Genomic DNA, 72,089 nt, shown 5'->3' on the forward strand with positions numbered 1-72,089 from the left:
CTAAAAGCATAGAAAGATGCATAATCTTGAAGTTACAGCTTGATTTCAGTGAGTTTTCATCAAAATACAGGAGTTATGCATGAAGTGTTCATTTTGGCCTTCTCTCGCTGAGAAAACACTATTTGTGACCTGTGATACAAAAATGCCATAACTTTTTTTAAAAGTGAGTTTTCAGTCAAGTTTCAACCTGAAAGCATAGAAAGATGCATAAACTTGAAGTTACAGCTTGATTTCAGTGAGTTTTCATCAAAATACAGGAGTTATGCATGAAGTGTTCATTTTGGCCTTCTCTCGCTGAGAAAACACTATTTGTGACCTGTGATACAAAAATGCCATAACTTTTTTAAAAGTGAGTTTTCAGTCAAGTTTCAACCTGAAAGCATAGAAAGATGCATAAACTTGAAGTTACAGCTTGATTTCAGTGAGTTTTCATCAAAATACAGGAGTTATGCATGAAGTGTTCATTTTGGCCTTCTCTCGCTGAGAAAACACTATTTGTGACCTGTGATACAAAAATGCCATAACTTTTTTTAAAAGTGAGTTTTCAGTCAAGTTTCAACCTGAACGCATAGAAAGATGCATAAACTTGAAGTTACAGGTGGATTTCAGTGAGTTTTCCTCAAAATACAGGAGTTATGCATGAAGTGTTCATTTTGGCCTTCTCTCGCTGAGAAAACGCTATTTGTGACCTGCGACACAAAACAGCCATAACTTTTGTTCAAAGTGTGTTTTCAGTCAAGTTTCAACCTGAAAGCATAGAAAGATGCATAATCTTGAAGTTACAGCTTGATTTCAGTGAGTTTTCATCAAAATACAGGAGTTATGCATGAAGTGTTCATTTTGGCCTTCTCTCGCTGAGAAAACACTATTTGTGACCTGTGATACAAAAATGCCATAACTTTTTTTAAAAGTGAGTTTTCAGTCAAGTTTCAACCTGAAAGCATAGAAAGATGCATAAACTTGAAGTTACAGCTTGATTTCAGTGAGTTTTCCTCAAAATACAGGAGTTCTGCATGAAGTGTTCATTTTGGCCTTCTCTCGCTGAGAAAACACTATTTGTGACCTGTGATACAAAAATGCCATAACTTTTTTTAAAAGTGAGTTTTCAGTCAAGTTTCAACCTGAAAGCATAGAAAGATGCATAAACTTGAAGTTACAGGTGGATTTCAGTGTGTTTTCCTCAAAATACAGGAGTTCTGCATGAAGTGTTCATTTTGGCCTTCTCTCGCTGAGAAAACGCTATTTGTGACCTGCGACACAAAACAGCCATAACTTTTGTTCAAAGTGAGTTTTCAGTCAAGTTTCAACGTGAAAGCATAGAAAGATGCATAAACTTGAAGTTACAGCTTGATTTCAGTGAGTTTTCATCAAAATACAGGAGTTATGCATGAAGTGTTCATTTTGGCCTTCTCTCGCTGAGAAAACACTATTTGTGACCTGTGATACAAAAATGCCATAACTATTTTTAAAAGTGAGTTTTCAGTCAAGTTTCAACCTGAAAGCATAGAAAGATGCATAAACTTGAAGTTACAGGTGGATTTCAGTGTGCTTTCCTCAAAATACAGGAGTTATGCATGAAGTGTTCATTTTGGCCTTCTCTCGCTGAGAAAACGCTATTTGTGACCTGTGACACAAAACAGCCATAACTTTTGTTCAAAGTGAGTTTTCAGTCAAGTTTCAACCTGAAAGCATAGAAAGATGCATAAACTTGAAGTTACAGCTTGATTTCAGTGAGTTTTCATCAAAATACAGGAGTTATGCATGAAGTGTTCATTTTGGCCTTCTCTCGCTGAGAAAACACTATTTGTGACCTGTGATACAAAAATGCCATAACTTTTTTTAAAAGTGAGTTTTCAGTCAAGTTTCAACCTGAAAGCATAGAAAGATGCATAAACTTGAAGTTACAGGTGGATTTCAGTGAGTTTTCCTCAAAATACAGGAGTTATGCATGAAGTGTTCATTTTGGCCTTCTCTCGCTGAGAAAACGCTATTTGTGACCTGCGACACAAAACAGCCATAACTTTTGTTCAAAGTGAGTTTTCAGTCAAGTTTCAACCTGAAAGCATAGAAAGATGTATAATCTTGAAGTTACAGCTTTCTTTCAGTGAGTTTTCCTCAAAATACAGGAGTTATGCATGAAGTGTTCATTTTGGCCTTCTCTCGCTGAGAAAACACTATTTGTGACCTGTGATACAAAAATGCCACAACTTTTTTTAAAAGTGAGTTTTCAGTCAAGTTTCAACCTGAAAGCATAGAAAGATGCAAAAACTTGAAGTTACAGATGGATTTCATTGAGTTTTCCTCAAAATACAGGAGTTATGCATGAAGTGTTCATTTTGGCCTTCTCTCGCTGAGAAAACACTATTTGAAACCTGTGATACAAAAATGCCATAACTTTTTTTAAAAGTGAGTTTTCAGTCAAGTTTCAACCTGAAAGCATAGAAAGATGCATAAACTTGAAGTTACAGGTGGATTTCATTGAGTTTTCCTCAAAATACAGGAGTTATGCATGAAGTGTTCATTTTGGCCTTCTCTCGCTGAGAAAACACTATTTGTGACCTGTGATACAAAACAGCCATAACTTTTTTTAAAAGTGAGTTTTCAGTCAAGTTTCAACCTGAAAGCATAGAAAGATGCATAAACTTGAAGTTACAGCTTGATTTCAGTGAGTTTTCATCAAAATACAGGAGTTATGCATGAAGTGTTCATTTTGGCCTTCTCTCGCTGAGAAAACACTATTTGTGACCTGTGATACAAAAATGCCATAACTTTTGTTCAAAGTGAGTTTTCAGTCAAGTTTCAACCTGAAAGCATAGAAAGATGTATAATCTTGAAGTTACAGCTTTATTTCAGTGAGTTTTCCTCAAAATACAGGAGTTATGCATGAAGTGTTCATTTTGGCCTTCTCTCGCTGAGAAAACACTATTTGTGACCTGTGATACAAAAATGCCATAACTTTTTTTAAAAGTGAGTTTTCAGTCAAGTTTCAACCTGAAAGCATAGAAAGATGCAAAAACTTGAAGTTACAGATGGATTTCATTGAGTTTTCCTCAAAATACAGGAGTTATGCATGAAGTGTTCATTTTGGCCTTCTCTCGCTGAGAAAACACTATTTGAAACCTGTGATACAAAAATGCCATAACTTTTTTTAAAAGTGAGTTTTCACTCAAGTTTCAACCTGAAAGCATAGAAAGATGCATAAACTTGAAGTTACAGGTGGATTTCATTGAGTTTTCCTCAAAATACAGGAGTTATGCATGAAGTGTTCATTTTGGCCTTCTCTCGCTGAGAAAACACTATTTGTGACCTGTGATACAAAACAGCCATAACTTTTTTTAAAAGTGAGTTTTCAGTCAACTTTCAACCTGAAAGCATAGAAAGATGCATAAACTTGAAGTTACAGCTTGATTTCAGTGAGTTTTCATCAACATACAGGAGTTATGCATGAAGTGTTCATTTTGGCCTTCTCTCGCTGAGAAAACGCTATTTGTGAACTGCGACACAAAACAGCCATAACTTTTGTTCAAAGTGAGTTTTCAGTCAATTTTCAACCTGAAAGCATAGAAAGATGCATAAACTTGAAGTTACAGCTTGATTTCAGTGAGTTTTCATCAAAATACAGGAGTTATGCATGAAGTGTTCATTTTGGCCTTCTCTCGCTGAGAAAACACTATTTGTGACCTGTGATACAAAAATGCCATAACTTTTTTTTAAAGTGAGTTTTCAGTCAAGTTTCAACCTGAACGCATAGAAAGATGCATAAACTTGAAGTTACAGGTGGATTTCAGTGAGTTTTCCTCAAAATACAGGAGTTATGCATGAAGTGTTCATTTTGGCCTTCTCTCGCTGAGAAAACGCTATTTGTGACCTGCGACACAAAACAGCCATAACTTTTGTTCAAAGTGTGTTTTCAGTCAAGTTTCAACCTGAAAGCATAGAAAGATGCATAATCTTGAAGTTACAGCTTGATTTCAGTGAGTTTTCATCAAAATACAGGAGTTATGCATGAAGTGTTCATTTTGGCCTTCTCTCGCTGAGAAAACACTATTTGTGACCTGTGACACAAAAAAGCCATAACTTTTGTTCAAAGTGAGTTTTCAGTCAAGTTTCAACCTGAAAGCATAGAAAGATGCATAAACTTGAAGTTACAGCTTGATTTCAGTGAGTTTTCATCAAAATACAGGAGTTATGCATGAAGTGTTCATTTTGGCCTTCTCTCGCTGAGAAAACACTATTTGTGACCTGTGATACAAAAATGCCATAACTTTTTTTCAAAGTGAGTTTTCAGTCAAGTTTCAACCTGAAAGCATAGAAAGATGCATAAACTTGAAGTTACAGCTTGATTTCAGTGAGTTTTCATCAAAATACAGGAGTTATGCATGAAGTGTTCATTTTGGCCTTCTCTGGCTGAGAAAACACTATTTGTGACCTGTGATACAAAAATGCCATAACTTTTTTTAAAAGTGAGTTTTCAGTCAAGTTTCAACCTGAAAGCATAGAAAGATGCATAAACTTGAAGTTACAGCTTGATTTCAGTGAGTTTTCATCAAAATACAGGAGTTATGCATGAAGTGTTCATTTTGGCCTTCTCTCGCTGAGAAAACACTATTTGTGACCTGTGATACAAAAATGCCATAACTTTTTTTAAAAGTGAGTTTTCAGTCAAGTTTCAACCTGAAAGCATAGAAAGATGCATAAACTTGAAGTTACAGGTGGATTTCAGTGAGTTTTCCTCAAAATACAGGAGTTATGCATGAAGTGTTCATTTTGGCCTTCTCTCGCTGAGAAAACGCTATTTGTGACCTGCGACACAAAACAGCCATAACTTTTGTTCAAAGTGTGTTTTCAGTCAAATTTCAACCTGAAAGCATAGAAAGATGCATAATCTTGAAGTTACAGCTTGATTTCAGTGAGTTTTCATCAAAAAACAGGAGTTATGCATGAAGTGTTCATTTTGGCCTTCTCTCGCTGAGAAAACACTATTTGTGACCTGTGATACAAAAATGCCATAACTTTTTTTAAAAGTGAGTTTTCAGTCAAGTTTCAACCTGAAAGCATAGAAAGATGCATAAACTTGAAGTTACAGCTTGATTTCAGTGAGTTTTCCTCAAAATACAGGAGTTATGCATGAAGGCTTCATTTTGGCCTTCCCTCGCTGAGAAAACACTATTTGTGACCTGTGATACAAAAATGCCATAACTTTTTTTAAAAGTGAGTTTTCAGTCAAGTTTCAACCTGAAAGCATAGAAAGATGCATAAACTTGAAGTTACAGCTTGATTTCAGTGAGTTTTCATCAAAATACAGGAGTTATGCATGAAGTGTTCATTTTGGCCTTCTCTCGCTGAGAAAACACTATTTGTGACCTGTGATACAAAAATGCCATAACTTTTTTTAAAAGTGAGTTTTCAGTCAAGTTTCAACCTGAACGCATAGAAAGATGCATAAACTTGAAGTTACAGCTTGATTTCAGTGAGTTTTCCTCAAAATACAGGAGTTATGCATGAAGTGTTCATTTTGGCCTTCTCTCGCTGAGAAAACACTATTTGTGACCTGTGATACAAAACAGCCATAACTTTTTTTAAAAGTGAGTTTTCAGTCAAGTTTCAACCTGAAAGCATAGAAAGATGCATAAACTTGAATTTACAGCTTGATTTCAGTGAGTTTTCATCAACATACAGGAGTTATGCATGAAGTGTTCATTTTGGCCTTCTCTCGCTGAGAAAATGCTATTTGTGAACTGCGACACAAAACAGCCATAACTTTTGTTCAAAGTGAGTTTTCAGTCAATTTTCAACCTGAAAGCATAGAAAGATGCATAAACTTGAAGTTACAGCTTGATTTCAGTGAGTTTTCATCAAAATACAGGAGTTATGCATGAAGTGTTCATTTTGGCCTTCTCTCGCTGAGAAAACACTATTTGTGACCTGTGATACAAAAATGCCATAACTTTTTTTTAAAGTGAGTTTTCAGTCAAGTTTCAACCTGAACGCATAGAAAGATGCATAAACTTGAAGTTACAGGTGGATTTCAGTGAGTTTTCCTCAAAATACAGGAGTTATGCATGAAGTGTTCATTTTGGCTTTCTCTCGCTGAAAAAACACTATTTGTGACCTGTGATACAAAACAGCCATAACTTTTTTTAAAAGTGAGTTTTTAGTCAAGTTTCAACCTGAAAGCATGGAAAGATGCATAAACTTGAAGTTACAGCTTGATTTCAGTGAGTTTTCATCAACATACAGGAGTTATGCATGAAGTGTTCATTTTGGCCTTCTCTCGCTGAGAAAACGCTATTTGTGAACTGCGACACAAAACAGCCATAACTTTTGTTCAAAGTGAGTTTTCAGTCAATTTTCAACCCGAAAGCATAGAAAGATGCATAAACTTGAAGTTACAGCTTGATTTCAGTGAGTTTTCATCAAAATACAGGAGTTATGCATGAAGTGTTCATTTTGGCCTTCTCTCGCTGAGAAAACACTATTTGTGACCTGTGATACAAAAATGCCATAACTTTTTTTAAAAGTGAGTTTTCAGTCAAGTTTCAACCTGAACGCATAGAAAGATGCATAAACTTGAAGTTACAGGTGGATTTCAGTGAGTTTTCCTCAAAATACAGGAGTTATGCATGAAGTGTTCATTTTGGCCTTCTCTCGCTGAGAAAACGCTATTTGTGACCTGCGACACAAAACAGCCATAACTTTTGTTCAAAGTGTGTTTTCAGTCAAGTTTCAACCTGAAAGCATAGAAAGATGCATAATCTTGAAGTTACAGCTTGATTTCAGTGAGTTTTCATCAAAATACAGGAGTTATGCATGAAGTGTTCATTTTTGCCTTCTCTCGCTGAGAAAACACTATTTGTGACCTGTGATACAAAAATGCCATAACTTTTTTTAAAAGTGAGTTTTCAGTCAAGTTTCAACCTGAAAGCATAGAAAGATGCATAAACTTGAAGTTACAGGAGGATTTCAGTGAGTTTTCCTCAAAATACAGGAGTTATGCATGAAGTGTTCATTTTGGCCTTCTCTCGCTGAGAAAACACTATTTGTGACCTGCGACACAAAACAGCCATAACTTTTGTTCAAAGTGAGTTTTCAGTCAAGTTTCAACCTGAAAGCATAGAAAGATGTATAATCTTGAAGTTACAGATTGATTTCAGTGAGTTTTCCTCAAAATACAGGAGTTATGCATGAAGTGTTCTTTTTGGCCTTCTCTCGCTGAGAAAACACTATTTGTGACCTGTGATACAAAAATGCCTCAACTTTTTTTAAAAGTGAGTTTTCAGTCAAGTTTCAACCTGAAAGCATAGAAAGATGCATAAACTTGAAGTTACAGGTGGATTTCATTGAGTTTTCCTCAAAATACAGGAGTTATGCATGAAGTGTTCATTTTGGCCTTTTCTCGCTGAGAAAACACTATTTGTGACCTGTGATACAAAAATGCCGTAACTTTTTTTAAAAGTGAGTTTTCAGTCAAGTTTCAACCTGAAAGCATAGAAAGATGCATAAACTTGAAGTTACAGGTGGATTTCATTGAGTTTTCCTCAAAATACAGGAGTTATGCATGAAGTGTTCATTTTGGCCTTCTCTCGCTGAGAAAACACTATTTGTGACCTGTGATACAAAACAGCCATAACTTTTTTTAAAAGTGAGTTTTCAGTCAAGTTTCAACCTGAAAGCATAGAAAGATGCATAAACTTGAAGTTACAGCTTGATTTCAGTGAGTTTTCATCAACATACAGGAGTTATGCATGAAGTGTTCATTTTGGCCTTCTCTCGCTGAGAAAACGCTATTTGTGACCTGCGACACAAAACAGCCATAACTTTTGTTCAAAGTGTGTTTTCAGTCAAGTTTCAACCTGAAAGCATAGAAAGATGCATAATCTTGAAGTTACAACTTGATTTCAGTGAGTTTTCATCAAAATACAGGAGTTATGCATGAAGTGTTCATTTTGGCCTTCTCTCGCTGAGAAAACACTATTTGTGACCTGTGATACAAAAATGCCATAACTTTTTTTAAAAATGAGTTTTCAGTCAAGTTTCAACCTGAACGCATAGAAAGATGCATAAACTTGAAGTTACAGGTGGATTTCAGTGAGTTTTCCTCAAAATACAGGAGTTATGCATGAAGTGTTCATTTTGGCCTTCTCTCGCTGAGAAAACGCTTTTTGTGACCTGCGACACAAAACAGCCATAACTTTTGTTCAAAGTGTGTTTTCAGTCAAGTTTCAACCTGAAAGCATGGAAAGATGCATAAACTTGAAGTTACAGCTTGATTTCAGTGAGTTTTCATCAACATACAGGAGTTATGCATGAAGTGTTCATTTTGGCCTTCTCTCGCTGAGAAAACGCTATTTGTGAACTGCGACACAAAACAGCCATAACTTTTTTTAAAAGTGAGTTTTCAGTCAAGTTTCAACCTGAAAGCATAGAAAGATGCATAAACTTGAAGTTACAGCTTGATTTCAGTGAGTTTTCATCAACATACAGGAGTTATGCATGAAGTGTTCATTTTGGCCTTCTCTCGCTGAGAAAACGCTATTTGTGACCTGCGACACAAAACAGCCATAACTTTTGTTCAAAGTGTGTTTTCAGTCAAGTTTCAACCTGAAAGCATAGAAAGATGCATAATCTTGAAGTTACAGCTTGATTTCAGTGAGTTTTCAACAAAATACAGGAGTTATGCATGAAGTGTTCATTTTGGCCTTCTCTCGCTGAGAAAACACTATTTGTGACCTGTGATACAAAAATGCCATAACTTTTTTTAAAAATGAGTTTTCAGTCAAGTTTCAACCTGAACGCATAGAAAGATGCATGAACTTGAAGTTACAGCTTGATTTCAGTGAGTTTTCCTCAAAATACAGGAGTTCTGCATGAAGTGTTCATTTTGGCCTTCTCTCGCTGAGAAAACACTATTTGTGACCTGTGATACAAAACTGCCATAACTTTTTTTAAAAGTGAGTTTTCAGTCAAGTTTCAACCTGAAAGCATAGAAAGATGCATAAACTTGAAGTTACAGCTTGATTTCAGTGAGTTTTCATCAAAATACAGGAGTTATGCATGAAGTGTTCATTTTGGCCTTCTCTCGCTGATAAAACGCTATTTGTGACCTGCGACACAAAACAGCCATAACTTTTGTTCAAAGTGAGTTTTCAGTCAAGTTTCAACCTGAAAGCATAGAAAGATGCATAATCTTGAAGTTACAGCTTGATTTCAGTGAGTTTTCATCAAAATACAGGAGTTATGCATGAAGTGTTCATTTTGGCCTTCTCTCGCTGAGAAAACACTATTTGTGACCTGTGATACAAAAATGCCATAACTTTTTTTAAAAATGAGTTTTCAGTCAAGTTTCAACCTGAACGCATAGAAAGATGCATAAACTTGAAGTTACAGGTGGATTTCAGTGAGTTTTCCTCAAAATACAGGAGTTATGCATGAAGTGTTCATTTTGGCCTTCTCTCGCTGAGAAAACGCTATTTGTGACCTGCGACACAAAACAGCCATAACTTTTGTTCAAAGTGTGTTTTCAGTCAAGTTTCAACCTGAAAGCATAGAAAGATGCATAATCTTGAAGTTACAGCTTGATTTCAGTGAGTTTTCATCAAAATACAGGAGTTATGCATGAAGTGTTCATTTTGGCCTTCTCTCGCTGAGAAAACACTATTTGTGACCTGTGATACAAAAATGCCATAACTTTTTTTAAAAGTGAGTTTTCAGTCAAGTTTCAACCTGAAAGCATAGAAAGATGCATGAACTTGAAGTTACAGCTTGATTTCAGTGAGTTTTCCTCAAAATACAGGAGTTCTGCATGAAGTGTTCATTTTGGCCTTCTCTCGCTGAGAAAACACTATTTGTGACCTGTGATACAAAACTGCCATAACTTTTTTTAAAAGTGAGTTTTCAGTCAACTTTCAACCTGAAAGCATAGAAAGATGCATAAACTTGAAGTTACAGCTTGATTTCAGTGAGTTTTCATCAAAATACAGGAGTTATGCATGAAGTGTTCATTTTGGCCTTCTCTCGCTGATAAAACGCTATTTGTGACCTGCGACACAAAACAGCCATAACTTTTGTTCAAAGTGAGTTTTCAGTCAAGTTTCAACCTGAAAGCATAGAAAGATGCATAATCTTGAAGTTACAGCTTGATTTCAGTGAGTTTTCCTCAAAATACAGGAGTTATGCATGAAGTGTTCATTTTGGCCTTCTCTCGCTGAGAAAACACTATTTGTGACCTGTGATACAAAAATGCCATAACTTTTGTTCAAAGTGAGTTTTCAGTCAAGTTTCAACCTGAAAGCATAGAAAGATGCATAATCTTGAAGTTACAGCTTGATTTCAGTGAGTTTTCATCAAAATACAGGAGTTATGCATGAAGTGTTCATTTTGGCCTTCTCTCGCTGAGAAAACACTATTTGTGACCTGTGATACAAAAATGCCATAACTTTTTTTAAAAGTGAGTTTTCAGTCAAGTTTCAACCTGAAAGCATAGAAAGATGCATGAACTTGAAGTTACAGCTTGATTTCAGTGAGTTTTCCTCAAAATACAGGAGTTCTGCATGAAGTGTTCATTTTGGCCTTCTCTCGCTGAGAAAACACTATTTGTGACCTGTGATACAAAACTGCCATAACTTTTTTTAAAAGTGAGTTTTCAGTCAACTTTCAACCTGAAAGCATAGAAAGATGCATAAACTTGAAGTTACAGCTTGATTTCAGTGAGTTTTCATCAAAATACAGGAGTTATGCATGAAGTGTTCATTTTGGCCTTCTCTCGCTGATAAAACGCTATTTGTGACCTGCGACACAAAACAGCCATAACTTTTGTTCAAAGTGAGTTTTCAGTCAAGTTTCAACCTGAAAGCATAGACAGATGCATAATCTTGAAGTTACAGCTTGATTTCAGTGAGTTTTCATCAAAATACAGGAGTTATGCATGAAGTGTTCATTTTGGCCTTCTCTCGCTGAGAAAACACTATTTGTGACCTGTGATACAAAAATGCCATAACTTTTGTTCAAAGTGAGTTTTCAGTCAAGTTTCAACCTGAAAGCATAGAAAGATGCATAAACTTGAAGTTACAGGTGGATTTCAGTGTGTTTTCCTCAAAATACAGGAGTTATGCATGAAGTGTTCATTTTGGCCTTCTCTCGCTGAGAAAACGCTATTTGTGACCTGCGACACAAAACAGCCATAACTTTTGTTCAAAGTGAGTTTTCAGTCAAGTTTCAACCTGAAAGCAAAGAAAGATGCATAATCTTGAAGTTACAGCTTGATTTCAGTGAGTTTTCATCAAAATACAGGAGTTATGCATGAAGTGTTCATTTTGGCCTTCTCTCGCTGAGAAAACACTATTTGTGACCTGTGATAAAAAAAATGCCATAACTTTTTTTAAAAGTGAGTTTTCAGTCAAGTTTCAACCTGAAAGCATAGAAAGATGCATAATCTTGAAGTTACAGCTTGATTTCAGTGAGTTTTCATCAAAATACAGGAGTTATGCATGAAGTGTTCATTTTGGCCTTCTCTCGCTGAGAAAACACTATTTGTGACCTGTGATAAAAAAATGCCATAACTTTTTTTAAAAATGAGTTTTCAGTCAAGTTTCAACCTGAACGCATAGAAAGATGCATAAACTTGAAGTTACAGGTGGATTTCAGTGAGTTTTCCTCAAAATACAGGAGTTATGCATGAAGTGTTCATTTTGGCCTTCTCTCGCTGAGAAAACGCTATTTGTGACCTGCGACACAAAACAGCCATAACTTTTGTTCAAAGTGTGTTTTCAGTCAAGTTTCAACCTGAAAGCATAGAAAGATGCATAATCTTGAAGTTACAGCTTGATTTCAGTGAGTTTTCATCAAAATACAGGAGTTATGCATGAAGTGTTCATTTTGGCCTTCTCTCGCTGAGAAAACACTATTTGTGACCTGTGATACAAAAATGCCATAACTTTTTTTAAAAGTGAGTTTTCAGTCAAGTTTCAACCTGAAAGCATAGAAAGATGCATGAACTTGAAGTTACAGCTTGATTTCAGTGAGTTTTCCTCAAAATACAGGAGTTCTGCATGAAGTGTTCATTTTGGCCTTCTCTCGCTGAGAAAACACTATTTGTGACCTGTGATACAAAACTGCCATAACTTTTTTTAAAAGTGAGTTTTCAGTCAACTTTCAACCTGAAAGCATAGAAAGATGCATAAACTTGAAGTTACAGCTTGATTTCAGTGAGTTTTCATCAAAATACACGAGTTATGCATGAAGTGTTCATTTTGGCCTTCTCTCGCTGATAAAACGCTATTTGTGACCTGCGACACAAAACAGCCATAACTTTTGTTCAAAGTGAGTTTTCAGTCAAGTTTCAACCTGAAAGCATAGAAAGATGCATAATCTTGAAGTTACAGCTTGATTTCAGTGAGTTTTCATCAAAATACAGGAGTTATGCATGAAGTGTTCATTTTGGCCTTCTCTCGCTGAGAAAACACTATTTGTGACCTGTGATACAAAAATGCCATAACTTTTGTTCAAAGTGAGTTTTCAGTCAAGTTTCAACCTGAAAGCATAGAAAGATGCATAAACTTGAAGTTACAGGTGGATTTCAGTGTGTTTTCCTCAAAATACAGGAGTTATGCATGAAGTGTTCATTTTGGCCTTCTCTCGCTGAGAAAACGCTATTTGTGACCTGCGACACAAAACAGCCATAACTTTTGTTCAAAGTGAGTTTTCAGTCAAGTTTCAACCTGAAAGCAAAGAAAGATGCATAATCTTGAAGTTACAGCTTGATTTCAGTGAGTTTTCATCAAAATACAGGAGTTATGCATGAAGTGTTCATTTTGGCCGTCTCTCGCTGAGAAAACACTATTTGTGACCTGTGATAAAAAAAATGCCATAACTTTTTTTAAAAGTGAGTTTTCAGTCAAGTTTCAACCTGAAAGCATAGAAAGATGCATAAACTTGAAGTTACAGCTTGATTTCAGTGAGTTTTCATCAAAATACAGGAGTTATGCATGAAGTGTTCATTTTGGCCTTCTCTCGCTGAGAAAACACTATTTGTGACCTGTGATACAAAAATGCCATAACTTTTTTTAAAAGTGAGTTTTCAGTCAAGTTTCAACCTGAAAGCATAGAAAGATGCATAAACTTGAAGTTACAGGTGGATTTCAGTGAGTTTTCCTCAAAATACAGGAGTTATGCATGAAGTGTTCATTTTGGCCTTCTCTCGCTGAGAAAACGCTATTTGTGACCTGCGACACAAAACAGCCATAACTTTTGTTCAAAGTGTGTTTTCAGTCAAATTTCAACCTGAAAGCATAGAAAGATGCATAATCTTGAAGTTACAGCTTGATTTCAGTGAGTTTTCATCAAAAAACAGGAGTTATGCATGAAGTGTTCATTTTGGCCTTCTTTTGCTGAGAAAACACTATTTGTGACCTGTGATACAAAAATGCCATAACTTTTGTTCAAAGTGAGTTTTCAGTCAAGTTTCAACCTGAAAGCATAGAAAGATGCATAAACTTGAAGTTACAGCTTGATTTAAGTGAGTTTTCCTCAAAATACAGGAGTTATGCATGAAGGCTTCATTTTGGCCTTCCCTCGCTGAGAAAACACTATTTGTGACCTGTGATGCAAAAAAGCCATAACTTTTTTTAAAAGTGAGTTTTCAGTCAAGTTTCAACCTGAAAGCATAGAAAGATGCATAAACTTGAAGTTACAGCTTGATTTCAGTGAGTTTTCATCAAAATACAGGAGTTATGCATGAAGTGTTCATTTTGGCCTTCTCTCGCTGAGAAAACACTATTTGTGACCTGTGATACAAAAATGCCATAACTTTTTTTAAAAGTGAGTTTTCAGTCAAGTTTCAACCTGAAAGCATAGAAAGATGCATAAACTTGAAGTTACAGGTGGATTTCAGTGAGTTTTCCTCAAAATACAGGAGTTATGCATGAAGTGTTCATTTTGGCCTTCTCTCGCTGAGAAAACGCTATTTGTGACATGCGACACAAAACAGCCATAACTTTTGTTCAAAGTGAGTTTTCAGTCAAGTTTCAACCTGAAAGCATAGAAAGATGTATAATCTTGAAGTTACAGCTTTATTTCAGTGAGTTTTCCTCAAAATACAGGAGTTATGCATGAAGTGTTCATTTTGGCCTTCTCTCGCTGAGAAAACACTATTTGTGACCTGTGATACAAAAATGCCATAACTTTTTTTAAAAGTGAGTTTTCAGTCAAGTTTCAACCTGAAAGCATAGAAAGATGCAAAAACTTGAAGTTACAGATGGATTTCATTGAGTTTTCCTCAAAATACAGGAGTTATGCATGAAGTGTTCATTTTGGCCTTCTCTCGCTGAGAAAACACTATTTGAAACCTGTGATACAAAAATGCCATAACTTTTTTTAAAAGTGAGTTTTTAGTCAAGTTTCAACCTGAAAGCATAGAAAGATGCATAAACTTGAAGTTACTGCTTGATTTCAGTGAGTTTTCATCAACATACAGGAGTTATGCATGAAGTGTTCATTTTGGCCTTCTCTCGCTGAGAAAACGCTATTTGTGAACTGCGACACAAAACAGCCATAACTTTTGTTCAAAGTGAGTTTTCAGTCAATTTTCAACCTGAAAGCATAGAAAGATGTATAAACTTGAAGTTACAGCTTGATTTCAGTGAGTTTTCATCAAAATACAGGAGTTATGCATGAAGTGTTCATTTTGGCCTTCTCTCGCTGAGAAAACACTATTTGTGACCTGTGACACAAAAAAGCCATAACTTTTGTTCAAAGTGAGTTTTCAGTCAAGTTTCAACCTGAAAGCATAGAAAGATGCATAAACTTGAAGTTACAGCTTGATTTCAGTGAGTTTTCATCAAAATACAGGAGTTATGCATGAAGTGTTCATTTTGGCCTTCTCTCGCTGAGAAAACACTATTTGTGACCTGTGATACAAAAATGCCATAACTTTTTTTCAAAGTGAGTTTTCAGTCAAGTTTCAACCTGAAAGCATAGAAAGATGCATAAACTTGAAGTTAAAGCTTGATTTCAGTGAGTTTTCATCAAAATACAGGAGTTATGCATGAAGTGTTCATTTTGGCCTTCTCTCGCTGAGAAAACACTGTTTGTGACCTGTGATACAAAAATGCCATAACTTTTTTTAAAAGTGAGTTTTCAGTCAAGTTTCAACCTGAAAGCATAGAAAGATGCATAAACTTGAAGTTACAGGTGGATTTCAGTGAGTTTTCCTCAAAATACAGGAGTTATGCATGAAGTGTTCATTTTGGCCTTCTCTCGCTGAGAAAACGCTATTTGTGACCTGCGACACAAAACAGCCATAACTTTTGTTCAAAGTGAGTTTTCAGTCAAGTTTCAATGTGAAAGCATAGAAAGATGCATAAACTTGAAGTTACAGCTTGATTTCAGTGAGTTTTCATCAAAATACATGAGTTATGCATGAAGTTTTCATTTTGGCCTTCTCTCGCTGAGAAAACACTATTTGTGACCTGTGATACAAAACAGCCATAACTTTTTTTAAAAGTGAGTTTTCAGTCAAGTTTCAACCTGAAAGCATAGAAAGATGCATAAACTTGAAGTTACAGCTTGATTTCAGTGAGTTTTCCTCAAAATACAGGAGTTATGCATGAAGTGTTCATTTTGGCCTTCTCTCGCTGAGAAAACACTATTTGTGACCTGTGATACAAAAATGCCATAACTTTTGTTCAAAGTGAGTTTTCAGTCAAGTTTCAACCTGAAAGCATAGAAAGATGCATAAACTTGAAGTTACAGGTGGGTTTCAGTGAGTTTTCCTCAAAATACAGGAGTATTGCATGAAGTGTTCATTTTGGCCTTCTCTCGCTGAGAAAACGCTATTTGTGACCTGCGACACAAAACAGCCATAACTTTTGTTCAAAGTGAGTTTTCAGTCAAGTTTCAACCTGAAAGCATAGAAAGATGCATAAACTTGAAGTTACAGCTTGATTTCAGTGAGTTTTCATCAAATTACAGGAGTTATGCATGAAGTGTTCATTTTGGCCTTCTCTCGCTGAGAAAACACTATTTGTGACCTGTGATAAAAAAAATGTCATAACTTTTTTTAAAAGTGAGTTTTCAGTCAAGTTTCAACCTGAAAGCATAGAAAGATGCATAAACTTGAAATTACAGGTGGATTTCAGTGAGTTTTCCTCAAAATACAGGAGTTATGCATGAAGTGTTCATTTTGGCCTTCTCACGCTGAGAAAACGCTATTTGTGACCTGCGACACAAAACAGCCATAACTTTTGTTCAAAGTGAGTTTTCAGTCAAGTTTCAACCTGAAAGCATAGAAAGATGCATAAACTTGAAGTTACAGCTTGATTTCAGTGAGTTTTCATCAAAATACAGGAGTTATGCATGAAGTTTTCATTTTGGCCTTCTCTCGCTGAGAAAACACTATTTGTGACCTGTGATACAAAAATGCCATAACTTTTGTTCAAAGTGAGTTTTCAGTCAAGTTTCAACCTGAAAGTATAGAAAGATGCATAAACTTGAAGTTGCAGGTGGATTTCAGTAAGTTTTCCTCAAAATACAGGAGTTATGCATGAAGTGTTCATTTTGGCCTTCTCTCGCTGAGAAAACGCTATTTTTGACCTGCGACACAAAACAGCCATAAATTTTGTTCAAAGTGAGTTTTCAGTCAAGTTTCAACCTGAAAGCATAGAAAGATGCATAATCTTGAAGTTACAGCTTGTTTTCAGTGAGTTTTCATCAAAATACAGGAGTTATGCATGAAGTGTTCATTTTGGCCTTCTCTCGCTGACAAAAAACTATTTGTGACCTGTGATACAAAAATGCCATAACTTTTGTTCAAAGTGAGTTTTCAGTCAAGTTTCAACCTGAAAGCATAGAAAGATGCATAAACTTGAAGTTACAGGTGGGTTTCAGTGCATTTTCCTCAAAATACAGGAGTATTGCATGAAGTGTTCATTTTGGCCTTCTCTCGCTGAGAAAACGCTATTTGTGACCTGCGACACAAAACAGCCATAACTTTTGTTCAAAGTGAGTTTTCAGTCAAGTTTCAACCTGAAAGCATAGAAAGATGCATGAACTTGAAGTTACAGGTGGATTTCAGTGAGTTTTCATCAAATTACAGGAGTTATGCATGAAGTGTTCATTTTGGCCTTCTCTCGCTGAGAAAACACTATTTGTGACCTGTGATACAAAAATGCCATAACTTTTGTTCAAAGTGAGTTTACAGTCAATTTTCAACCTGAAAGCATAGAAAGATGCATAAACTTGAAGTTACAGGTGGATTTCAGTGAGTTTTCCTCAAAATACAGGAGTTATGCATGAAGTGTTCATTTTGGCCTTCTCTCCCTGAGAAAACGCTATTTTTGACCTGCGACACAAAACAGCCATAACTTTTGTTCAAAGTGAGTTTTCAGTCAAGTTTCAACCTGAAAGCATAGAAAGATGCATAAACTTGAAGTTACAGCTTGATTTCAGTGAGTTTCCATCAAAATACAGGAGTTATGCATGAAGTGTTCATTTTGGCCTTCTCTCGCTGAGAAAACACTATTTGTGACCTGTGATACAAAAATGCCATAACTTTTGTTCAAAGTGAGTTTTCAGTCAAGTTTCAACCTGAAAGCATAGAAAGATGCATAAACTTGAAGTTACAGCTTGATTTCAGTGAGTTTTCCTCAAAATACAGGAGTTATGCATGAAGTGTTCATTTTGGCTTTCTCTCGCTGAGAAAACACTATTTGTGACCTGTGATACAAAACAGCCATAACTTTTTTTCAAAGTGAGTTTTCAGTCAAGTTTCAACCTGAAAGCATAGAAAGATGCATAAACTTGAAGTTACAGCTTGATTTCAGTGAGTTTTCCTAAAAAATACAGGAGTTATGCATGAAGTGTTCATTTTGGCCTTCTCTCGCTGAGAAAACACTATTTGTGACCTGTGATACAAAAATGCCATAACTTTTGTTCAAAGTGAGTTTTCAGTCAAGTTTCAACCTGAAAGGATAGAAAGATGCATAAACTTGAAGTTACAGGTGGGTTTCAGTGAGTTTTCCTCAAAATACAGGATTATTGCATGAAGTGTTCATTTTGGCCTTCTCTCGCTGAGAAAACGCTATTTGTGACCTGCGAAACAAAACAGCCATAACTTTTGTTCAAAGTGAGTTTTCAGTCAAGTTTCAACCTGAAAGCATAGAAAGATGCATAAACTTGAAGTTACAGCTTGATTTCAGTGAGTTTTCATCAAATTACAGGAGTTATGCATGAAGTGTTCATTTTGGCCTTCTCTCGCTGAGAAAACACTATTTGTGACCTGTGATACAAAAATGCCATAACTTTTTTTAAAAGTGAGTTTTCAGTCAAGTTTCAACCTGAAAGCATAGAAAGATGCATAAACTTGAAGTTACAGGTGGATTTCAGTGAGTTTTCCTCAAAATACAGGAGTTCTGCATGAAGTGTTCATTTTGGCCTTCTCTCGCTGAGAAAACGCTATTTGTGACCTGCGACACAAAACAGCCATAACTTTTGTTCAAAGTGAGTTTTCAGTCAAGTTTCAACCTGAAAGCATAGAAAGATGCATGAACTTGAAGTTACAGGTGGATTTCAGTGAGTTTTCATCAAATTACAGGAGTTATGCATGAAGTGTTCATTTTGGCCTTCTCTCGCTGAGAAAACACTATTTGTGACCTGTGATACAAAAATGCCATAACTTTTGTTCAAAGTGAGTTTTCAGTCAATTTTCAACCTGAAAGCATAGAAAGATGCATAAACTTGAAGTTACAGGTGGATTTCAGTGAGTTTTCCTCAAAATACAGGAGTTATGCATGAAGTGTTCATTTTGGCCTTCTCTCCCTGAGAAAACGCTATTTTTGACCTGCGACACAAAACAGCCATAACTTTTGTTCAAAGTGAGTTTTCAGTCAAGTTTCAACCTGAAAGCATAGAAAGATGCATCAACTTGAAGTTACAGCTTGATTTCAGTGAGTTTTCATCAAAATACAGGAGTTATGCATGAAGTGTTCATTTTGGCCTTCTCTCGCTGAGAAAACGCTATTTGTGACCTGCGACACAAAACAGCCATAACTTTTGTTCAAAGTGAGTTTTCAGTCAAGTTTCAACCTGAAAGCATAGAAAGATGCATAATCTTGAAGTTACAGCTTGATTTCAGTGAGTTTTCATCAAAATACAGGAGTTATGCATGAAGTGTTCATTTTGGCCTTCTCTCGCTGAGAAAACATTATTTGTGATCTGTGATACAAAAATGCCATAACTTTTTTTAAAAGTGAGTTTTCAGTCAAGTTTCAACCTGAAAGCATAGAAAGATGCATAAACTTGAAGTTACAGGTGGATTTCAGTGAGTTTTCCTCAAAATACAGGAGTTATGCATGAAGTGTTCATTTTGGCCTTCTCTCGCTGCGAAAACGCTATTTGTGACCTGCGACACAAAACAGCCATAACTTTTGTTCAAAGTGAGTTTTCAGTCAAGTTTCAACCTGAAAGCATAGAAAGATGCATCAACTTGAAGTTAGGGGTGGATTTCAGTGAGTTTTCATCAAAATACAGGAGTTATGCATGAAGTGTTCATTTTGGCCTTCTCTCGCTGAGAAAACACTATTTGTGACCTGTGATACATAAATGCCATAACTTTTGTTCAAAGTGAGTTTTCAGTCAAGTTTCAACCTGAAAGCATAGAAAGATGCATAAACTTGAAGTTACAGCTTGATTTCAGTGAGTTTTCCTCAAAATACAGGAGTTATGCATGAAGTGTTCATTTTGGCCTTCTCTCGCTGCGAAAACGCTATTTGTGACCTGCGACACAAAACAGCCATAACTTTTGTTCAAAGTGAGTTTTCAGTCAAGTTTCAACCTGAAAGCATAGAAAGATGCATAAACTTGAAGTTACAGGTGGATTTCAGTGAGTTTTCATCAAAATACAGGAGTTATGCATGAAGTGTTCATTTTGGCCTTCTCTCGCTGAGAAAACACTATTTGTGACCTGTGATACATAAATGCCATAACTTTTGTTCAAAGTGAGTTTTCAGTCAAGTTTCAACCTGAAAGCATAGAAAGATGCATAAACTTGAAGTTACAGGTGGATTTCAGTGAGTTTTCATCAAAATACAGGAGTTATGCATGAAGTGTTCATTTTGGCCTTCTCTCGCTGAGAAAACACTATTTGTGACCTGTGATACATAAATGCCATAACTTTTGTTCAAAGTGAGTTTTCAGTCAAGTTTCAACCTGAAAGCATAGAAAGATGCATAAACTTGAAGTTACAGGTGGATTTCATTGAGTTTTCCTCAAAATACAGGAGTTATGCATGAAGTGTTCATTTTGGCCTTCTCTCGCTGAGAAAACACTATTTGTGACCTGTGATACAAAAATGCCATAACTTTTTTTAAAAGTGAGTTTTCAGTCAAGTTTCAACCTGAAAGCATAGAAAGATGCATAAATTGAAGTTACAGGTGGATTTCAGTGAGTTTTCCTCAAAATACAGGAGTTATGCATGAAGTGTTCATTTTGGCCTTCTCTCCCTTAGAAAACGCTATTTTTGACCTGCGACACAAAACAGCCATAACTTTTGTTCAAAGTGAGTTTTCAGTCAAGTTTCAACCTGAAAGCATAGAAAGATGCATCAACTTGAAGTTACAGCTTGATTTCAGTGAGTTTTCATCAAAATACAGGAGTTATGCATGAAGTGTTCATTTTGGCCTTCTCTCGCTGAGAAAACGCTATTTGTGACCTGCGACACAAAACAGCCATAACTTTTGTTCAAAGTGAGTTTTCAGTCAATTTTCAACCTGAAAGCATAGAAAGATGCATAAACTTGAAGTTAAAGCTTGATTTCAGTGAGTTTTCATCAAAATACAGGAGTTATGCATGAAGTGTTCATTTTGGCCTTCTCTCGCTGAGAAAACGCTATTTGTGACCTGCGACACAAAACAGCCATAACTTTTGTTCAAAGTGAGTTTTCAGTCAAGTTTCAACCTGAAAGCATAGAAAGATGCATAATCTTGAAGTTACAGCTTGATTTCAGTGAGTTTTCATCAAAATACAGGAGTTATGCATGAAGTGTTCATTTTGGCCTTCTCTCGCTGAGAAAACATTATTTGTGATCTGTGATACAAAAATGCCATAACTTTTTTTAAAAGTGAGTTTTCAGTCAAGTTTCAACCTGAAAGCATAGAAAGATGCATAAACTTGAAGTTACAGGTGGATTTCAGTGAGTTTTCCTCAAAATACAGGAGTTATGCATGAAGTGTTCATTTTGGCCTTCTCTCGCTGCGAAAACGCTATTTGTGACCTGCGACACAAAACAGCCATAACTTTTGTTCAAAGTGAGTTTTCAGTCAAGTTTCAACCTGAAAGCATAGAAAGATGCATCAACTTGAAGTTACAGCTTTTTTTCAGTGAGTTTTCATCAAAATACAGGAGTTATGCATGAAGTGTTCATTTTGGCCTTCTCGCGCTGAGAAAACACAATTTGTGACCTGTGATACAAAAAAATGCCATAACTTTTGTTCAAAGTGAGTTTTCAGTCAAGTTTCAACCTGAAAGCATAGAAAGATGCATAAACTTGAAGTTACAGGTGGGTTTCAGTGCGTTTTCCTCAAAATACAGGAGTATTGCATGAAGTGTTCATTTTGGCCTTCTCTCGCTGAGAAAACGCTATTTGTGACCTGCGACACAAAACAGCCATAACTTTTGTTCAAAGTGAGTTTTCAGTCAAGTTTCAACCTGAAAGCATAGAAAGATGCATAAACTTGAAGTTATAGGTGGATTTCAGTGAGTTTTCATCAAATTACAGGAGTTATGCATGAAGTGTTCATTTTGGCCTTCTCTCGCTGAGAAAACACTATTTGTGACCTGTGATACAAAAATGCCATAACTTTTGTTCAAAGTGAGTTTTCAGTCAAGTTTCAACCTGAAAGCATAGAAAGATGCATAAACTTGAAGTTACAGCTTGATTTCAGTGAGTTTTCATCAAAATACAGGAGTTATGCATGAAGTGTTCATTTTGGCCTTCTCTCGCTGAGAAAACACTATTTGTGACCTGTGATACAAAAATGCCATAACTTTTTTTAAAAGTGAGTTTTCAGTCTAGTTTCAACCTGAAAGCATAGAAAGATGCATAAACTTGAAGTTACAGGTGGATTTCAGTGAGTTTTCCTCAAAATACAGGAGTTATGCATGAAGTGTTCATTTTGGCCTTCTCTCGCTGAGAAAACGCTATTTGTGACCTGTGACACAAAACAGCCATAACTTTTTTTCAAAGTGAGTTTTCAGTCAAGTTTCAACCTGAAAGCATAGAAAGATGCATAAACTTGAAGTTACAGCTTGATTTCAGTGAGTTTTCATCAAAATACAGGAGTTATGCATGAAGTGTTCATTTTGGCCTTCTCTCGCTGAGAAAACACTATTTGTGACCTGTGATACAAAAATGCCATAACTTTTTTTAAAAGTGAGTTTTCAGTCAAGTTTCAACCTGAAAGCATAGAAAGATGCATAAACTTGAAGTTACAGCTTGATTTCAGTGAGTTTTCCTCAAAATACAGGAGTTATGCATGAAGTGTTCATTTTGGCCTTCTCTCGCTGAGAAAACACTATTTGTGACCTGTGATACAAAACAGCCATAACTTTTTTTAAAAGTGAGTTTTCAGTCAAGTTTCAACCTGAAAGCATAGAAAGATGCATAAACTTGAAGTTACAGCTTGATTTCAGTGAGTTTTCATCAAAATACAGTAGTTATGCATGAAGTGTTCATTTTGGCCTTCTCTCGCTGAGAAAACACTATTTGTGACCTGTGATACAAAAATGCCATAACTTTTTTTAAAAGTGAGTTTTTAGTCAAGTTTCAACCTGAAAGCATAGAAAGATGCATAAACTTGAAGTTACAGGTGGATTTCAGTGAGTTTTCCTCAAAATACAGGAGTTATGCATGAAGTGTTCATTTTGGCCTTCTCTCGCTGAGAAAACGCTATTTGTGACCTGCGACACAAAACAGCCATAACTTTTGTTCAAAGTGAGTTTTCAGTCAAGTTTCAACCTGAAAGCATAGAAAGATGCATAAACTTGAAGTTACAGCTTGATTTCAGTGAGTTTCCATCAAAATACAGGAGTTATGCATGAAGTGTTCATTTTGGCCTTCTCTCGCTGAGAAAACAGTATTTGTGACCTGTGATACAAAAATGCCATAACTTTTGTTCAAAGTGAGTTTTCAGTCAAGTTTCAACCTGAAAGCATAGAAAGATTCATAAACTTGAAGTTACAGCTTGATTTCAGTGAGTTTTCCTCAAAATACAGGAGTTATGCAAGGCTTTGGCTTTCTCTCGCTGAGAAAACACTATTTGTGACCTGTGATACAAAACAGCCATAACTTTTTTTCAAAGTGAGTTTTCAGTCAAGTTTCAACCTGAAAGCATAGAAAGATGCATAAACTTGAAGTTACAGCTTGATTTCAGTGAGTTTTCATCAAAATACAGGAGTTATGCATGAAGTGTTCATTTTGGCCTTCTCTCGCTGAGAAAACGCTATTTGTGACCTGCGACACAAAACAGCCATGACTTTTGTTCAAAGTGAGTTTTCAGTCAAGTTTCAACCTGAAAGCATAGAAAGATGCATAATCTTGAAGTTACAGCTTTTTTTCAGTGAGTTTTCATCAAAATACAGGAGTTATGCATGAAGTGTTCATTTTGGCCTTCTCGCGCTGAGAAAACACAATTTGTGACCTGTGATACAAAAAATGCCATAACTTTTGTTCAAAGTGAGTTTTCAGTCAAGTTTCAACCTGAAAGCATAGAAAGATGCATAAACTTGAAGTTACAGGTGGGTTTCAGTGCGTTTTCCTCAAAATACAGGAGTATTGCATGAAGTGTTCATTTTGGCCTTCTCTCGCTGAGAAAACGCTATTTGTGACCTGCGACACAAAACAGCCATAACTTTTGTTCAAAGTGAGTTTTCAGTCAAGTTTCAACCTGAAAGCATAGAAAGATGCATAAACTTGAAGTTATAGGTGGATTTCAGTGAGTTTTCATCAAATTACAGGAGTTATGCATGAAGTGTTCATTTTGGCCTTCTCTCGCTGAGAAAACACTATTTGTGACCTGTGATACAAAAATGCCATAACTTTTGTTCAAAGTGAGTTTTCAGTCAAGTTTCAACCTGAAAGCATAGAAAGATGCATAAACTTGAAGTTACAGCTTGATTTCAGTGAGTTTTCATCAAATTACAGGAGTTCTGCATGAAGTGTTCATTTTGGCCTTCTCTCGCTGAGAAAACACTATTTGTGACCTGTGATACAGAAATGCCATAACTTTTGTTCAAAGTGAGTTTTCAGTCAATTTTCAACCTGAAAGCATAGAAAGATGCATAAACTTGAAGTTACAGGTGGATTTCAGTGAGTTTTCCTCAAAATACAGGAGTTATGCATGAAGTGTTCATTTTGGCCTTCTCTCCCTGAGAAAACGCTATTTGTGACCTGCAACACAAAACAGCCATAACTTTTGTTCAAAGTGAGTTTTCAGTCAAGTTTCAACCTGAAAGCATAGAAAGATGCATAAACTTGAAGTTACAGCTTGATTTCAGTGAGTTTTCATCAAAATACAGGAGTTATGCATGAAGTGTTCATTTTGGCCTTCTCTCGCTGAGAAAACACTATTTGTGACCTGTGATACAAAAATGCCATAACTTTTTTTAAAAGTGAGTTTTCAGTCTAGTTTCAACCTGAAAGCATAGAAAGATGCATAAACTTGAAGTTACAGGTGGATTTCAGTGAGTTTTCCTCAAAATACAGGAGTTATGCATGAAGTGTTCATTTTGGCCTTCTCTCGCTGAGAAAACGCTATTTGTGACCTGTGACACAAAACAGCCATAACTTTTGTTCAAAGTGAGTTTTCAGTCAAGTTTCAACCTGAAAGCATAGAAAGATGCATAAACTTGAAGTTACAGCTTGATTTCAGTGAGTTTTCATCAAAATACAGGAGTTATGCATGAAGTGTTCATTTTGGCCTTCTCTCGCTGAGAAAACACTATTTGTGACCTGTGATACAAAAATGCCATAACTTTTTTTTAAAGTGAGTTTTCAGTCAAGTTTCAACCTGAAAGCATAGAAAGATGCATAAACTTGAAGTTACAGCTTTATTTCAGTGAGTTTTCCTCAAAATACAGGAGTTATGCATGAAGTGTTCATTTTGGCCTTCTCTCGCTGAGAAAACACTATTTGTGACCTGTGATACAAAACAGCCATAACTTTTTTTAAAAGTGAGTTTTCAGTCAAGTTTCAACCTGAAAGCATAGAAAGATGCATAAACTTGAAGTTACAGCTTGATTTCAGTGAGTTTTCATCAAAATACAGGAGTATTGCATGAAGTGTTCATTTTGGCCTTCTCTCGCTGAGAAAACACTATTTGTGACCTGTGATACAAAAATGCCATAACTTTTTTTAAAAGTGAGTTTTTAGTCAAGTTTCAACCTGAAAGCATAGAAAGATGCATAAACTTGAAGTTACAGGTGGATTTCAGTGAGTTTTCCTCAAAATACAGGAGTTATGCATGAAGTGTTCATTTTGGCCTTCTCTCGCTGAGAAAACGCTATTTGTGACCTGCGACACAAAACAGCCATAACTTTTGTTCAAAGTGAGTTTTCAGTCAAGTTTCAACCTGAAAGCATAGAAAGATGCATAAACTTGAAGTTACAGCTTGATTTCAGTGAGTTTCCATCAAAATACAGGAGTTATGCATGAAGTGTTCATTTTGGCCTTCTCTCGCTGAGAAAACAGTATTTGTGACCTGTGATACAAAAATGCCATAACTTTTGTTCAAAGTGAGTTTTCAGTCAAGTTTCAACCTGAAAGCATAGAAAGATTCATAAACTTGAAGTTACAGCTTGATTTCAGTGAGTTTTCCTCAAAATACAGGAGTTATGCAAGGCTTTGGCTTTCTCTCGCTGAGAAAACACTATTTGTGACCTGTGATACAAAACAGCCATAACTTTTTTTCAAAGTGAGTTTTCAGTCAAGTTTCAACCTGAAAGCATAGAAAGATGCATAAACTTGAAGTTACAGCTTGATTTCAGTGAGTTTTCATCAAAATACAGGAGTATTGCATGAAGTGTTCATTTTGGCCTTCTCTCGCTGAGAAAACACTATTTGTGACCTGTGATACAAAAATGCCATAACTTTTTTTAAAAGTGAGTTTTTAGTCAAGTTTCAACCTGAAAGCATAGAAAGATGCATAAACTTGAAGTTACAGGTGGATTTCAGTGAGTTTTCCTCAAAATACAGGAGTTATGCATGAAGTGTTCATTTTGGCCTTCTCTCGCTGAGAAAACGCTATTTGTGACCTGCGACACAAAACAGCCATAACTTTTGTTCAAAGTGAGTTTTCAGTCAAGTTTCAACCTGAAAGCATAGAAAGATGCATAAACTTGAAGTTACAGCTTGATTTCAGTGAGTTTCCATCAAAATACAGGAGTTATGCATGAAGTGTTCATTTTGGCCTTCTCTCGCTGAGAAAACAGTATTTGTGACCTGTGATACAAAAATGCCATAACTTTTGTTCAAAGTGAGTTTTCAGTCAAGTTTCAACCTGAAAGCATAGAAAGATTCATAAACTTGAAGTTACAGCTTGATTTCAGTGAGTTTTCCTCAAAATACAGGAGTTATGCAAGGCTTTGGCTTTCTCTCGCTGAGAAAACACTATTTGTGACCTGTGATACAAAACAGCCATAACTTTTTTTCAAAGTGAGTTTTCAGTCAAGTTTCAACCTGAAAGCATAGAAAGATGCATAAACTTGAAGTTACAGCTTGATTTCAGTGAGTTTTCCTCAAAATACAGGAGTTATGCATGAAGTGTTCATTTTGGCCTTCTCTCGCTGAGAAAACACTATTTGTGACCTGTGATACAAAAATGCCATAACTTTTGTTCAAAGTGAGTTTTCAGTCAAGTTTCAACCTGAAAGCATAGAAAGATGCATAAACTTGAAGTTACAGGTGGGTTTCAGTGAGTTTTCCTCAAAATACAGGAGTATTGCATGAAGTGTTCATTTTGGCCTTCTCTCGCTGAGAAAACGCTATTTGTGACCTGCGACACAAAACAGCCATAACTTTTGTTCAAAGTGAGTTTTCAGTCAAGTTTCAACCTGAAAGCATAGAAAGATGCATAAACTTGAAGTTACAGCTTGATTTCAGTGAGTTTTCATCAAATTACAGGAGTTATGCATGAAGTGTTCATTTTGGCCTTCTCTCGCTGAGAAAACACTATTTGTGACCTGTGATACAAAAATGCCATAACTTTTGTTCAAAGTGAGTTTTCAGTCAAGTTTCAACCTGAAAGCATAGAAAGATGCATAAACTTGAAGTTACAGGTGGATTTCAGTGAGTTTTCCTCAAAATACAGGAGTTATGCATGAAGTGTTCATTTTGGCCTTCTCTCGCTGAGAAAACGCTATTTTTGACCTGCGACACAAAACAGCCATAACTTTTGTTCAAAGTGAGTTTTCAGTCAAGTTTCAACCTGAAAGCATAGAAAGATGCATAATCTTGAAGTTACAGCTTGTTTTCAGTGAGTTTTCATCAAAATACAGGAGTTATGCATGAAGTGTTCATTTTGGCCTTCTCTCGCTGAGAAAAAACTATTTGTGACCTGTGATACAAAAATGCCATAACTTTTGTTCAAAGTGAGTTTTCAGTCAAGTTTCAACCTGAAAGCATAGAAAGATGCATAAACTTGAAGTTACAGGTGGGTTTCAGTGCATTTTCCTCAAAATACAGGAGTATTGCATGAAGTGTTCATTTTGGCCTTCTCTCGCTGAGAAAACGCTATTTGTGACCTGCGACACAAAACAGCCATAACTTTTGTTCAAAGTGAGTTTTCAGTCAAGTTTCAACCTGAAAGCATAGAAAGATGCATGAACTTGAAGTTACAGGTGGATTTCAGTGAGTTTTCATCAAATTACAGGAGTTATGCATGAAGTGTTCATTTTGGCCTTCTCTCGCTGAGAAAACACTATTTGTGACCTGTGATACAAAAATGCCATAACTTTTGTTCAAAGTGAGTTTTCAGTCAATTTTCAACCTGAAAGCATAGAAAGATGCATAAACTTGAAGTTACAGGTGGATTTCAGTGAGTTTTCCTCAAAATACAGGAGTTATGCATGAAGTGTTCATTTTGGCCTTCTCTCCCTGAGAAAACGCTATTTTTGACCTGCGACACAAAACAGCCATAACTTTTGTTCAAAGTGAGTTTTCAGTCAAGTTTCAACCTGAAAGCATAGAAAGATGCATAAACTTGAAGTTACAGCTTGATTTCAGTGAGTTTTCATCAAAATACAGGAGTTATGCATGAAGTGTTCATTTTGGCCTTCTCTCGCTGAGAAAACGCTATTTGTGACCTGCGACACAAAACAGCCATAACTTTTGTTCAAAGTGAGTTTTCAGTCAATTTTCAACCTGAAAGCATAGAAAGATGCATAAACTTGAAGTTACAGCTTGATTTCAGTGAGTTTTCATCAAAATACAGGAGTTATGCATGAAGTGTTCATTTTGGCCTTCTCTCGCTGAGAAAACGCTATTTGTGACCTGCGACACAAAACAGCCATAACTTTTGTTCAAAGTGAGTTTTCAGTCAAGTTTCAACCTGAAAGCATAGAAAGATGCATAATCTTGAAGTTACAGCTTGATTTCAGTGAGTTTTCATCAAAATACAGGAGTTATGCATGAAGTGTTCATTTTGGCCTTCTCTCGCTGAGAAAACATTATTTGTGATCTGTGATACAAAAATGCCATAACTTTTTTTAAAAGTGAGTTTTCAGTCAAGTTTCAACCTGAAAGCATAGAAAGATGCATAAACTTGAAGTTACAGGTGGATTTCAGTGAGTTTTCCTCAAAATACAGGAGTTATGCATGAAGTGTTCATTTTGGCCTTCTCTCGCTGCGAAAACGCTATTTGTGACCTGCGACACAAAACAGCCATAACTTTTGTTCAAAGTGAGTTTTCAGTCAAGTTTCAACCTGAAAGCATAGAAAGATGCATCAACTTGAAGTTACAGGTGGATTTCAGTGAGTTTTCATCAAAATACAGGAGTTATGCATGAAGTGTTCATTTTGGCCTTCTCTCGCTGAGAAAACACTATTTGTGACCTGTGATACATAAATGCCATAACTTTTGTTCAAAGTGAGTTTTCAGTCAAGTTTCAACCTGAAAGCAAAGAAAGATGCATAAACTTGAAGTTACAGCTTGATTTCAGTGAGTTTTCCTCAAAATACAGGAGTTATGCATGAAGTTTTCATTTTGGCCTTCTCTCGCTGAGAAAACACTATTTGTGACCTGTGATACAAAAATGCCATAACTTTTTTTAAAAGTGAGTTTTCAGTCAAGTTTCAACCTGAAAGCATAGAAAGATGCATAAACTTGAAGTTACAGGTGGATTTCAGTGAGTTTTCCTCAAAATACAGGAGTTATGCATGAAGTGTTCATTTTGGCCTTCTCTCGCTGCGAAAACGCTATTTGTGACCTGCGACACAAAACAGCCATAACTTTTGTTCAAAGTGAGTTTTCAGTCAAGTTTCAACCTGAAAGCATAGAAAGATGCATAAACTTGAAGTTACAGGTGGATTTCAGTGAGTTTTCATCAAAATACAGGAGTTATGCATGAAGTGTTCATTTTGGCCTTCTCTCGCTGAGAAAACACTATTTGTGACCTGTGATACATAAATGCCATAACTTTTTTTTCAAAGTGAGTTTTCAGTCAAGTTTCAACCTGAAAGCATAGAAAGATGCATAAACTTGAAGTTACAGGAGGATTTCAGTGAGTTTTCATCAAAATACAGGAGTTATGCATGAAGTGTTCATTTTGGCCTTCTCTCGCTGAGAAAACGCTATTTGTGACCTGCGACACAAAACAGCCATAACTTTTGTTCAAAGTGAGTTTTCAGTCAAGTTTCAACCTGAAAGCATAGAAAGATGCATAAACTTGAAGTTACAGGTGGATTTCATTGAGTTTTCCTCAAAATACAGGAGTTATGCATGAAGTGTTCATTTTGGCCTTCTCTCACTGAGAAAACACTATTTGTGACCTGTGATACAAAAATGCCATAACTTTTTTTAAAAGTGAGTTTTCAGTCAAGTTTCAAACTGAAAGCATAGAAAGATGCATAAATTGAAGTTACAGTTGGATTTCAGTGAGTTTTCATCAAAATACAGGAGTTATGCATGAAGTGTTCATTTTTGCCTTCTCTCGCTGAGAAAACACTATTTGTGACCTGTGATACAAAACAGCCATAAAATTTTTGAAAAGTGAGTTTTCAGTCAAGTTTCAACCTGAAAGCATAGAAAGATGCATAAACTTGAAGTTACAGCTTGATTTCAGTGAGTTTTCATCAACATACAGGAGTTATGCATGAAGTGTTCATTTTGGCCTTCTCTCGCTGAGAAAACGCTATTTGTGAACTGCGACACAAAACAGCCATAACTTTTGTTCAAAGTGAGTTTTCAGTCAAGTTTCAACCTGAAAGCATAGAAAGATGCATAAACTTGAAGTTACAGCTTGATTTCAGTGAGTTTTCATCAAAATACAGGAGTTATGCATGAAGTTTTCATTTTGGCCTTCTCTCGCTGAGAAAACGCTATTTGTGACCTGCGACACAAAACAGCCATGACTTTTGTTCAAAGTGAGTTTTCAGTCAAGTTTCAACCTGAAAGCATAGAAAGATGCATAATCTTGAAGTTACAGCTTGTTTTCAGTGAGTTTTCATCAAAATACAGGAGTTATGCATGAAGTGTTCATTTTGGCCTTCTCGCGCTGAGAAAACACAATTTGTGACCTGTGATACAAAAATGCCATAACTTTTGTTCAAAGTGAGTTTTCAGTCAAGTTTCAACCTGAAAGCATAGAAAGATGCATAAACTTGAAGTTACAGGTGGGTTTCAGTGCGTTTTCCTCAAAATACAGGAGTATTGCATGAAGTGTTCATTTTGGCCTTCTCTCGCTGAGAAAACGCTATTTGTGACCTGCGACACAAAACAGCCATAACTTTTGTTCAAAGTGAGTTTTCAGTCAAGTTTCAACCTGAAAGCATAGAAAGATGCATAAACTTGAAGTTATAGGTGGATTTCAGTGAGTTTTCATCAAATTACAGGAGTTATGCATGAAGTGTTCATTTTGGCCTTCTCTCGCTGAGAAAACACTATTTGTGACCTGTGATACAAAAATGCCATAACTTTTGTTCAAAGTGAGTTTTCAGTCAATTTTCAACCTGAAAGCATAGAAAGATGCATAAACTTGAAGTTACAGCTTGATTTCAGTGAGTTTTCATCAAAATACAGGAGTTATGCATGAAGTGTTCATTTTGGCCTTCTCTCGCTGAGAAAACGCTATTTGTGACCTGCGACACAAAACAGCCATAACTTTTGTTCAAAGTGAGTTTTCAGTCAAGTTTCAACCTGAAAGCATAGAAAGATGCATAAACTTGAAGTTACAGCTTGATTTCAGTGAGTTTTCATCAAAATACAGGAGTTATGCATGAAGTGTTCATTTTGGCCTTCTCTCGCTGAGAAAACACTATTTGTGACCTGTGATACAAAAATGCCATAACTTTTTTTAAAAGTGAGTTTTCAGTCAAGTTTCAACCTGAAAGCATAGAAAGATGCATAAACTTGAAGTTACAGCTTGATTTCAGTGAGTTTTCATCAAAATACAGGAGTTATGCATGAAGTGTTCATTTTGGCCTTCTCTCGCTGAGAAAACACTATTTGTGACCTGTGATACAAAAATGCCATAACTTTTTTTAAAAGTGAGTTTTCAGTCAAGTTTCAACCTGAAAGCATAGAAAGATGCATAAACTTGAAGTTACAGCTTGATTTCAGTGAGTTTTCATCAAAATACAGGAGTTATGCATGAAGTGTTCATTTTGGCCTTCTCTCGCTGAGAAAACGCTATTTGTGACTTGTGATACAAAAATGCCATAACTTTTTTTAAAAGTGAGTTTTCAGTCAAGTTTCAACCTGAAAGCATAGAAAGATGCATAAACTTGAAGTTACAGCTTGATTTCAGTGAGTTTTCATCAAAATACAGGAGTTATGCATGAAGTGTTCATTTTGGCCTTCTCTCCCTGAGAAAACGCTATTTGTGAGCTGCGACACAAAACAGCCATAACTTTTGTTCAAAGTGAGTTTTCAGTCAAGTTTCAACCTGAAAGTATAGAAAGATGCATAAACTTGAAGTTACAGCTTGATTTCAGTGAGTTTTCATCAAAATACAGGAGTTATGCATGAAGTGTTCATTTTGGCCTTCTCTCGCTGAGAAAACACTATTTGTGACCTGTGATACAAAAATGCCATAACTTTTTTTAAAAGTGAGTTTTCAGTCAAGTTTCAACCTGAAAGCATTGAAAGATGCATAAACTTGAAGTTACAGCTTGATTTCAGTGAGTTTTCCTCAAAATACAGGAGTTCTGCATGAAGTGTTCATTTTGGCCTTCTCTCGCTGAGAAAACACTATTTGTGACCTGTGATACAAAAATGCCATAACTTTTTTTAAAAGTGAATTTTCAGTCAAGTTTCAACCTGAAAGCATAGAAAGATGCATAAACTTGAAGTTACAGCTTGATTTCAGTGAGTTTTCATCAAAATACAGGAGTTATGCATGAAGTGTTCATTTTGGCCTTCTCTCGCTGAGAAAAAGCTATTTGTGACCTGTGATACAAAAATGCCATAACTTTTTTTAAAAGTGAGTTTTCAGTCAAGTTTCAACCTGAAAGCATAGAAAGATGCATAAACTTGAAGTTACAGCTTGATTTCAGTGAGTTTTCCTCAAAATACAGGAGTTATGCATGAAGTGTTCATTTTGGCCTTCTCTCGCTGAGAAAACGCTATTTGTGACCTGCGACACAAAACAGCCATAACTTTTGTTCAAAGTGAGTTTTCAGTCAAGTTTCAACCTGAAAGCATAGAAAGATGCATAAACTTGAAGTTACAGCTTGATTTCAGTGAGTTTTCATCAAAATACAGGAGTTATGCATGAAGTGTTCATTTTGGCCTTCTCTCGCTGAGAAAACACTATTTGTGACCTGTGATACAAAAATGCCATAACTTTTTCTAAAAGTGAGTTTTCAGTCAAATTTCAACCTGAAAGCATAGAAAGATGCATCAACTTGAAGTTACAGCTTGATTTCAGTGAGTTTTCATCAAAATACAGGAGTTATGCATGAAGTGTTCATTTTGGCCTTCTCTCGCTGAGAAAACACTATTTGTGACCTGTGATACAAAAATGCCATAACTTTTTTTAAAAGTGAGTTTTCAGTCAAGTTTCAACCTGAAAGCATAGAAAGATGCATAAACTTGAAGTTACAGGTGGATTTCAGTGAGTTTTCATCAAAATACAGGAGTTATGCATGAAGTGTTCATTTTGGCCTTCTCTCGCTGAGAAAACACTATTTGTGACCTGTGATACAAAAATGCCATAACTTTTGTTCAAAGTGAGTTTTCAGTCAAGTTTCAACCTGAAAGCATAGAAAGATGCATAAACTTGAAGTTACAGCTTGATTTCAGTGAGTTTTCATCAAAATACAGGAGTTATGCATGAAGTGTTCATTTTGGCCTTCTCTCGCTGAGAAAACACTATTTGTGACCTGTGATACAAAACATCCATAAATTTTTTAAAAGTGAGTTTTCAGTCAAGTTTCAACCTGAAAGCATAGAAAGATGCATAAACTTGAAGTTACAGCTTGATTTCAGTGAGTTTTCATCAAAATACAGGAGTTATGCATGAAGTGTTCATTTTGGCCTTCTCTCGCTGAGAAAACGCTATTTGTGACCTGCGACACAAAACAGCCATAACTTTTGTTCAAAGTGAGTTTTCAGTCACGTTTCAACCTGAAAGCATAGAAAGATGCATAATCTTGAAGTTACACCTTGTTTTCAGTGAGTTTTCATCAAAATACAGGAGTTATGCATGAAGTGTTCATTTTGGCCTTCTCTCGCTGAGAAAACACTATTTGTGACCTGTGATACAAAAATGCCATAACTTTTTTTAAAAGTGAGTTTTCAGTCAAGTTTCAACCTGAAAGCATAGAAAGATGCATAAACTTGAAGATACAGCTTGATTTCAGTGAGTTTTCCTCAAAATACAGGAGTTATGCATGAAGTGTTCATTTTGGCCTTCTCTCGCTGAGAAAACGCTATTTGTGACCTGCGACACAAAACAGCCATAACTTTTGTTCAAAGTGAGTTTTCAGTCAAGTTTCAACCTGAAAGCATAGAAAGATGCATAAACTTGAAGTTACAGCTTGATTTCAGTGAGTTTTCATCAAAATACAGGAGTTATGCATGAAGTGTTCATTTTGGCCTTCTCTCGCTGAGAAAACACTATTTGTGACCTGTGATACAAAAATGCCATAACTTTTTTTAAAAGTGAGTTTTCAGTCAAGTTTCAACCTGAAAGCATAGAAAGATGCATAAACTTGAAGTTACAGGTGGATTTCAGTGAGTTTTCATCAAAATACAGGAGTTATGCATGAAGTGTTCATTTTGGCCTTCTCTCGCTGAGAAAACACTATTTGTGACCTGTGATACAAAAATGCCATAACTTTTGTTCAAAGTGAGTTTTCAGTCAAGTTTCAACCTGAAAGCATAGAAAGATGCATAAACTTGAAGTTACAGCTTGATTTCAGTGAGTTTTCATCAAAATACAGGAGTTATGCATGAAGTGTTCATTTTGGCCTTCTCTCGCTGAGAAAACGCTATTCGTGAACTGCGACACAAAACAGCCATAACTTTTGTTCAAAGTGAGTTTTCAGTCAATTTTAAACCTGAAAGCATAGAAAGATGCATAAACTTGAAGTTACAGCTTGATTTCAGTGAGTTTTCATCAAAATACAGGAGTTATGCATGAAGTGTTCATTTTGGCCTTCTCTCGCTGAGAAAACGCTATTTGTGACCTGCGACACAAAACAGCCATAACTTTTGTTCAAAGTGAGTTTTCAGTCACGTTTCAACCTGAAAGCATAGAAAGATGCATAATCTTGAAGTTACACCTTGTTTTCAGTGAGTTTTCATCAAAATACAGGAGTTATGCATGAAGTGTTCATTTTGGCCTTCTCTCGCTGAGAAAACACTATTTGTGACCTGTGATACAAAAATGCCATAACTTTTTTTAAAAGTGAGTTTTCAGTCAAGTTTCAACCTGAAAGCATAGAAAGATGCATAAACTTGAAGTTACAGCTTGATTTCAGTGAGTTTTCATCAAAATACAGGAGTTATGCATGAAGTGTTCATTTTGGCCTTCTCTCGCTGAGAAAACACTATTTGTGACCTGTGATACAAAAATGCCATAACTTTTTTTAAAAGTGAGTTTTCAGTCAAGTTTCAACCTGAAAGCATAGAAAGATGCATAAACTTGAAGTTACAGGTGGATTTCAGTGAGTTTTCATCAAAATACAGGAGTTATGCATGAAGTGTTCATTTTGGCCTTCTCTCGCTGAGAAAACGCTATTTGTGACCTGCGACACAAAACAGCCATAACTTTTGTTCAAAGTGAGTTTTCAGTCAAGTTTCAACCTGAAAGCATAGAAAGATGCATAAACTTGAAGTTACAGCTTGATTTCAGTGAGTTTTCATCAAAATACAGGAGTTATGCATGAAGTGTTCATTTTGGCCTTCTCTCGCTGAGAAAACACTATTTGTGACCTGTGATACAAAAATGCCATAACTTTTTTTAAAAGTGAGTTTTCAGTCAAGTTTCAACCTGAAAGCATAGAAAGATGCATAAACTTGAAGTTACAGCTTGATTTCAGTGAGTTTTCATCAAAATACAGGAGTTATGCATGAAGTGTTCATTTTGGCCTTCTCTCGCTGAGAAAACGCTATTTGTGACCTGCGACACAAAACAGCCATAACTTTTGTTCAAAGTGAGTTTTCAGTCAAGTTTCAACCTGAAAGCATAGAAAGATGCATAAACTTGAAGTTACAGCTTGATTTCAGTGAGTTTTCATCAAAATACAGGAGTTATGCATGAAGTGTTCATTTTGGCCTTCTCTCCCTGAGAAAACGCTATTTGTGACCTGCGACACAAAACAGCCATAACTTTTGTTCAAAGTGAGTTTTCAGTCAAGTTTCAACCTGAAAGCATAGAAAGATGAATAAACTTGAAGTTACAGCTTGATTTCAGTGAGTTTTCCTCAAAATACAGGAGTTATGCATGAAGTGTTCATTTTGGCCTTCTCTCGCTGAGAAAACACTATTTGTGACCTGTGATACAAAAATGCCATAACTTTTTTTAAAAGTGAGTTTTCAGTCAAGTTTCAACCTGAAAGCATAGAAAGATGCATAAACTTGAAGTTACAGCTTGATTTCAGTGAGTTTTCATCAAAATACAGGAATTATGCATGAAGTGTTCATTTTGGCCTTCTCTCGCTGAGAAAACACTATTTGTGACCTGTGATACAAAAATGCCATAACTTTTTTTAAAAGTGAGTTTTCAGTCAAGTTTCAACCTGAAAGCATAGAAAGATGCATAAACTTGAAGTTACAGCTTGATTTCAGTGAGTTTTCATCAAAATACAGGAGTTATGCATGAAGTGTTCATTTTGGCCTTCTCTCGCTGAGAAAACGCTATTTGTGACTTGTGATACAAAAATGCCATAACTTTTTTTAAAAGTGAGTTTTCAGTCAAGTTTCAACCTGAAAGCATAGAAAGATGCATAAACTTGAAGTTACAGCTTGATTTCAGTGAGTTTTCATCAAAATACAGGAGTTATGCATGAAGTGTTCATTTTGGCCTTCTCTCGCTGAGAAAACACTATTTGTGACCTGTGATACAAAACATCCATAAATTTTTTAAAAGTGAGTTTTCAGTCAAGTTTCAACCTGAAAGCATAGAAAGATGCATAAACTTGAAGTTACAGCTTGATTTCAGTGAGTTTTCATCAACATACAGGAGTTATGCATGAAGATTTCATTTTGGCCTTCTATCGCTGAGAAAACGCTATTTGTGACCTGCGACACAAAACAGCCATAACTTTTGTTCAAAGTGAGTTTTCAGTCACGTTTCAACCTGAAAGCATAGAAAGATGCATAATCTTGAAGTTACACCTTGTTTTCAGTGAGTTTTCATCAAAATACAGGAGTTATGCATGAAGTGTTCATTTTGGCCTTCTCTCGCTGAGAAAACACTATTTGTGACCTGTGATACAAAAATGCCATAACTTTTTTTAAAAGTGAGTTTTCAGTCAAGTTTCAACCTGAAAGCATAGAAAGATGCATAAACTTGAAGTTACAGCTTGATTTCAGTGAGTTTTCATCAAAATACAGGAGTTATGCATGAAGTGTTCATTTTGGCCTTCTCTCGCTGAGAAAACACTATTTGTGACCTGTGATACAAAAATGCCATAACTTTTTTTAAAAGGGAGTTTTCAGTCAAGTTTCAACCTGAAAGCATAGAAAGATGCATAAACTTGAAGTTACAGGTGGATTTCAGTGAGTTTTCATCAAAATACAGGAGTTATGCATGAAGTGTTCATTTTGGCCTTCTCTCGCTGAGAAAACACTATTTGTGACCTGCGACACAAAACAGCCATAACTTTTGTTCAAAGTGAGTTTTCAGTCAAGTTTCAACCTGAAAGCATAGAAAGATGCATAAACTTGAAGTTACAGCTTGATTTCAGTGAGTTTTCATCAAAATACAGGAGTTATGCATGAAGTGTTCATTTTGGCCTTCTCTCGCTGAGAAAACACTATTTGTGACCTGTGATACAAAAATGCCATAACTTTTTTTAAAAGTGAGTTTTCAGTCAAGTTTCAACCTGAAAGCATAGAAAGATGCATAAACTTGAAGTTACAGCTTGATTTCAGTGAGTTTTCATCAAAATACAGGAGTTATGCATGAAGTGTTCATTTTGGCCTTCTCTCGCTGAGAAAACGCTATTTGTGACCTGCGACACAAAAGAGCCATAACTTTTGTTCAAAGTGAGTTTTCAGTCAAGTTTCAACCTGAAAGCATAGAAAGATGCATAAACTTGAAGTTACAGCTTGATTTCAGTGAGTTTTCATCAAAATACAGGAGTTATGCATGAAGTGTTCATTTTGGCCTTCTCTCCCTGAGAAAACGCTATTTGTGACCTGCGACACAAAACAGCCATAACTTTTGTTCAAAGTGAGTTTTCAGTCAAGTTTCAACCTGAAAGCATAGAAAGATGCATAAACTTGAAGTTACAGCTTGATTTCAGTGAGTTTTCCTCAAAATACAGGAGTTATGCATGAAGTGTTCATTTTGGCCTTCTCTCGCTGAGAAAACACTATTTGTGACCTGTGATACAAAAATGCCATAACTTTTTTTAAAAGTGAGTTTTCAGTCAAGTTTCAACCTGAAAGTATAGAAAGATGCATAAACTTGAAGTTACAGCTTGATTTCAGTGAGTTTTCATCAAAATACAGGAGTTATGCATGAAGTGTTCATTTTGGCCTTCTCTCGCTGAGAAAACACTATTTGTGACCTGTGATACAAAAATGCCATAACTTTTTTTAAAAGTGAGTTTTCAGTCAAGTTTCAACCTGAAAGCATAGAAAGATGCATAAACTTGAAGTTAAAGCTTGATTTCAGTGAATTTTCATCAAAATACAGGAGTTATGCATGAAGTGTTCATTTTGGCCTTCTCTCGCTGAGAAAACGCTATTTGTGACTTGTGATACAAAAATGCCATAACTTTTTTTAAAAGTGAGTTTTCAGTCAAGTTTCAACCTGAAAGCATAGAAAGATGCATAAACTTGAAGTTACACCTTGATTTCAGTGAGTTTTCATCAAAATACAGGAGTTATGCATGAAGTGTTCATTTTGGCCTTCTCTCCCTGAGAAAACGCTATTTGTGACCTGCGACACAAAACAGCCATAACTTTTGTTCAAAGTGAGTTTTCAGTCAAGTTTCAACCTGAAAGCATAGAAAGATGCATAAACTTGAAGTTACAGCTTGATTTCAGTGAGTTTTCATCAAAATACAGGAGTTATGCATGAAGTGTTCATTTTGGCCTTCTCTCGCTGAGAAAACACTATTTGTGACCTGTGATACAAAAATGCCATAACTTTTTTTAAAAGTGAGTTTTAAGTCAAGTTTCAACCTGAAAGCATAGAAAGATGCATAAACTTGAAGTTACAGCTTGATTTCAGTGAGTTTTCATCAAAATACAGGAGTTATGCATGAAGTGTTCATTTTGGCCTTCTCTCGCTGAGAAAACGCTATTTGTGACTTGTGATACAAAAATGCCATAACTTTTTTTAAAAGTGAGTTTTCAGTCAAGTTTCAACCTGAAAGCATAGAAAGATGCATAAACTTGAAGTTACAGCTTGATTTCAGTGAGTTTTCATCAAAATACAGGAGTTATGCATGAAGTGTTCATTTTGGCCTTCTCTCGCTGAGAAAACACTATTTGTGACCTGTGATACAAAAATGCCATAACTTTTTTTAAAAGGGAGTTTTCAGTCAAGTTTCAACCTGAAAGCATAGAAAGATGCATAAACTTGAAGTTACAGGTGGATTTCAGTGAGTTTTCATCAAAATACAGGAGTTATGCATGAAGTGTTCATTTTGGCCTTCTCTCGCTGAGAAAACACTATTTGTGACCTGCGACACAAAACAGCCATAACTTTTGTTCAAAGTGAGTTTTCAGTCAAGTTTCAACCTGAAAGCATAGAAAGATGCATAAACTTGAAGTTACAGCTTGATTTCAGTGAGTTTTCATCAAAATACAGGAGTTATGCATGAAGTGTTCATTTTGGCCTTCTCTCGCTGAGAAAACACTATTTGTGACCTGTGATACAAAAATGCCATAACTTTTTTTAAAAGTGAGTTTTCAGTCAAGTTTCAACCTGAAAGCATAGAAAGATGCATAAACTTGAAGTTACAGCTTGATTTCAGTGAGTTTTCATCAAAATACAGGAGTTATGCATGAAGTGTTCATTTTGGCCTTCTCTCGCTGAGAAAACGCTATTTGTGACCTGCGACACAAAAGAGCCATAACTTTTGTTCAAAGTGAGTTTTCAGTCAAGTTTCAACCTGAAAGCATAGAAAGATGCATAAACTTGAAGTTACAGCTTGATTTCAGTGAGTTTTCATCAAAATACAGGAGTTATGCATGAAGTGTTCATTTTGGCCTTCTCTCCCTGAGAAAACGCTATTTGTGACCTGCGACACAAAACAGCCATAACTTTTGTTCAAAGTGAGTTTTCAGTCAAGTTTCAACCTGAAAGCATAGAAAGATGCATAAACTTGAAGTTACAGCTTGATTTCAGTGAGTTTTCCTCAAAATACAGGAGTTATGCATGAAGTGTTCATTTTGGCCTTCTCTCGCTGAGAAAACACTATTTGTGACCTGTGATACAAAAATGCCATAACTTTTTTTAAAAGTGAGTTTTCAGTCAAGTTTCAACCTGAAAGTATAGAAAGATGCATAAACTTGAAGTTACAGCTTGATTTCAGTGAGTTTTCATCAAAATACAGGAGTTATGCATGAAGTGTTCATTTTGGCCTTCTCTCGCTGAGAAAACACTATTTGTGACCTGTGATACAAAAATGCCATAACTTTTTTTAAAAGTGAGTTTTCAGTCAAGTTTCAACCTGAAAGCATAGAAAGATGCATAAACTTGAAGTTAAAGCTTGATTTCAGTGAATTTTCATCAAAATACAGGAGTTATGCATGAAGTGTTCATTTTGGCCTTCTCTCGCTGAGAAAACGCTATTTGTGACTTGTGATACAAAAATGCCATAACTTTTTTTAAAAGTGAGTTTTCAGTCAAGTTTCAACCTGAAAGCATAGAAAGATGCATAAACTTGAAGTTACACCTTGATTTCAGTGAGTTTTCATCAAAATACAGGAGTTATGCATGAAGTGTTCATTTTGGCCTTCTCTCCCTGAGAAAACGCTATTTGTGACCTGCGACACAAAACAGCCATAACTTTTGTTCAAAGTGAGTTTTCAGTCAAGTTTCAACCTGAAAGCATAGAAAGATGCATAAACTTGAAGTTACAGCTTGATTTCAGTGAGTTTTCATCAAAATACAGGAGTTATGCATGAAGTGTTCATTTTGGCCTTCTCTCGCTGAGAAAACACTATTTGTGACCTGTGATACAAAAATGCCATAACTTTTTTTAAAAGTGAGTTTTAAGTCAAGTTTCAACCTGAAAGCATAGAAAGATGCATAAACTTGAAGTTACAGCTTGATTTCAGTGAGTTTTCATCAAAATACAGGAGTTATGCATGAAGTGTTCATTTTGGCCTTCTCTCGCTGAGAAAACGCTATTTGTGACTTGTGATACAAAAATGCCATAACTTTTTTTAAAAGTGAGTTTTCAGTCAAGTTTCAACCTGAAAGCATAGAAAGATGCATAAACTTGAAGTTACAGCTTGATTTCAGTGAGTTTTCATCAAAATACAGGAGTTATGCATGAAGTGTTCATTTTGGCCTTCTCTCGCTGAGAAAACACTATTTGTGACCTGTGATACAAAACATCCATAAATTTTTTAAAAGTGAGTTTTCAGTCAAGTTTCAACCTGAAAGCATAGAAAGATGCATAAACTTGAAGTTACAGCTTGATTTCAGTGAGTTTTCATCAACATACAGGAGTTATGCATGAAGATTTCATTTTGGCCTTCTATCGCTGAGAAAACGCTATTTGTGACCTGCGACACAAAACAGCCATAACTTTTGTTCAAAGTGAGTTTTCAGTCACGTTTCAACCTGAAAGCATAGAAAGATGCATAATCTTGAAGTTACACCTTGTTTTCAGTGAGTTTTCATCAAAATACAGGAGTTATGCATGAAGTGTTCATTTTGGCCTTCTCTCGCTGAGAAAACACTATTTGTGACCTGTGATACAAAAATGCCATAACTTTTTTTAAAAGTGAGTTTTCAGTCAAGTTTCAACCTGAAAGCATAGAAAGATGCATAAACTTGAAGTTACAGCTTGATTTCAGTGAGTTTTCATCAAAATACAGGAGTTATGCATGAAGTGTTCATTTTGGCCTTCTCTCGCTGAGAAAACACTATTTGTGACCTGTGATACAAAAATGCCATAACTTTTTTTAAAAGGGAGTTTTCAGTCAAGTTTCAACCTGAAAGCATAGAAAGATGCATAAACTTGAAGTTACAGGTGGATTTCAGTGAGTTTTCATCAAAATACAGGAGTTATGCATGAAGTGTTCATTTTGGCCTTCTCTCGCTGAGAAAACACTATTTGTGACCTGCGACACAAAACAGCCATAACTTTTGTTCAAAGTGAGTTTTCAGTCAAGTTTCAACCTGAAAGCATAGAAAGATGCATAAACTTGAAGTTACAGCTTGATTTCAGTGAGTTTTCATCAAAATACAGGAGTTATGCATGAAGTGTTCATTTTGGCCTTCTCTCGCTGAGAAAACACTATTTGTGACCTGTGATACAAAAATGCCATAACTTTTTTTAAAAGTGAGTTTTCAGTCAAGTTTCAACCTGAAAGCATAGAAAGATGCATAAACTTGAAGTTACAGCTTGATTTCAGTGAGTTTTCATCAAAATACAGGAGTTATGCATGAAGTGTTCATTTTGGCCTTCTCTCGCTGAGAAAACGCTATTTGTGACCTGCGACACAAAAGAGCCATAACTTTTGTTCAAAGTGAGTTTTCAGTCAAGTTTCAACCTGAAAGCATAGAAAGATGCATAAACTTGAAGTTACAGCTTGATTTCAGTGAGTTTTCATCAAAATACAGGAGTTATGCATGAAGTGTTCATTTTGGCCTTCTCTCCCTGAGAAAACGCTATTTGTGACCTGCGACACAAAACAGCCATAACTTTTGTTCAAAGTGAGTTTTCAGTCAAGTTTCAACCTGAAAGCATAGAAAGATGCATAAACTTGAAGTTACAGCTTGATTTCAGTGAGTTTTCCTCAAAATACAGGAGTTATGCATGAAGTGTTCATTTTGGCCTTCTCTCGCTGAGAAAACACTATTTGTGACCTGTGATACAAAAATGCCATAACTTTTTTTAAAAGTGAGTTTTCAGTCAAGTTTCAACCTGAAAGTATAGAAAGATGCATAAACTTGAAGTTACAGCTTGATTTCAGTGAGTTTTCATCAAAATACAGGAGTTATGCATGAAGTGTTCATTTTGGCCTTCTCTCGCTGAGAAAACACTATTTGTGACCTGTGATACAAAAATGCCATAACTTTTTTTAAAAGTGAGTTTTCAGTCAAGTTTCAACCTGAAAGCATAGAAAGATGCATAAACTTGAAGTTAAAGCTTGATTTCAGTGAATTTTCATCAAAATACAGGAGTTATGCATGAAGTGTTCATTTTGGCCTTCTCTCGCTGAGAAAACGCTATTTGTGACTTGTGATACAAAAATGCCATAACTTTTTTTAAAAGTGAGTTTTCAGTCAAGTTTCAACCTGAAAGCATAGAAAGATGCATAAACTTGAAGTTACACCTTGATTTCAGTGAGTTTTCATCAAAATACAGGAGTTATGCATGAAGTGTTCATTTTGGCCTTCTCTCCCTGAGAAAACGCTATTTGTGACCTGCGACACAAAACAGCCATAACTTTTGTTCAAAGTGAGTTTTCAGTCAAGTTTCAACCTGAAAGCATAGAAAGATGCATAAACTTGAAGTTACAGCTTGATTTCAGTGAGTTTTCATCAAAATACAGGAGTTATGCATGAAGTGTTCATTTTGGCCTTCTCTCGCTGAGAAAACACTATTTGTGACCTGTGATACAAAAATGCCATAACTTTTTTTAAAAGTGAGTTTTAAGTCAAGTTTCAACCTGAAAGCATAGAAAGATGCATCAACTTGAAGTTACAGCTTGATTTCAGTGAGTTTTCATCAAAATACAGGAGTTATGCATGAAGTGTTCATTTTGGCCTTCTCTCGCTGAGAAAACACTATTTGTGACCTGTGATACAAAAATGCCATAACTTTTTTTAAAAGTGAGTTTTCAGTCAAGTTTCAACCTGAAAGCATAGAAAGATGCATAAACTTGAAGTTACAGCTTGATTTCAGTGAGTTTTCATCAAAATACAGGGGTTATGCATGAAGTGTTCATTTTGGCCTTCTCTCGCTGAGAAAACGCTATTTGTGACCTGTGATACAAAAATGCCATAACTTTTTTTAAAAGTGAGTTTTCAGTCAAGTTTCAACCTGAAAGCATAGAAAGATGCATAAACTTGAAGTTACAGCTTGATTTCAGTGAGTTTTCCTCAAAATACAGGAGTTATGCATGAAGTGTTCATTTTGGCCTTCTATCGCTGAGAAAACGCTATTTGTGACCTGCGACACAAAACAGCCATAACTTTTTTTCAAAGTGAGTTTTCAGTCAAGTTTCAACCTGAAAGCATAGAAAGATGCATAAACTTGAAGTTACAGCTTGATTTCAGTGAGTTTTCATCAAAATACAGGAGTTATGCATGAAGTGTTCATTTTGGCCTTCTCTCGCTGAGAAAACACTTTTTGTGACCTGTGATACAAAAATGCCATAACTTTTTCTAAAAGTGAGTTTTCAGTCAAGTTTCAACCTGAAAGCATAGAAAGATGCATAAACTTGAAGTTACAGCTTGATTTCAGTGAGTTTTCATCAAAATACAGGAGTTATGCATGAAGTGTTCATTTTGGCCTTCTCTCGCTGAGAAAACACTATTTGTGACCTGTGATACAAAAATGCCATAACTTTTTTTAAAAGTGAGTTTTCAGTCAAGTTTCAACCTGAAAGCATAGAAAGATGCATAAACTTGAAGTTACAGGTGGATTTCAGTGAGTTTTCATCAAAATACAGGAGTTATGCATGAAGTGTTCATTTTGGCCTTCTCTCGCTGAGAAAACGCTATTTGTGACCTGCGACACAAAACAACCATAACTTTTGTTCAAAGTGAGTTTTCAGTCAAGTTTCAACCTGAAAGCATAGAAAGATGCATAAACTTGAAGTTACAGCTTGATTTCAGTGAGTTTTCATCAAAATACAGGAGTTATGCATGAAGTGTTCATTTTGGCCTTCTCTCGCTGAGAAAACACTATTTGTGACCTGTGATACAAAAATGCCATAACTTTTGTTCAAAGTGAGTTTTCAGTCAAGTTTCAACCTGAAAGCATAGAAAGATGCATAAACTTGAAGTTACAGCTTGATTTCAGTGAGTTTTCATCAAAATACAGGAGTTATGCATGAAGTGTTCATTTTGGCCTTCTCTCGCTGAGAAAACACTATTTGTGACCTGTGATACAAAAATGCCATAACTTTTTTTAAAAGTGAGTTTTCAGTCAAGTTTCAACCTGAAAGCATAGAAAGATGCATAAACTTGAAGTTACAGCTTGATTTCAGTGAGTTTTCATCAAAATACAGGAGTTATGCATGAAGTGTTCATTTTGGCCTTCTCTCGCTGAGAAAACGCTATTTGTGACTTGTGATACAAAAATGCCATAACTTTTTTTAAAAGTGAGTTTTCAGTCAAGTTTCAACCTGAAAGCATAGAAAGATGCATAAACTTGAAGTTACAGCTTGATTTCAGTGAGTTTTCATCAAAATACAGGAGTTATGCATGAAGTGTTCATTTTGGCCTTCTCTCGCTGAGAAAACACTATTTGTGACCTGTGATACAAAACATCCATAAATTTTTTAAAAGTGAGTTTTCAGTCAAGTTTCAACCTGAAAGCATAGAAAGATGCATAAACTTGAAGTTACAGCTTGATTTCAGTGAGTTTTCATCAAAATACAGGAGTTATGCATGAAGTGTTCATTTTGGCCTTCTCTCGCTGAGAAAACGCTATTTGTGACCTGCGACACAAAACAGCCATAACTTTTGTTCAAAGTGAGTTTTCAGTCACGTTTCAACCTGAAAGCATAGAAAGATGAATAATCTTGAAGTTACACCTTGTTTTCAGTGAGTTTTCATCAAAATACAGGAGTTATGCATGAAGTGTTCATTTTGGCCTTCTCTCGCTGAGAAAACACTATTTGTGACCTGTGATACAAAAATGCCATAACTTTTTTTAAAAGTGAGTTTTCAGTCAAGTTTCAACCTGAAAGCATAGAAAGATGCATAAACTTGAAGTTACAGCTTGATTTCATTGAGTTTTCATCAAAATACAGGAGTTATGCATGAAGTGTTCATTTTGGCCTTCTCTCGCTGAGAAAACACTATTTGTGACCTGTGATACAAAAATGCCATAACTTTTTTTAAAAGTGAGTTTTCAGTCAAGTTTCAACCTGAAAGCATAGAAAGATGCATCAACTTGAAGTTACAGCTTGATTTCAGTGAGTTTTCATCAAAATACAGGAGTTATGCATGAAGTGTTCATTTTGGCCTTCTCTCCCTGAGAAAACGCTATTTGTGACCTGCGACACAAAACAGCCATAACTTTTGTTCAAAGTGAGTTTTCAGTCAAGTTTCAACCTGAAAGCATAGAAAGATGCATAAACTTGAAGTTACAGCTTGATTTCAGTGAGTTTTCATCAAAATACAGGAGTTATGCATGAAGTGTTCATTTTGGCCTTCTCTCGCTGAGAAAACACTATTTGTGACCTGTGATACAAAAATGCCATAACTTTTGTTCAAAGTGAGTTTTCAGTCAAGTTTCAACCTGAAAGCATAGAAAGATGCATAAACTTGAACTTACAGCTTGATTTCAGTGAGTTTTCATCAAAATACAGGAGTTATGCATGAAGTGTTCATTTTGGCCTTCTCTCGCTGAGAAAACACTATTTGTGACCTGTGATACAAAAATGCCATAACTTTTTTTAAAAGTGAGTTTTCAGTCAAGTTTCAACCTGAAAGCATAGAAAGATGCATAAACTTGAAGTTACAGCTTGATTTCAGTGAGTTTTCATCAAAATACAGGAGTTATGCATGAAGTGTTCATTTTGGCCTTCTCTCGCTGAGAAAACGCTATTTGTGACTTGTGATACAAAAATGCCATAACTTTTTTTAAAAGTGAGTTTTCAGTCAAGTTTCAACCTGAAAGCATAGAAAGATGCATAAACTTGAAGTTACAGCTTGATTTCAGTGAGTTTTCATCAAAATACAGGAGTTATGCATGAAGTGTTCATTTTGGCCTTCTCTCGCTGAGAAAACACTATTTGTGACCTGTGATACAAAACATCCATAAATTTTTTAAAAGTGAGTTTTCAGTCAAGTTTCAACCTGAAAGCATAGAAAGATGCATAAACTTGAAGTTACAGCTTGATTTCAGTGAGTTTTCATCAAAATACAGGAGTTATGCATGAAGTGTTCATTTTGGCCTTCTCTCGCTGAGAAAACGCTATTTGTGACCTGCGACACAAAACAGCCATAACTTTTGTTCAAAGTGAGTTTTCAGTCACGTTTCAACCTGAAAGCATAGAAAGATGAATAATCTTGAAGTTACACCTTGTTTTCAGTGAGTTTTCATCAAAATACAGGAGTTATGCATGAAGTGTTAATTTTGGCCTTCTCTCGCTGAGAAAACACTATTTGTGACCTGTGATACAAAAATGCCATAACTTTTTTTAAAAGTGAGTTTTCAGTCAAGTTTCAACCTGAAAGCATAGAAAGATGCATAAACTTGAAGTTACAGCTTGATTTCATTGAGTTTTCATCAAAATACAGGAGTTATGCATGAAGTGTTCATTTTGGCCTTCTCTCGCTGAGAAAACACTATTTGTGACCTGTGATACAAAAATGCCATAACTTTTTTTAAAAGTGAGTTTTCAGTCAAGTTTCAACCTGAAAGCATAGAAAGATGCATCAACTTGAAGTTACAGCTTGATTTCAGTGAGTTTTCATCAAAATACAGGAGTTATGCATGAAGTGTTCATTTTGGCCTTCTCTCGCTGAGAAAACACTATTTGTGACCTGTGATACAAAAATGCCATAACTTTTTTTAAAAGTGAGTTTTCAGTCAAGTTTCAACCTGAAAGCATAGAAAGATGCATAAACTTGAAGTTACAGCTTGATTTCAGTGAGTTTTCATCAAAATACAGGGGTTATGCATGAAGTGTTCATTTTGGCCTTCTCTCGCTGAGAAAACGCTATTTGTGACCTGTGATACAAAAATGCCATAACTTTTTTTAAAAGTGAGTTTTCAGTCAAGTTTCAACCTGAAAGCATAGAAAGATGCATAAACTTGAAGTTACAGCTTGATTTCAGTGAGTTTTCCTCAAAATACAGGAGTTATGCATGAAGTGTTCATTTTGGCCTTCTCTCGCTGAGAAAACGCTATTTGTGACCTGCGACACAAAACAGCCATAACTTTTTTTCAAAGTGAGTTTTCAGTCAAGTTTCAACCTGAAAGCATAGAAAGATGCATAAACTTGAAGTTACAGCTTGATTTCAGTGAGTTTTCATCAAAATACAGGAGTTATGCATGAAGTGTTCATTTTGGCCTTCTCTCGCTGAGAAAACACTATTTGTGACCTGTGATACAAAAATGCCATAACTTTTTCTAAAAGTGAGTTTTCAGTCAAGTTTCAACCTGAAAGCATAGAAAGATGCATAAACTTGAAGTTACAGCTTGATTTCAGTGAGTTTTCATCAAAATACAGGAGTTATGCATGAAGTGTTCATTTTGGCCTTCTCTCGCTGAGAAAACACTATTTGTGACCTGTGATACAAAAATGCCATAACTTTTTTTAAAAGTGAGTTTTCAGTCAAGTTTCAACCTGAAAGCATAGAAAGATGCATAAACTTGAAGTTACAGGTGGATTTCAGTGAGTTTTCATCAAAATACAGGAGTTATGCATGAAGTGTTCATTTTGGCCTTCTCTCGCTGAGAAAACGCTATTTGTGACCTGCGACACAAAACAACCATAACTTTTGTTCAAAGTGAGTTTTCAGTCAAGTTTCAACCTGAAAGCATAGAAAGATGCATAATCTTGAAGTTACAGCTTGATTTCAGTGAGTTTTCATCAAAATACAGGAGTTATGCATGAAGTGTTCATTTTGGCCTTCTCTCACTGAGAAAACACTATTTGTGACCTGTGATACAAAAATGCCATAACTTTTGTTCAAAGTGAGTTTTCAGTCAAGTTTCAACCTGAAAGCATAGAAAGATGCATAAACTTGAAGTTACAGGTGGATTTCAGTGAGTTTTCCTCAAAATACAGGAGTATTGCATGAAGTGTTCATTTTGGCCTTCTCTCGCTGAGAAAACGCTATTTGTGAACTGCGACACAAAACAGCCATAACTTTTGTTCAAAGTGAGTTTTCAGTCAAGTTTCAATCTGAAAGCATAGAAAGCTGCATAAACTTGAAGTTACAGCTTGATTTCAGTGAGTTTTCATCAAAATACAGGAGTTATGCATGAAGTGTTCATTTTGGCCTTCTCTCGCTGAGAAAACACTATTTGTGACCTGTGATACAAAACATCCATACATTTTTTAAAAGTGAGTTTTCAGTCAAGTTTCAACCTGAAAGCATAGAAAGATGCATAAACTTGAAGTTACAGCTTGATTTCAGTGAGTTTTCATCAACATACAGGAGTTATGCATGAAGTGTTCATTTTGGCCTTCTCTCGCTGAGAAAACGCTATTTGTGAACTGCGACACAAAACAGCCATAACTTTTGTTCAAAGTGAGTTTTCAGTCAATTTTAAACCTGAAAGCATAGAAAGATGCATAAACTTGAAGTTACAGCTTGATTTCAGTGAGTTTTCATCAAAATACAGGAGTTATGCATGAAGTGTTCATTTTGGCCTTCTCTCGCTGAGAAAACGCTATTTGTGACCTGCGACACAAAACAGCCATAACTTTTGTTCAAAGTGAGTTTTCAGTCACGTTTCAACCTGAAAGCATAGAAAGATGCATAATCTTGAAGTTACACCTTGTTTTCAGTGAGTTTTCATCAAAATACAGGAGTTATGCATGAAGTGTTCATTTTGGCCTTCTCTCGCTGAGAAAACACTATTTGTGACCTGTGATACAAAAATGCCATAACTTTTTTTAAAAGTGAGTTTTCAGTCAAGTTTCAACCTGAAAGCATAGAAAGATGCATAAACTTGAAGTTACAGCTTGATTTCATTGAGTTTTCATCAAAATACAGGAGTTATGCATGAAGTGTTCATTTTGGCCTTCTCTCGCTGAGAAAACACTATTTGTGACCTGTGATACAAAAATGCCATAACTTTTTTTAAAAGTGAGTTTTCAGTCAAGTTTCAACCTGAAAGCATAGAAAGATGCATAAACTTGAAGTTACAGGTGGATTTCAGTGAGTTTTCATCAAAATACAGGAGTTATGCATGAAGTGTTCATTTTGGCCTTCTCTCGCTGAGAAAACGCTATTTGTGACCTGCGACACAAAACAGCCATAACTTTTGTTCAAAGTGAGTTTTCAGTCAAGTTTCAACCTGAAAGCATAGAAAGATGCATCAACTTGAAGTTACAGCTTGATTTCAGTGAGTTTTCATCAAAATACAGGAGTTATGCATGAAGTGTTCATTTTGGCCTTCTCTCGCTGAGAAAACACTATTTGTGACCTGTGATACAAAAATGCCATAACTTTTTTTAAAAGTGAGTTTTCAGTCAAGTTTCAACCTGAAAGCATAGAAAGATGCATAAACTTGAAGTTACAGCTTGATTTCAGTGAGTTTTCATCAAAATACAGGGGTTATGCATGAAGTGTTCATTTTGGCCTTCTCTCGCTGAGAAAACGCTATTTGTGACCTGTGATACAAAAATGCCATAACTTTTTTTAAAAGTGAGTTTTCAGTCAAGTTTCAACCTGAAAGCATAGAAAGATGCATAAACTTGAAGTTACAGCTTGATTTCAGTGAGTTTTCCTCAAAATACAGGAGTTATGCATGAAGTGTTCATTTTGGCCTTCTCTCGCTGAGAAAACGCTATTTGTGACCTGCGACACAAAACAGCCATAACTTTTTTTCAAAGTGAGTTTTCAGTCAAGTTTCAACCTGAAAGCATAGAAAGATGCATAAACCTTAAGTTACAGCTTGATTTCAGTGAGTTTTCATCAAAATACAGGAGTTATGCATGAAGTGTTCATTTTGGCCTTCTCTCGCTGAGAAAACACTATTTGTGACCTGTGATACAAAAATGCCATAACTTTTTCTAAAAGTGAGTTTTCAGTCAAGTTTCAACCTGAAAGCATAGAAAGATGCATAAACTTGAAGTTACAGCTTGATTTCAGTGAGTTTTCATCAAAATACAGGAGTTATGCATGAAGTGTTCATTTTGGCCTTCTCTCGCTGAGAAAACACTATTTGTGACCTGTGATACAAAAATGCCATAACTTTTTTTAAAAGTGAGTTTTCAGTCAAGTTTCAACCTGAAAGCATAGAAAGATGCATAAACTTGAAGTTACAGGTGGATTTCAGTGAGTTTTCATCAAAATACAGGAGTTATGCATGAAGTGTTCATTTTGGCCTTCTCTCGCTGAGAAAACGCTATTTGTGACCTGCGACACAAAACAACCATAACTTTTGTTCAAAGTGAGTTTTCAGTCAAGTTTCAACCTGAAAGCATAGAAAGATGCATAATCTTGAAGTTACAGCTTGATTTCAGTGAGTTTTCATCAAAATACAGGAGTTATGCATGAAGTGTTCATTTTGGCCTTCTCTCACTGAGAAAACACTATTTGTGACCTGTGATACAAAAATGCCATAACTTTTGTTCAAAGTGAGTTTTCAGTCAAGTTTAAACCTGAAAGCATAGAAAGATGCATAAACTTGAAGTTACAGGTGGATTTCAGTGAGTTTTCCTCAAAATACAGGAGTATTGCATGAAGTGTTCATTTTGGCCTTCTCTCGCTGAGAAAACGCTATTTGTGACCTGCGACACAAAACAACCATAACTTTTGTTCAAAGTGAGTTTTCAGTCAAGTTTCAACCTGAAAGCATAGAAAGATGCATAATCTTGAAGTTACAGCTTGATTTCAGTGAGTTTTCATCAAAATACAGGAGTTATGCATGAAGTGTTCATTTTGGCCTTCTCTCGCTGAGAAAACACTATTTGTGACCTGTGATACAAAAATGCCATAACTTTTGTTCAAAGTGAGTTTTCAGTCAAGTTTCAACCTGAAAGCATAGAAAGATGCATAAACTTGAAGTTTCAGGTGGATTTCAGTGAGTTTTCCTAAAAATACAGGAGTTCTGCATGAAGTGTTCATTTTGGCCTTCTCTCGCTGAGAAAACGCTATTTGTGACCTGCGACACAAAACAGCCATAACTTTTGTTCAAAGTGAGTTTTCAGTCAAGTTTCAACCTGAAAGCATAGAAAGATGCATAAACTTGAAGTTACAGCTTGATTTCAGTGAGTTTTCCTCAAAATACAGGAGTTATGCATGAAGTGTTCATTTTGGCCTACTCTCGCTGAGAAAACACTATTTGTGACCTGTGATACAAAAATGCCATAACTTTTTTTAAAAGTGAGTTTTCAGTCAAGTTTCAACCTGAAAGCATAGAAAGATGCATAAACTTGAAGTTACAACTTGATTTCAGTGAGTTTTCATCAAAATACAGGAGTTATGCATGAAGTGTTCATTTTGGCCTTCTCTCGCTGAGAAAACACTATTTGTGACCTGTGATACAAAAATGCCATAACTTTTTTAAAAAGTGAGTTTTCAGTCAAGTTTCAACCTGAAAGCATAGAAAGATGCATAAACTTGTAGTTACAGCTTGATTTCAGTGAGTTTTCATCAAAATACAGGAGTTATGCATGAAGTTTTCATTTTGGCCTTCCCTCGCTGAGAAAACACTATTTGTGACCTGTGATACAAAAATGCCATAACTTTTTTTAAAAGTGAGTTTTCAGTCAAGTTTCAACCTGAAAGCATAGAAAGATGCATAAACTTGAAGTTACAGGTGGATTTCAGTGAGTTTTCCTCAAAATACAGGAGTTATGCATGAAGTGTTCATTTTGGCCTTCTCTCGCTGAGAAAACGCTATTTGTGACCTGCGACACAAAACAGCCATAACTTTTGTTCAAAGTGAGTTTTCAGTCAAGTTTCAACCTGAAAGCATAGAAAGATGCATAAACTTGAAGTTACAGCTTGATTTTAGTGAGTTTTCATCAAAATACAGGAGTTATGCATGAAGTGTTCATTTTGGCCTTCTCTCGCTGAGAAAACACTACTTGTGACCTGTGATACAAAAATGCCATAACTTTTGTTCAAAGTGAGTTTTCAGTCAAGTTTCAACCTGAAAGCAAAGAAAGATGCATAAACTTGAAGTTACAGCTTGATTTCAGTGAGTTTTCCTCAAAATACAGGAGTTATGCATGAAGTTTTCATTTTGGCCTTCTCTCGCTGAGAAAACACTATTTGTGACCTGTGTTACAAAAATGCCATAACTTTTTTTAAAAGTGAGTTTTCAGTCAAGTTTCAACCTGAAAGCATAGAAAGATGCATAAACTTGAAGTTACAGCTTGATTTCAGTGAGTTTTCATCAAAATACAGGAGTTATGCATGAAGTGTTCATTTTGGCCTTCTCTCGCTGAGAAAACGCTATTTGTGACCTGCGACACAAAACAGCCATAACTTTTGTTCAAAGTGAGTTTTCAGTCAAGTTTCAACCTGAAAGCATAGAAAGATGCATAAACTTGAAGTTACAGCTTGATTTTAGTGAGTTTTCATCAAAATACAGGAGTTATGCATGAAGTGTTCATTTTGGCCTTCTCTCGCTGAGAAAACACTATTTGTGACCTGTGATACAAAAATGCCATAACTTTTGTTCAAAGTGAGTTTTCAGTCAAGTTTCAACCTGAAAGCATAGAAAGATGCATAAACTTGAAGTTACAGCTTGATTTCAGTGAGTTTTCCTCAAAATACAGGAGTTATGCATGAAGTTTTCATTTTGGCCTTCTCTCGCTGAGAAAACACTATTTGTGACCTGTGATACAAAAATGCCATAACTTTTTTTAAAAGTGAGTTTTCAGTCAAGTTTCAACCTGAAAGCATAGAAAGATGCATAAACTTGAAGTTACAGCTTGATTTCAGTGAGTTTTCCTCAAAATACAGGAGTTATGCATGAAGTGTTCATTTTGGCCTTCTCTCGCTGAGAAAACACTATTTGTGACCTGTGATACAAAAATGCCATAACTTTTGTTCAAAGTGAGTTTTCAGTCAAGTTTCAACCTGAAAGCATAGAAAGATGCATAAACTTGAAGTTACAGCTTGATTTCAGTGAGTTTTCATCAAAATACAGGAGTTATGCATGAAGTGTTCATTTTGGCCTTCTCTCGCTGAGAAAACACTATTTGTGACCTGTGATACAAAAATGCCATAACTTTTTTTAAAAGTGAGTTTTCAGTCAGGTTTCAACCTGAAAGCATAGAAAGATGCATAAACTTGAAGTTACAGGTGGATTTCAGTGAGTTTTCCTCAAAATACAGGAGTTATGCATGAAGTGTTCATTTTGGCCTTCTCTCGCTGAGAAAACGCTATTTGTGACCTGTGATACAAAAATGCCATAACTTTTTTTAAAAGTGAGTTTTCAGTCAAGTTTCAACCTGAAAGCATAGAAAGATGCATAAACTTGAAGTTACAGGTGGATTTCAGTGAGTTTTCATCAAAATACAGGAGTTATGCATGAAGTGTTCATTTTGGCCTTCTCTCGCTGAGAAAACGCTATTTGTGACCTGCGACACAAAACAACCATAACTTTTGTTCAAAGTGAGTTTTCAGTCAAGTTTCAACCTGAAAGCATAGAAAGATGCATAAACTTGAAGTTACAGCTTGATTTCAGTGAGTTTTCATCAAAATACAGGAGTTATGCATGAAGTGTTCATTTTGGCCTTCTCTCGCTGAGAAAACACTATTTGTGACCTGTGATACAAAAATGCCATAACTTTTGTTCAAAGTGAGTTTTCAGTCAAGTTTCAACCTGAAAGCATAGAAAGATGCATAAACTTGAAGTTACAGCTTGATTTCAGTGAGTTTTCATCAAAATACAGGAGTTATGCATGAAGTGTTCATTTTGGCCTTCTCTCGCTGAGAAAACACTATTTGTGACCTGTGATACAAAAATGCCATAACTTTTTTTAAAAGTGAGTTTTCAGTCAAGTTTCAACCTGAAAGCATAGAAAGATGCATAAACTTGAAGTTACAGCTTGATTTCAGTGAGTTTTCATCAAAATACAGGAGTTATGCATGAAGTGTTCATTTTGGCCTTCTCTCGCTGAGAAAACGCTATTTGTGACTTGTGATACAAAAATGCCATAACTTTTTTTAAAAGTGAGTTTTCAGTCAAGTTTCAACCTGAAAGCATAGAAAGATGCATAAACTTGAAGTTACAGCTTGATTTCAGTGAGTTTTCATCAAAATACAGGAGTTATGCATGAAGTGTTCATTTTGGCCTTCTCTCGCTGAGAAAACACTATTTGTGACCTGTGATACAAAACATCCATAAATTTTTTAAAAGTGAGTTTTCAGTCAAGTTTCAACCTGAAAGCATAGAAAGATGCATAAACTTGAAGTTACAGCTTGATTTCAGTGAGTTTTCATCAAAATACAGGAGTTATGCATGAAGTGTTCATTTTGGCCTTCTCTCGCTGAGAAAACGCTATTTGTGACCTGCGACACAAAACAGCCATAACTTTTGTTCAAAGTGAGTTTTCAGTCACGTTTCAACCTGAAAGCATAGAAAGATGAATAATCTTGAAGTTACACCTTGTTTTCAGTGAGTTTTCATCAAAATACAGGAGTTATGCATGAAGTGTTCATTTTGGCCTTCTCTCGCTGAGAAAACACTATTTGTGACCTGTGATACAAAAATGCCATAACTTTTTTTAAAAGTGAGTTTTCAGTCAAGTTTCAACCTGAAAGCATAGAAAGATGCATAAACTTGAAGTTACAGCTTGATTTCATTGAGTTTTCATCAAAATACAGGAGTTATGCATGAAGTGTTCATTTTGGCCTTCTCTCGCTGAGAAAACACTATTTGTGACCTGTGATACAAAAATGCCATAACTTTTTTTAAAAGTGAGTTTTCAGTCAAGTTTCAACCTGAAAGCATAGAAAGATGCATCAACTTGAAGTTACAGCTTGATTTCAGTGAGTTTTCATCAAAATACAGGAGTTATGCATGAAGTGTTCATTTTGGCCTTCTCTCCCTGAGAAAACGCTATTTGTGACCTGCGACACAAAACAGCCATAACTTTTGTTCAAAGTGAGTTTTCAGTCAAGTTTCAACCTGAAAGCATAGAAAGATGCATAAACTTGAAGTTACAGCTTGATTTCAGTGAGTTTTCATCAAAATACAGGAGTTATGCATGAAGTGTTCATTTTGGCCTTCTCTCGCTGAGAAAACACTATTTGTGACCTGTGATACAAAAATGCCATAACTTTTGTTCAAAGTGAGTTTTCAGTCAAGTTTCAACCTGAAAGCATAGAAAGATGCATAAACTTGAAGTTACAGCTTGATTTCAGTGAGTTTTCATCAAAATACAGGAGTTATGCATGAAGTGTTCATTTTGGCCTTCTCTCGCTGAGAAAACACTATTTGTGACCTGTGATACAAAAATGCCATAACTTTTTTTAAAAGTGAGTTTTCAGTCAAGTTTCAACCTGAAAGCATAGAAAGATGCATAAACTTGAAGTTACAGCTTGATTTCAGTGAGTTTTCATCAAAATACAGGAGTTATGCATGAAGTGTTCATTTTGGCCTTCTCTCGCTGAGAAAACGCTATTTGTGACTTGTGATACAAAAATGCCATAACTTTTTTTAAAAGTGAGTTTTCAGTCAAGTTTCAACCTGAAAGCATAGAAAGATGCATAAACTTGAAGTTACAGCTTGATTTCAGTGAGTTTTCATCAAAATACAGGAGTTATGCATGAAGTGTTCATTTTGGCCTTCTCTCGCTGAGAAAACACTATTTGTGACCTGTGATACAAAACATCCATAAATTTTTTAAAAGTGAGTTTTCAGTCAAGTTTCAACCTGAAAGCATAGAAAGATGCATAAACTTGAAGTTACAGCTTGATTTCAGTGAGTTTTCATCAAAATACAGGAGTTATGCATGAAGTGTTCATTTTGGCCTTCTCTCGCTGAGAAAACGCTATTTGTGACCTGCGACACAAAACAGCCATAACTTTTGTTCAAAGTGAGTTTTCAGTCACGTTTCAACCTGAAAGCATAGAAAGATGAATAATCTTGAAGTTACACCTTGTTTTCAGTGAGTTTTCATCAAAATACAGGAGTTATGCATGAAGTGTTAATTTTGGCCTTCTCTCGCTGAGAAAACACTATTTGTGACCTGTGATACAAAAATGCCATAACTTTTTTTAAAAGTGAGTTTTCAGTCAAGTTTCAACCTGAAAGCATAGAAAGATGCATAAACTTGAAGTTACAGCTTGATTTCATTGAGTTTTCATCAAAATACAGGAGTTATGCATGAAGTGTTCATTTTGGCCTTCTCTCGCTGAGAAAACACTATTTGTGACCTGTGATACAAAAATGCCATAACTTTTTTTAAAAGTGAGTTTTCAGTCAAGTTTCAACCTGAAAGCATAGAAAGATGCATCAACTTGAAGTTACAGCTTGATTTCAGTGAGTTTTCATCAAAATACAGGAGTTATGCATGAAGTGTTCATTTTGGCCTTCTCTCGCTGAGAAAACACTATTTGTGACCTGTGATACAAAAATGCCATAACTTTTTTTAAAAGTGAGTTTTCAGTCAAGTTTCAACCTGAAAGCATAGAAAGATGCATAAACTTGAAGATACAGCTTGATTTCAGTGAGTTTTCATCAAAATACAGGGGTTATGCATGAAGTGTTCATTTTGGCCTTCTCTCGCTGAGAAAACGCTATTTGTGACCTGTGATACAAAAATGCCATAACTTTTTTTAAAAGTGAGTTTTCAGTCAAGTTTCAACCTGAAAGCATAGAAAGATGCATAAACTTGAAGTTACAGCTTGATTTCAGTGAGTTTTCCTCAAAATACAGGAGTTATGCATGAAGTGTTCATTTTGGCCTTCTCTCGCTGAGAAAACGCTATTTGTGACCTGCGACACAAAACAGCCATAACTTTTTTTCAAAGTGAGTTTTCAGTCAAGTTTCAACCTGAAAGCATAGAAAGATGCATAAACTTGAAGTTACAGCTTGATTTCAGTGAGTTTTCATCAAAATACAGGAGTTATGCATGAAGTGTTCATTTTGGCCTTCTCTCGCTGAGAAAACACTATTTGTGACCTGTGATACAAAAATGCCATAACTTTTTCTAAAAGTGAGTTTTCAGTCAAGTTTCAACCTGAAAGCATAGAAAGATGCATAAACTTGAAGTTACAGCTTGATTTCAGTGAGTTTTCATCAAAATACAGGAGTTATGCATGAAGTGTTCATTTTGGCCTTCTCTCGCTGAGAAAACACTATTTGTGACCTGTGATACAAAAATGCCATAACTTTTTTTAAAAGTGAGTTTTCAGTCAAGTTTCAACCTGAAAGCATAGAAAGATGCATAAACTTGAAGTTACAGGTGGATTTCAGTGAGTTTTCATCAAAATACAGGAGTTATGCATGAAGTGTTCATTTTGGCCTTCTCTCGCTGAGAAAACGCTATTTGTGACCTGCGACACAAAACAACCATAACTTTTGTTCAAAGTGAGTTTTCAGTCAAGTTTCAACCTGAAAGCATAGAAAGATGCATAATCTTGAAGTTACAGCTTGATTTCAGTGAGTTTTCATCAAAATACAGGAGTTATGCATGAAGTGTTCATTTTGGCCTTCTCTCACTGAGAAAACACTATTTGTGACCTGTGATACAAAAATGCCATAACTTTTGTTCAAAGTGAGTTTTCAGTCAAGTTTCAACCTGAAAGCATAGAAAGATGCATAAACTTGAAGTTACAGGTGGATTTCAGTGAGTTTTCCTCAAAATACAGGAGTATTGCATGAAGTGTTCATTTTGGCCTTCTCTCGCTGAGAAAACGCTATTTGTGACCTGCGACACAAAACAGCCATAACTTTTGTTCAAAGTGAGTTTTCAGTCAAGTTTCAATCTGAAAGCATAGAAAGCTGCATAAACTTGAAGTTACAGCTTGATTTCAGTGAGTTTTCATCAAAATACAGGAGTTATGCATGAAGTGTTCATTTTGGCCTTCTCTCGCTGAGAAAACACTATTTGTGACCTGTGATACAAAACATCCATACATTTTTTAAAAGTGAGTTTTCAGTCAAGTTTCAACCTGAAAGCATAGAAAGATGCATAAACTTGAAGTTACAGCTTGATTTCAGTGAGTTTTCATCAACATACAGGAGTTATGCATGAAGTGTTCATTTTGGCCTTCTCTCGCTGAGAAAACGCTATTTGTGAACTGCGACACAAAACAGCCATAACTTTTGTTCAAAGTGAGTTTTCAGTCAATTTTAAACCTGAAAGCATAGAAAGATGCATAAACTTGAAGTTACAGCTTGATTTCAGTGAGTTTTCATCAAAATACAGGAGTTATGCATGAAGTGTTCATTTTGGCCTTCTCTCGCTGAGAAAACGCTATTTGTGACCTGCGACACAAAACAGCCATAACTTTTGTTCAAAGTGAGTTTTCAGTCACGTTTCAACCTGAAAGCATAGAAAGATGCATAATCTTGAAGTTACACCTTGTTTTCAGTGAGTTTTCATCAAAATACAGGAGTTATGCATGAAGTGTTCATTTTGGCCTTCTCTCGCTGAGAAAACACTATTTGTGACCTGTGATACAAAAATGCCATAACTTTTTTTAAAAGTGAGTTTTCAGTCAAGTTTCAACCTGAAAGCATAGAAAGATGCATAAACTTGAAGTTACAGCTTGATTTCATTGAGTTTTCATCAAAATACAGGAGTTATGCATGAAGTGTTCATTTTGGCCTTCTCTCGCTGAGAAAACACTATTTGTGACCTGTGATACAAAAATGCCATAACTTTTTTTAAAAGTGAGTTTTCAGTCAAGTTTCAACCTGAAAGCATAGAAAGATGCATAAACTTGAAGTTACAGGTGGATTTCAGTGAGTTTTCATCAAAATACAGGAGTTATGCATGAAGTGTTCATTTTGGCCTTCTCTCGCTGAGAAAACGCTATTTGTGACCTGCGACACAAAACAGCCATAACTTTTGTTCAAAGTGAGTTTTCAGTCAAGTTTCAACCTGAAAGCATAGAAAGATGCATCAACTTGAAGTTACAGCTTGATTTCAGTGAGTTTTCATCAAAATACAGGAGTTATGCATGAAGTGTTCATTTTGGCCTTCTCTCGCTGAGAAAACACTATTTGTGACCTGTGATACAAAAATGCCATAACTTTTTTTAAAAGTGAGTTTTCAGTCAAGTTTCAACCTGAAAGCATAGAAAGATGCATAAACTTGAAGTTACAGCTTGATTTCAGTGAGTTTTCATCAAAATACAGGGGTTATGCATGAAGTGTTCATTTTGGCCTTCTCTCGCTGAGAAAACGCTATTTGTGACCTGTGATACAAAAATGCCATAACTTTTTTTAAAAGTGAGTTTTCAGTCAAGTTTCAACCTGAAAGCATAGAAAGATGCATAAACTTGAAGTTACAGCTTGATTTCAGTGAGTTTTCCTCAAAATACAGGAGTTATGCATGAAGTGTTCATTTTGGCCTTCTCTCGCTGAGAAAACGCTATTTGTGACCTGCGACACAAAACAGCCATAACTTTTTTTCAAAGTGAGTTTTCAGTCAAGTTTCAACCTGAAAGCATAGAAAGATGCATAAACCTTAAGTTACAGCTTGATTTCAGTGAGTTTTCATCAAAATACAGGAGTTATGCATGAAGTGTTCATTTTGGCCTTCTCTCGCTGAGAAAACACTATTTGTGACCTGTGATACAAAAATGCCATAACTTTTTCTAAAAGTGAGTTTTCAGTCAAGTTTCAACCTGAAAGCATAGAAAGATGCATAAACTTGAAGTTACAGCTTGATTTCAGTGAGTTTTCATCAAAATACAGGAGTTATGCATGAAGTGTTCATTTTGGCCTTCTCTCGCTGAGAAAACACTATTTGTGACCTGTGATACAAAAATGCCATAACTTTTTTTAAAAGTGAGTTTTCAGTCAAGTTTCAACCTGAAAGCATAGAAAGATGCATAAACTTGAAGTTACAGGTGGATTTCAGTGAGTTTTCATCAAAATACAGGAGTTATGCATGAAGTGTTCATTTTGGCCTTCTCTCGCTGAGAAAACGCTATTTGTGACCTGCGACACAAAACAACCATAACTTTTGTTCAAAGTGAGTTTTCAGTCAAGTTTCAACCTGAAAGCATAGAAAGATGCATAATCTTGAAGTTACAGCTTGATTTCAGTGAGTTTTCATCAAAATACAGGAGTTATGCATGAAGTGTTCATTTTGGCCTTCTCTCACTGAGAAAACACTATTTGTGACCTGTGATACAAAAATGCCATAACTTTTGTTCAAAGTGAGTTTTCAGTCAAGTTTAAACCTGAAAGCATAGAAAGATGCATAAACTTGAAGTTACAGGTGGATTTCAGTGAGTTTTCCTCAAAATACAGGAGTATTGCATGAAGTGTTCATTTTGGCCTTCTCTCGCTGAGAAAACGCTATTTGTGACCTGCGACACAAAACAACCATAACTTTTGTTCAAAGTGAGTTTTCAGTCAAGTTTCAACCTGAAAGCATAGAAAGATGCATAATCTTGAAGTTACAGCTTGATTTCAGTGAGTTTTCATCAAAATACAGGAGTTATGCATGAAGTGTTCATTTTGGCCTTCTCTCGCTGAGAAAACACTATTTGTGACCTGTGATACAAAAATGCCATAACTTTTGTTCAAAGTGAGTTTTCAGTCAAGTTTCAACCTGAAAGCATAGAAAGATGCATAAACTTGAAGTTTCAGGTGGATTTCAGTGAGTTTTCCTAAAAATACAGGAGTTCTGCATGAAGTGTTCATTTTGGCCTTCTCTCGCTGAGAAAACGCTATTTGTGACCTGCGACACAAAACAGCCATAACTTTTGTTCAAAGTGAGTTTTCAGTCAAGTTTCAACCTGAAAGCATAGAAAGATGCATAAACTTGAAGTTACAGCTTGATTTCAGTGAGTTTTCCTCAAAATACAGGAGTTATGCATGAAGTGTTCATTTTGGCCTACTCTCGCTGAGAAAACACTATTTGTGACCTGTGATACAAAAATGCCATAACTTTTTTTAAAAGTGAGTTTTCAGTCAAGTTTCAACCTGAAAGCATAGAAAGATGCATAAACTTGAAGTTACAACTTGATTTCAGTGAGTTTTCATCAAAATACAGGAGTTATGCATGAAGTGTTCATTTTGGCCTTCTCTCGCTGAGAAAACACTATTTGTGACCTGTGATACAAAAATGCCATAACTTTTTTAAAAAGTGAGTTTTCAGTCAAGTTTCAACCTGAAAGCATAGAAAGATGCATAAACTTGTAGTTACAGCTTGATTTCAGTGAGTTTTCATCAAAATACAGGAGTTATGCATGAAGTTTTCATTTTGGCCTTCCCTCGCTGAGAAAACACTATTTGTGACCTGTGATACAAAAATGCCATAACTTTTTTTAAAAGTGAGTTTTCAGTCAAGTTTCAACCTGAAAGCATAGAAAGATGCATAAACTTGAAGTTACAGGTGGATTTCAGTGAGTTTTCCTCAAAATACAGGAGTTATGCATGAAGTGTTCATTTTGGCCTTCTCTCGCTGAGAAAACGCTATTTGTGACCTGCGACACAAAACAGCCATAACTTTTGTTCAAAGTGAGTTTTCAGTCAAGTTTCAACCTGAAAGCATAGAAAGATGCATAAACTTGAAGTTACAGCTTGATTTTAGTGAGTTTTCATCAAAATACAGGAGTTATGCATGAAGTGTTCATTTTGGCCTTCTCTCGCTGAGAAAACACTACTTGTGACCTGTGATACAAAAATGCCATAACTTTTGTTCAAAGTGAGTTTTCAGTCAAGTTTCAACCTGAAAGCAAAGAAAGATGCATAAACTTGAAGTTACAGCTTGATTTCAGTGAGTTTTCCTCAAAATACAGGAGTTATGCATGAAGTTTTCATTTTGGCCTTCTCTCGCTGAGAAAACACTATTTGTGACCTGTGTTACAAAAATGCCATAACTTTTTTTAAAAGTGAGTTTTCAGTCAAGTTTCAACCTGAAAGCATAGAAAGATGCATAAACTTGAAGTTACAGCTTGATTTCAGTGAGTTTTCATCAAAATACAGGAGTTATGCATGAAGTGTTCATTTTGGCCTTCTCTCGCTGAGAAAACGCTATTTGTGACCTGCGACACAAAACAGCCATAACTTTTGTTCAAAGTGAGTTTTCAGTCAAGTTTCAACCTGAAAGCATAGAAAGATGCATAAACTTGAAGTTACAGCTTGATTTTAGTGAGTTTTCATCAAAATACAGGAGTTATGCATGAAGTGTTCATTTTGGCCTTCTCTCGCTGAGAAAACACTATTTGTGACCTGTGATACAAAAATGCCATAACTTTTGTTCAAAGTGAGTTTTCAGTCAAGTTTCAACCTGAAAGCATAGAAAGATGCATAAACTTGAAGTTACAGCTTGATTTCAGTGAGTTTTCCTCAAAATACAGGAGTTATGCATGAAGTTTTCATTTTGGCCTTCTCTCGCTGAGAAAACACTATTTGTGACCTGTGATACAAAAATGCCATAACTTTTTTTAAAAGTGAGTTTTCAGTCAAGTTTCAACCTGAAAGCATAGAAAGATGCATAAACTTGAAGTTACAGCTTGATTTCAGTGAGTTTTCCTCAAAATACAGGAGTTATGCATGAAGTGTTCATTTTGGCCTTCTCTCGCTGAGAAAACACTATTTGTGACCTGTGATACAAAAATGCCATAACTTTTGTTCAAAGTGAGTTTTCAGTCAAGTTTCAACCTGAAAGCATAGAAAGATGCATAAACTTGAAGTTACAGCTTGATTTCAGTGAGTTTTCATCAAAATACAGGAGTTATGCATGAAGTGTTCATTTTGGCCTTCTCTCGCTGAGAAAACACTATTTGTGACCTGTGATACAAAAATGCCATAACTTTTTTTAAAAGTGAGTTTTCAGTCAGGTTTCAACCTGAAAGCATAGAAAGATGCATAAACTTGAAGTTACAGGTGGATTTCAGTGAGTTTTCCTCAAAATACAGGAGTTATGCATGAAGTGTTCATTTTGGCCTTCTCTCGCTGAGAAAACGCTATTTGTGACCTGCGACACAAAACAGCCATAACTTTTGTTCAAAGTGAGTTTTCAGTCAAGTTTCAACCTGAAAGCATAGAAAGATGCATAATCTTGAAGTTACAGCTTGATTTCAGTGAGTTTTCATCAAAATACAGGAGTTATGCATGAAGTGTTCATTTTGGCCTTCTCTCGCTGAGAAAACACTATTTGTGACCTGTGATACAAAAATGCCATAACTTTTGTTCAAAGTGAGTTTTCAGTCAAGTTTCAACCTGAAAGCATAGAAAGATGCATAAACTTGAAGTTACAGGTGGATTACAGTGAGTTTTCATCAAAATACAGGAGTTCTGCATGAAGTGTTCATTTTGGCCTTCTCTCGCTGAGAAAACACTATTTGTGACATGTGATACAAAAATGCCATAACTTTTTTTAAAAGTGAGTTTTCAGTCAAGTTTCAACCTGAAAGCATAGAAAGATGCATAAACTTGAAGTTACAGGTGGATTTCAGTGAGTTTTCCTCAAAATACAGGAGTTATGCATGAAGTGTTCATTTTGGCCTTCTCTCGCTGAGAAAACGCTATTTGTGACCTGTGACACAAAACAGCCATAACTTTTGTTCAAAGTGAGTTTTCAGTCAAGTTTCAACCTGAAAGCATAGAAAGATGCATAAACTTGAAGTTACAGCTTGATTTTAGTGAGTTTTCATCAAAATACAGGAGTTATGCATGAAGTGTTCATTTTGGCCTTCTCTCGCTGAGAAAACACTATTTGTGACCTGTGATACAAAAATGCCATAACTTTTTTTAAAAGTGAGTTTTCAGTCAAGTTTCAACCTGAAAGCATAGAAAGATGCATAAACTTGAAGTTACAGCTTGATTTCAGTGAGTTTTCCTCAAAATACAGGAGTTATGCATGAAGTTTTCATTTTGGCCTTCTCTCGCTGAGAAAACACTATTTGTGACCTGTGATACAAAAATGCCATAACTTTTTTTAAAAGTGAGTTTTCAGTCAAGTTTCAACCTGAAAGCATAGAAAGATGCATAAACTTGAAGTTACAGCTTGATTTCAGTGAGTTTTCATCAAAATACAGGAGTTATGCATGAAGTGTTCATTTTGGCCTTCTCTCGCTGAGAAAACACTATTTGTGACCTGTGATACAAAAATGCCATAACTTTTTTTAAAAGTGAGTTTTCAGTCAAGTTTCAACCTGAAAGCATAGAAAGATGCATAAACTTGAAGTTACAGCTTGATTTCAGTGAGTTTTCATCAAAATAAAGGAGTTATGCATGAAGTGTTCATTTTGGCCTTCTCTCGCTGAGAAAACACTATTTGTGACCTGTGATACAAAAATGCCATAACTTTTTTTAAAAGTGAGTTTTCAGTCAGGTTTCAACCTGAAAGCATAGAAAGATGCATAAACTTGAAGTTACAGGTGGATTTCAGTGAGTTTTCCTCAAAATACAGGAGTTATGCATGAAGTGTTCATTTTGGCCTTCTCTCGCTGAGAAAACGCTATTTGTGACCTGCGACACAAAACAGCCATAACTTTTGTTCAAAGTGAGTTTTCAGTCAAGTTTCAACCTGAAAGCATAGAAAGATGCATAATCTTGAAGTTACAGCTTGATTTCAGTGAGTTTTCATCAAAATACAGGAGTTATGCATGAAGTGTTCATTTTGGCCTTCTCTCGCTGAGAAAACACTATTTGTGACCTGTGATACAAAAATGCCATAACTTTTTTTAAAAGTGAGTTTTCAGTCAAGTTTCAACCTGAAAGCATAGAAAGATGCATAAACTTGAAGTTACAGGTGGATTTCAGTGAGTTTTCCTCAAAATACAGGAGTTCTGCATGAAGTGTTCATTTTGGCCTTCTCTCGCTGAGAAAACACTATTTGTGACCTGTGATACAAAAATGCCATAACTTTTTTTAAAAGTGAGTTTTCAGTCAAGTTTCAACCTGAAAGCATAGAAAGATGCATAAACTTGAAGTTACAGGTGGATTTCAGTGAGTTTTCCTCAAAATACAGGAGTTATGCATGAAGTGTTCATTTTGGCCTTCTCTCGCTGAGAAAACGCTATTTGTGACCTGCGACACAAAACAGCCATAACTTTTGTTCAAAGTGAGTTTTCAGTCAAGTTTCAACCTGAAAGCATAGAAAGATGCATAAACTTGAAGTTACAGCTTGATTTTAGTGAGTTTTCATCAAAATACAGGAGTTATGCATGAAGTGTTCATTTTGGCCTTCTCTCGCTGAGAAAACACTATTTGTGACCTGTGATACAAAAATGCCATAACTTTTGTTCAAAGTGAGTTTTCAGTCAAGTTTCAACCTGAAAGCATAGAAAGATGCATAAACTTGAAGTTACAGCTTGATTTCAGTGAGTTTTCCTCAAAATACAGGAGTTATGCATGAAGTTTTCATTTTGGCCTTCTCTCGCTGAGAAAACACTATTTGTGACCTGTGATACAAAAATGCCATAACTTTTTTTAAAAGTGAGTTTTCAGTCAAGTTTCAACCTGAAAGCATAGAAAGATGCATAAACTTGAAGTTACAGCTTGATTTCAGTGAGTTTTCATCAAAATACAGGAGTTATGCATGAAGTTTTCATTTTGGCCTTCTCTCGCTTAGAAAACACTATTTGTGACCTGTGATACAAAAATGCCATAACTTTTTTTAAAAGTGAGTTTTCAGTCAAGTTTCAACCTGAAAGCATAGAAAGATGCATAAACTTGAAGTTACAGCTTGATTTAAGTGAGTTTTCCTCAAAATACAGGAGTTCTGCATGAAGTTTTCATTTTGGCCTTCTCTCGCTGAGAAAACGCTATTTGTGACCTGCGACACAAAACAGCCATAACTTTTGTTCAAAGTGAGTTTTCAGTCAAGTTTCAACCTGAAAGCATAGAAAGATGCATAAACTTGAAGTTACAGCTTGATTTCAGTGAGTTTTCATCAAAATACAGGAGTTATGCATGAAGTGTTCATTTTGGCCTTCTCTCGCTGAGAAAACACTATTTGTGACCTGTGATACAAAAATGCCATAACTTTTGTTCAAAGTGAGTTTTCAGTCAAGTTTCAACCTGAAAGCATAGAAAGATGCATAAACTTGAAGTTACAGCTTGATTTCAGTGAGTTTTCATCAAAATAAAGGAGTTATGCATGAAGTGTTCATTTTGGCCTTCTCTCGCTGAGAAAACACTATTTGTGACCTGTGATACAAAAATGCCATAACTTTTTTTAAAAGTGAGTTTTCAGTCAGGTTTCAACCTGAAAGCATAGAAAGATGCATAAACTTGAAGTTACAGGTGGATTTCAGTGAGTTTTCCTCAAAATACAGGAGTTATGCATGAAGTGTTCATTTTGGCCTTCTCTCGCTGAGAAAACGCTATTTGTGACCTGCGACACAAAACAGCCATAACTTTTGTTCAAAGTGAGTTTTCAGTCAAGTTTCAACCTGAAAGCATAGAAAGATGCATAATCTTGAAGTTACAGCTTGATTTCAGTGAGTTTTCATCAAAATACAGGAGTTATGCATGAAGTGTTCATTTTGGCCTTCTCTCGCTGAGAAAACACTATTTGTGACCTGTGATACAAAAATGCCATAACTTTTTTTAAAAGTGAGTTTTCAGTCAAGTTTCAACCTGAAAGCATAGAAAGATGCATAAACTTGAAGTTACAGGTGGATTTCAGTGAGTTTTCCTCAAAATACAGGAGTTCTGCATGAAGTGTTCATTTTGGCCTTCTCTCGCTGAGAAAACACTATTTGTGACCTGTGATACAAAAATGCCATAACTTTTTTTAAAAGTGAGTTTTCAGTCAAGTTTCAACCTGAAAGCATAGAAAGATGCATAAACTTGAAGTTACAGGTGGATTTCAGTGAGTTTTCCTCAAAATACAGGAGTTATGCATGAAGTGTTCATTTTGGCCTTCTCTCGCTGAGAAAACGCTATTTGTGACCTGCGACACAAAACAGCCATAACTTTTGTTCAAAGTGAGTTTTCAGTCAAGTTTCAACCTGAAAGCATAGAAAGATGCATAAACTTGAAGTTACAGCTTGATTTTAGTGAGTTTTCATCAAAATACAGGAGTTATGCATGAAGTGTTCATTTTGGCCTTCTCTCGCTGAGAAAACACTATTTGTGACCTGTGATACAAAAATGCCATAACTTTTGTTCAAAGTGAGTTTTCAGTCAAGTTTCAACCTGAAAGCATAGAAAGATGCATAAACTTGAAGTTACAGCTTGATTTCAGTGAGTTTTCCTCAAAATACAGGAGTTATGCATGAAGTTTTCATTTTGGCCTTCTCTCGCTGAGAAAACACTATTTGTGACCTGTGATACAAAAATGCCATAACTTTTTTTAAAAGTGAGTTTTCAGTCAAGTTTCAACCTGAAAGCATAGAAAGATGCATAAACTTGAAGTTACAGCTTGATTTCAGTGAGTTTTCATCAAAATACAGGAGTTATGCATGAAGTTTTCATTTTGGCCTTCTCTCGCTTAGAAAACACTATTTGTGACCTGTGATACAAAAATGCCATAACTTTTTTTAAAAGTGAGTTTTCAGTCAAGTTTCAACCTGAAAGCATAGAAAGATGCATAAACTTGAAGTTACAGCTTGATTTAAGTGAGTTTTCCTCAAAATACAGGAGTTCTGCATGAAGTTTTCATTTTGGCCTTCTCTCGCTGAGAAAACGCTATTTGTGACCTGCGACACAAAACAGCCATAACTTTTGTTCAAAGTGAGTTTTCAGTCAAGTTTCAACCTGAAAGCATAGAAAGATGCATAAACTTGAAGTTACAGCTTGATTTCAGTGAGTTTTCATCAAAATACAGGAGTTATGCATGAAGTGTTCATTTTGGCCTTCTCTCGCTGAGAAAACACTATTTGTGACCTGTGATACAAAAATGCCATAACTTTTTTTCAAAGTGAGTTTTCAGTCAAGTTTCAACCTGAAAGCATAGAAAGATGCATAAACTTGAAGTTACAGCTTGATTTCAGTGAGTTTTCATCAAAATACAGGTGTTATGCATGAAGTGTTCATTTTGGCCTTCTCTCGCTGAGAAAACACTATTTGTGACCTGTGATACAAAAATGCCATAACTTTTGTTCAAAGTGAGTTTTCAGTCAAGTTTCAACCTGAAAGCATAGAAAGATGCATAAACTTGAAGTTACAGCTTGATTTCAGTGAGTTTTCATCAAAATACAGGAGTTATGCATGAAGTGTTCATTTTGGCCTTCTCTCGCTGAGAAAACACTATTTGTGACCTGTGATACAAAAATGCCATAACTTTTTTTAAAAGTGAGTTTTCAGTCAAGTTTCAACCTGAAAGCATAGAAAGATGCATAAACTTGAAGTTACAGCTTGATTTCAGTGAGTTTTCATCAAAATACAGGAGTTATGCATGAAGTGTTCATTTTGGCCTTCTCTCGCTGAGAAAACGCTATTTGTGACCTGCGACACAAAACAGCCATAACTTTTGTTCAAAGTGAGTTTTCAGTCAAGTTTCAACCTGAAAGCATAGAAAGATGCATAAACTTGAAGTTACAGGTGGATTTCATTGAGTTTTCAACAAAATACAGGAGTTATGCATGAAGTGTTCATTTTGGCCTTCTCTCGCTGAGAAAACGCTATTTGTGACCTGCGACACAAAACAGCCATAACTTTTGTTCAAAGTGAGTTTTCAGTCAAGTTTCAACCTGAAAGCATAGAAAGATGCATAAACTTGAAGTTACAGCTTGATTTCAGTGAGTTTTCATCAAAATACAGGAGTTATGCATGAAGTGTTCATTTTGGCCTTCTCTCGCTGAGAAAACACTATTTGTGACCTGTGATACAAAAATGCCATAACTTTTTTTAAAAGTGAGTTTTCAGTCAAGTTTCAACCTGAAAGCATTGAAAGATGCATAAACTTGAAGTTACAGCTTGATTTCAGTGAGTTTTCCTCAAAATACAGGAGTTATGCATGAAGTGTTCATTTTGGCCTTCTCTCGCTGAGAAAACGCTATTTGTGACCTGCGACACAAAACAGCCATAACTTTTGTTCAAAGTGAGTTTTCAGTCAAGTTTCAACCTGAAAGCATAGAAAGATGCACAAACTTGAAGTTACAGGTGGATTTCAGTGAGTTTTCCTCAAAATACAGGAGTTATGCATGAAGTGTTCATTTTGGCCTTCTCTCGCTGAGAAAACGATATTTGTGACCTGCGACACAAAACAGCCATAACTTTTGTTCAAAGTGAGTTTTAAGTCAAGTTTCAACCTGAAAGCATAGAAAGATGCATAATCTTGAAGTTACAGCTTGATTTCAGTGAGTTTTCATCAAAATACAGGAGTTATGCATGAAGTGTTCATTTTGGCCTTCTCTCGCTGAGAAAACACTATTTGTGACCTGTGATACAAAAATGCCATAATTTTTTTTAAAAGTGAGTTTTCAGTCAAGTTTCAACCTGAAAGCATAGAAAGATGCATAAACTTGAAGTTACAGCTTGATTTCAGTGAGTTTTCCTCAAAATACAGGAGTTCTGCATGAAGTGTTCATTTTGGCCTTCTCTCGCTGAGAAAACGCTATTTGTGACCTGCGACACAAAACAGCCATAACTTTTGTTCAAAGTGAGTTTTCAGTCAAGTTTCAACCTGAAAGCATAGAAAGATGCATAAACTTGAAGTTACAGGTGGATTTCAGTGAGTTTTCCTCAAAATACAGGAGTTATGCATGAAGTGTTCATTTTGGCCTTCTCTCGCTGAGAAAACGCTATTTGTGACCTGTGACACAAAACAGCCATAACTTTTGTTCAAAGTGAGTTTTCAGTCAAGTTTCAACCTGAAAGCATAGAAAGATGCATAAACTTGAAGTTACAGGTGGATTTCATTGAGTTTTCATCAAAATACAGGAGTTATGCATGAAGTGTTCATTTTGGCCTTCTCTCGCTGAGAAAACACTATTTGTGACCTGTGATACAAAAATGCCATAACTTTTTTTAAAAGTCAGTTTTCAGTCAAGTTTCAACCTGAAAGCATAGAAAGATGCATAATCTTGAAGTTACAGCTTGATTTCAGTGAGTTTTCATCAAAATACAGGAGTTATGCATGAAGTGTTCATTTTGGCCTTCTCTCGCTGAGAAAACACTATTTGTGACCTGTGATACAAAAATGCCATAACTTTTTTTAAAAGTGAGTTTTCAGTCAAGTTACAACCTGAAAGCATAGAAAGATGCATAAACTTGAAGTTACAGGTGGATTTCAGTGAGTTTTCCTTCAAATACAGGAGTTATGCATGAAGTGTTCATTTTGGCCTTCTCTCGCTGAGAAAATGCTATTTGTGACCTGCGACACAAAACAGCCATAACTTTTGTTCAAAGTGAGTTTTCAGTCAAGTTTCAACCTGAATGCATAGAAAGATGCATAATCTTGAAGTTACAGCTTGATTTCAGTGAGTTTTCATCAAAATACAGGAGTTATGCATGAAGTGTTCATTTTGGCCTTCTCTCGCTGAGAAAACACTATTTGTGACATGTGATACAAAAATGCCATAACTTTTTTTAAAAGTGAGTTTTCAGTCAAGTTTCAACCTGAAAGCATAGAAAGATGCATAAACTTGAAGTTACAGGTGGATTTCAGTGAGTTTTCCTCAAAATACAGGAGTTCTGCATGAAGTGTTCATTTTGGCCTTCTCTCGCTGAGAAAACACTATTTGTGACCTGTGATACAAAAATGCCATAACTTTTTTTAAAAGTGAGTTTTCAGTCAAGTTTCAACCTGAAAGCATAGAAAGATGCATAAACTTGAAGTTACAGGTGGATTTCAGTGAGTTTTCCTCAAAATACAGGAGTTATGCATGAAGTGTTCATTTTGGCCTTCTCTCGCTGAGAAAACGCTATTTGTGACCTGCGACACAAAACAGCCATAACTTTTGTTCAAAGTGAGTTTTCAGTCAAGTTTCAACCTGAAAGCATAGAAAGATGCATAAACTTGAAGTTACAGCTTGATTTTAGTGAGTTTTCATCAAAATACAGGAGTTATGCATGAAGTGTTCATTTTGGCCTTCTCTCGCTGAGAAAACAGTAT

This window comes from Aulostomus chinensis, chromosome 5, assembly GCF_037954235.1.
Source record: "Aulostomus chinensis isolate RoL2024-O1b breed Wild chromosome 5, RoL_Achi_v1.0, whole genome shotgun sequence".
In the NCBI taxonomy this organism is placed as follows: domain Eukaryota; kingdom Metazoa; phylum Chordata; class Actinopteri; order Syngnathiformes; family Aulostomidae; genus Aulostomus; species Aulostomus chinensis.